The sequence below is a fragment of the Notolepis coatsorum genome, assembly GCF_963971535.1.
Source record: "Notolepis coatsorum genome assembly, chromosome: 14".
Lineage (NCBI taxonomy): Eukaryota > Metazoa > Chordata > Actinopteri > Aulopiformes > Paralepididae > Notolepis > Notolepis coatsorum.
This window is the reverse complement of record NC_140178.1, coordinates 112,633,494-112,705,582: the sequence shown is the minus strand read 5'-3', so window position 1 is coordinate 112,705,582 and position 72,089 is coordinate 112,633,494. Positions and strand designations below refer to the sequence as shown.

Here is a 72,089-nt window from a genome sequence, read left to right as displayed (position 1 = left end):
ATTCAAAAGGATACAATTAACTTTTAAATTAGTGTTTTTTTTCTTTTTCGGATGCAATATTTATGGCTTAAAACCAATTAGTTACACTTTAAATAAAATGTATTTCTTGATTCAGAATTTATCATCATGGATGAACAACACTTTCAATGCAAATGGTTGATTTGAATTTCAAAACAATGGCTAACGTTGTATCTAGGGTTGGGTGCCGTTCACATTTGAACTGGTACCAGTTCCTGGAATTCGGGATCAGTACCCAACGGTACCTTTTTTCGGTACTTAACTCTCTAATACAATTCTTTTTATTTCAGTTGTAGAAAATAAGCTTAAACTATATGCCAAGGTTCTAGCAACCCGACTTCAAAAGCACATGACATCTCTAGTTCCCCCTATCAGACCGGCTTCATAAAAGGCCGCCTGGTTACTGACAACATCAGACGGTTACTGCACGTGATTAATGCCAGCAAGGATGTTGCAGTCCCTACAGCGGTCATGTCCTTGGACGCAATGAAGGCATTCGACAGATTGGAGTGGTCTTACTTATGGGCAGTTCTTAGAAGGATGGGGTTGGGTGAGGGTTTCATTCATATGATCAAAGTTCTATACACAGGACCTTCGGCCATGATCCTAATGGGAAAGTTCTGCTCGCCACTCTTCTCTGTCTCACGCTCTTCTAGACAGGGTTGTCCTCTTAGTCCCGGACTCTTCGCTTTATCCCTCGAACCTCTAGCTCAATACATAAGACAATCCCAAATTATATCTCCTATTTCAATTCAGGGCACACATCACAATATTAGCTTATACGCAGATGATGTACTCCTGTTTATGCAGAATCCCTCCGTCTCTCTACCTCATCTGCTCGGCGTGATAGATGAATTTGGTAGCCTGTTCGGCTTTAAGATCAACTGGCCAAAATCTGCTTTTCTTTCACTTAATGAGCCTGCGAAGGCTACCATCCTACCGGCAAACATACTTATGGTGGAGCACTTTAAATGTCTCGGGATTGAAATATTCCCACAGGACTTATTTAACCCCTAGACGATTGAATTTAATGAGTCTCAGACCTGACTCTCTATGTACCTTGTGTCCAAACGGTGCCACAGGTACATTTATGCATATGTACTGGGAATGCCCTCCTGTTGTGATTTTTTTGGGAAAATGTTACATCTCAGCTCTCAGACATTTTCTCTTTGACCATACCTGTATCTCCTTCTGTATTGTTATTGAATGATCTCTCAATTACCGACCTCTATACAGGTGAAGACTCATTTTGGCCGGCCTCACAGCCGCACATTTTTTTATTGCCTCACGTTGGTTTCACCCAGACAAACTCTGCCCGAAGGTATGGTTTCTCACCTACCTTGATGTGATCTATTTGGAGATATCCACGGCACGTGTTATAGGGGTTAAGGAATCTAATATCGCAATTTGGTTGGCTGCAGTGGCAAAGTTAAAAGAACGCATATAAGTTTGGACATTTTTGTTTTTGATTACTGAATAATGTATTGTGAGTGTGACTCACGTTGAGGTCCTTGGGTGAGCGGGTGGGGGGGGGAGAGAACGAGCGAGTGTCCATGTAGGATGGTCACTGTACAGTCTGTCTCAGTTATTGTCTTGACATGTGGTGTTAAGTTATTGTCCTGGGAAGTATTTTTATGTATTATTATTATTATTGTATTGTGATATGTTTTGTTTCATGTTGAAAAGAATATATACAAATATTTGATTAAAAAAAGAAAAAAAAGGGTTCCCACAGACATTGCAAAATGAAATTCAAGGACTTTAAAGTACTTTTCCAAGCACTATTTTTCATTTTAAAAGGGCATTCAAAAGGATACAATTAACTTTTAAATTAGTGTTTTTTTCTTTTTCGGATGCAATATTTATGGCTTAAAACCAATTAGTTACACTTTAAATAAAATGTATTTCTTGATTCAGAATTTATCATCATGGATGAACAACACTTTCAATGCAAATGGTTGATTTGAATTTCAAAACAATGGCTAACGTTGTATCTAGGGTTGGGTGCCGTTCACATTTGAACTGGTACCAGTTCCTGGAATTCGGGATCAGTACCCAACTGTACCTTTTTTCGGTACTTAACTCTAATACAATTCTTTTTATTTCAGTTGTAGAAAATAAGTCCAAACTTCTCAATTTCAACATATTTATTTATAACAGTTTTGTTATAACACACCACACAAAATAAATCGATCATATATTGCATATTTTTTTTGCCCTACAGCTACCACTCAGTGCTGACAAGGGCCCACAGTTGGTCACTGATGTGACAGCGTGATGTCACGGTGGTGTCGATGTTGATGGGCGTGGCCAGGTCTGGTCCGTAGTGAACTGCAAGAGGAAACACGGTCAAAACAAACAAACATCAAATAACAAGTCTAGTTTCAAAACAATAGAAAACCTGCAGGCTGGTGTGTGTGGTTTAGATTAGATTACATTCTATTCAAATGTGTATAAAGTATGAGCCCACAAAGTCTCTAATTCTTTTATCAACTAACAAGCTCCAAAAAGAGTCTTGTGTGGATCATCACAATTCAGAATCAAATGTATAGTCATCATGCAGCACAAGTACAGTACAACGGAAATACGTTTGGTATACAACCAGAGTGCAAATGTAGCAGTAAAGTGCAACAGTAATATACAATGTACAGGTGATTAAACTTGGTATGAAATATATAAATGAGTACTACCGAGTAATAGTGCTAATCAGATGTATGTATATTATGTACAGTGATGGTCACAATGGCCAGCAGCATAACTAGTAAGAGTAGGTAAGGGACATTGACACAATTTTGTCTCTGTACACCACCACAATGGACTTGAAATGAAACAAGATGTGCTTTAAGGCTAAGAGAATAACCAAAGACTCATGGCCAGTACAGAGACTCAGAAGGAGCTTCTATCCTAGACGCTGGGTTTGGTCCCTGGTGATGCTCTGCCAGGCCTCTACTGCAACAGGTTCCTGCTGGTTCTTGGGGGCATGTTCCCTTCAGTTTTGTCTTCAGCAAGTGAAACGCTGCTCAATTGGATTCAGGTCAGGAGGATCATGAGCAGTTCCTTTCCTTCTCCATACCCTTCTCTTCCCATCATTCTGGTACAAGTTCATCTGTCTCATCTGTCCATGGGCTGTTGTTCCAGAACTGTACAGGCTTTGTAAATGTGTTTTTGAGTAACTCTAATCTGCTCTTCCTGTTTTTGAGGCTCACCAATGGTTTACATCTTGTGGTGAACCCTCTGTATTCACCGTGGTGAAGTCTTCTCTGGATTGTTGACACAGATACGCCTACCTCCTGTACTGGAGTGTTCTTGATCTGGCCAACTGGTGTGAAGGGGTTTTTCTTCACCAGGGAAAGTATTCTTCAGTCATCCACCACAGTTGTTTTACGTGGTCTTTTCCGTAAACAGTTGATTTGGCCACGTCTACCGTTTACGGGGGCCAGTTTCGAATTGCAGTCTCCCGTAGGTGCTCTTTGAGAGCGGTTTTGAAGGTGGGTAGGGATTCACATTTTTTTTTACAGCTGTGGGTAGGGCGTTCCACATTGATGTGGCATAATTGCGAAACGTGTTTAGTCCCTTGTTTGAGCCTTATCTGGGTTGAACGTGATTTGTGGAGCTCCCTCTGGTGTTGTGGTCGTGGTATTCACTGACCTTTGGGAAGTATTTTGATATGTACATGGGTACCTTAGTGGTGTAGTGTATCTTGTAGACCAGGCCCATTGCAAGTTGCTGTACTCTGTTCGTCTACTCTAAGCCATCCTAGGTTGTCAAAGTGGGCAGGGGTGAGGTGGGTTCTAGGAGTAAGGTCAAGCAGTACCAGTTTGTTTTGTGATGTTTGTAATCTTGTTTTTAGTGCCTTTGAGGTGCTTTGGTACCTCACATTTTGTATATGTTATGTTTTCTATGCCAAATCATTTGCTTCAAATTAACCAGTAACTGATGGGTTCAGATAAATATAGTGGAGTAAAAAAGCACTTGAGTAAAAAAAAAAACACTTAGTTAAGTCAAGTCAAGAGTTTTATTTGTCACGGCATACAAGTATACAATGAAATGCGGGTGGTCTTGCCTTGCCCGCAACGATGTGCAATACAGTGGTACAACATATAATAGAATCCAATAAAAAACAACATTGTGCAATAAACAGGTAACATGGTGAGACATCTCGGTATCTGTACATAGTTATTTACAGAGCATGTAGGACATGCTAGGTCCTTTGGTAGTGCAATACACTGTTACTGTTGCTATACTATTTTTAAAGTGACCTTTCCTTTTTGGCCATAAGTGTGGGCGTGTGCAGCATGAGTGTGTGCCTGCTCATGTTAAAGTGGCTGCTAGTGTGTGAGCGTGCACAGCGTGTGTGTGCTTATGTGTGCTTGTGTGTGGAAAGTTCAGTGTTCTGTGGCACTCAGTGTTCACTGTTCAAGGCTCTAATGGCCTGGGGGAAGAAGCTGAGTCGAAGCCTCTCTGTCCTTGTAAAGGCCAATGAGTGTTCTTGTTATAGATTATTGTTAGTATTATTATTATCTATATATTATATTATACATTAGATCAATGCACTGTTTTAGACTGTCTTATTTATGTTTGTGCACTAGGGGGCACACCACCTCTATTATAAGAGGCTCTGTAATCAGAGCCTAGGCGTGCACCTGCCGAGGATTTACTCTCAAAACTGCTTTCACTGTTGGAACTGCTTATCTGTAACAAACAATTGACAACTGTTCTGTTCAACATCATCATACATCTTTCCTTTGGACAATAAAACCCTGCAAACTACATCGGCTGCAACTTGGACATTCAACTCATTCAACATCCACAACTTTGATTGCTGAGTATAGGAAATATCTAAGTGGGTGCATCGTGACGCTTGTCGATTCATTGGGGAGCGACAAGCGGCCACTACAGTCCTAGTAGCTGGGGTTCGCAGGCGTCTGCCTGACCTCAGCAGCTGGAACAGGCTGTTATTGGGGTGGTGGGGGTCTTTCATTATTTTTCAGGCTCTGGATTTGCACCTCTTGTTGTATAGAACCTGCAGGGGAGGTAGTGCAATACCCGTGGTACGCTCGGCTGAGCGCACCACTCTCTGTAGGGCCTTCTTGTCCTGTGCCGTGCTGTTTCCATACCAGGCAGTGATGTTTCCAGTCAAGATGCTCTCTACAGCTCCGGAGTAGAAGGACTGGAGTATCTTCCCCGATACTCTGAACTTCCTTAACTGTCTCAGGTGGTAGAGGTGCTGCTTCGCCTTTTTTACGACTGTGTCTATGTGTGTTGACCATGTCAGATCCTCTGAGATGTGGACCCCCAGGTACTTAAAGCTGCTCACCCTGTCCACGGTAGTCCCGTTTATCATCAGTGGTGTGTGTGTCTCCTGCTGTCCTCTCCTATAATCCACGATCAGCTCCTTGGTTTTACCAATGTTCAGGAGCAGGCTGTTGTCCTGGCACCAGCGTTCCAGTACCTCAACCTCCTCCCGGTAGGCCTTCTCGTCGTTGTCCGAGATCAGCCCCACCACCACCGTGTCGTCTGCAAACTTCACTATGGAGTTGGAGCTGAACTTGGCCACACAATCGTGTGTGTAGAGTGAGTACAGCAGGGGGCTCAGAACACAGCCCTGGGGGGACCCGATGCTCAGGGTGATGGTGTTGGAGGTCTGACCCCCCACCCTGACCGCCTGGGGTCTTTCACTCAGAAAGTCCAGTACCCAGGCGCTCAGGGCGGAGCTCAGACCCAGCTCGATCAGCTTGTCCACCAGTCTGGTGGGGACTATGGTGTTGAACGCTGAGCTGTAGTCAATGAACAACAGTCTCACATAGCCCCCCTTCTGGCAGTCAAGGTGAGAGAGGGTGCTGTGCAGTACCTAGGCAACCGCGTCGTCAGTGGACCCGTTTGTCCTGTATGCAAATACATAGGGTCCATATCACTGGGGAGGGAGGCACAAATGTGATCCTTGACCAGCACCTGGTGACATGTGGGACGACTGTGACAGTTACCTGCGTTGCCGACATCTTTAGTGTTACAACCCCTCACACTCCAGTTCTCAGGCTGCCATCTTTAGTGTTACAGCCCCTCACACTCCAGTTCTCAGGCTGCCATCTTTAGTGTTACATCCCCTCACACTCCAGTTCTCAGGCTGCCATCTTTAGTGTTACAGCCCCTCACACTCCAGTTCTCAGGCTGCCATCTTTAGTGTTACATCCCCTCACAGTCCAGTTCTCAGGCTGCATCTTTAGTGTTACAGCCCCTCACACTCCAGTTCTCAGGCTGCCATCTTTAGTGTTACAGCCCCTCACACTCCAGTTCTCAGGCTGCCATCTTTAGTGTTACATCCCCTCGCACTCCAGTTCTCAGGCTGCCATCTTTAGTGTTACAGCCCCTCACGCTCCAGTTCTCAGGCTGCATCTTTAGTGTTACAGCCCCTCACACTCCAGTTCTCAGGCTGCCATCTTTAGTGTTACAGCCCCTCACACTCCAGTTCTCAGGCTGCATCTTTAGTGTTACAGCCCCTCACACTCCAGTTCTCAGGCTGCCATCTTTAGTGTTACAGCCCCCCCCCCCCCCCCCGACCGGGTCAAAAGAGTGAGAGCAGCACCCCCCCCCCCCCCCCGGTCAACAGAGTGCAAGCAGCCCCCCCCCCCCCCGACCGGGTCAACAGAGTGCAAGCAGCCCCCCCCGACCGGGTCAACAGCAGCCATTTGAATCCTGGTAGTTAAAAGATGCTGTAAGGACTTCCGGTTTGCAACGTTCTGGTGAACAGCCACATGAAAGAGCTCCCGGTCGGTGAATATCAAGAAAAGGAAGTAAAATAATTCAAAGCAAAATAAGAAGTGACAATTCAAGGATATAAGAGAGGAGGAGGGATGAGCACGAGAAAAGGCAAGAGAAAAGCGACCCCAGAAGGAGTACAAATGGTGGCGCTGGAGATGATTCAGACTAGCATGCCGCAGTGGGCAGCTAGCATGCAGGCTAACATACAGGCCAACATCCTGCAGATCACCCAGGGCATGCAGGCTAGCATACGGGCTAGCGAGCTAGCTAACCAAGCTTTCCAAACTAACATACGGGCTATCCAAGCTGGCACACGGGCCTGGCTGGAGAAGGAGCTGCAAGCTAACATGGAAGTCAACACGAGGAATACGACGCAGGGGGGGATACACGCTAATGGGGTGTTGGACCGCAGCGAGGCCTGGCTGGAGAGAGAGCTGCAAGCTAACATGGAAGTCAACACGAGGAAGCTCCTTACCGGAAGATGGTACCCCTCTCCTTCTATTGGGCGACTTCAACCTGCCTGACTCATCTCAGTCAGTCATAGTAGTCTCCCTCCTACAATCATTTGACCTGACTCCCACTGCCATGCCTCCCACCCACAAAGCAGGCAACTCCTTGGATCTCATATTTTCCCGTAACTCCAGCATCATTAACACCACGGTAACTCCCCTACATGTATCTGACCATTCCTTCATATCCTTCTCACTAACTCTCATGCTTAACCGAAAGGTCTTCACCCCAACTCAAACCGTCTCACTCAGACGCAACCTGGCCTCCCTATCCCCCTCCACCCTCTCCAATGACATACTGTCCGCTCTACCTTTGAGTGACACCTTCTCTGCTCTCTCCACAGAGATGGCAACCTCCACCCTCCTCTCAGCCCTTGCAACCTCCTTCGACAAGCTCTGTCCCCTCGTTGAGAAACCTGCCCGCCGTTCCCCACCCAGTCCATGGCTGACAGATCCAGTGAGAGAACAAAGACAGGTCCTGAGAGCAGCTGAAAGGAAGTATAGAAAGTCACGCCTCACTGCTGACATCGACACATATCACAACCTCTTGTTAACATTCTCCAAAACCATTACTAATGCCAAAGCTTCTTTCTTTCACCATAGGATCGAGGCCTCTGCCAAGAATCTTCGCAAACTGCATGCTACCATGTCCTCCCTCCTCACTCCCCCCCCACCCCCCCCTCCATCATCTTTCTCTGCCGAAGACTTTGCGATCTTCTTTGAGGAAAAAGTGGAGAACATCCGCAGCTCCTTCTCCCAACCCCCACCCATTCCAAATGCTGAATCGAGAACCTCATCCTTCACTCTGTCATCTTTCTCTCCCATTACAGAAGCCGAGACCCTGACACTGGTAACGTCGAACCGTCCGACTACATGCCAGCTGGACCGGCTACCTTCCCCACTCCTCCAGACCATAGCACCAGACATCCTCCCATTCCTAACTGCAACCATCAACTCCTCACTCAACTCGGGGGTGGTCCCCACCTCCCTAAAACAAGCCAGAGTCACGCCCCTCATAAAAAAACCATCCCTGAACCCTACCGTCATAGGCAACTACCGTCCTGTCTCTCTTCTCTCCTTCCTTTCTAAAACACTTGAACGTGCTGTATCCAACCAACTTACTGCTTATCTCTTACAGAATGACCTCCTAGACCCTAATCAGTCAGGCTTCAGAACTGGTCACTCCACAGAGACAGCCCTCATTGCGGTCACAGAGGCATTTCACTTAGCAAAAGCGAAAGGCCTCTCCTCTGTCCTGATTCTCCTAGATCTATCTGCAGCCTTCGACACAGTCAACCACCAGATCCTCCTCGCGGCCCTCGCAGGAATGGGAGTGGCTGGCTCTGCGCTGACATGGTTGTCATCATACCTCAATGACCGCTCCTACCAAGTGTCATGGAGAGGGACCCTGTTGGCCACCCGCCCCCTGCGGACGGGTGTCCCCCAGGGCTCGGTTTTAGGACCCCTTCTCTTCTCCCTCTACACTAAATCACTGGGTAACATTATCACGTCTCATGGCTTCTCCTACCACTGTTATGCCGACGATACTCAACTCTTCCTCTCCTTCCCTCCCTCAGATATCCACGTCTCTGAGCGGATCTCGGCCTGTCTGTCCGACATCTCCGCCTGGATGACGACCAACCACCTCAAACTGAACCTAAGCAAAACAGAATTGCTCCACCTGCCGGCCAAATCCTCCCCCCTGACCGACCTTTCCATCACAGTCGAGAATGCAGCTGTGACCGCGTCCCCGACCGCCAAGAACCTTGGTGTTGTCCTCGACGACCAGTTGAACTTCTCTGCTCACATCGCAGCGACAACCAGAACCTGCCGATTCCTCCTGAGCAACGTCAGAAGGATCCGCCCCTTCCTGACAAAAAAATCCACCCAACTCCTCGTCCAATCAACAGTCATCTCCCGCCTCAACTACTGCAACGCACTGCTCGCTGGCCTCCCGGCCACTGCCACTAAGCCTCTTCAACTCATTCAGAACGCAGCGGCCCGCCTGATCTCAAACCTACCGAAGTCGGCCCATGTCACCCCACTTCTTAGGGACCTGCACTGGCTCCCCATTGCTGCACGAATCCGCTTCAAGGCCCTCGACCTAGCATACCGTGCGGCAAAGGGAACTGCTCCCGCCTACCTCCGGTCAATGGTCTCTAACTACACACCCTCAAGACCCCTACGCTCTGCTTCTTCTGGCCGCCTCAGACCTACTCCTATCCAAGCTCCGGGAGGGTCATCAAAGAGAAGTCGCCTATTCTCAGTCCTTGCCCCACAATGGTGGAATGAACTACCCACCCCAGTTAGGACAGCCGAAACACGTCCAATCTTTCGCCGTCGACTAAAGACGCACTTCTTCAACCATTATCTGAATAAAAAAAAAAAAGAAAAAAAAATGTATCTAACCCTAACTAACCATACTGTCATGTCCTAATAAACTAACCTACACTGTAGCACTCAACACTTTGACGGACATAGTTACTCAGCTGATAGAGTTGTGCCCTTCCTGATGGCTTGTCGTACAGAACTTGTAAGTCGCTTTGGATAAAAGCGTCAGCTAAATGACTAAATGTAAAATGTAAATGTAAATACGATGCAGCGGGGGATACAAGCTAAGGGGGTGTTGGACCGCAGCGAGGCCTGGCTGGAAAGATCGCTATTATGGGATGTTGATCTAGGTGAACCATATCCGGGTTGTATAATACTATATACGTCCAAATAATGTTGTTTATTGAGTTATGGCAACGGATCGATTATCCAGTGTGTCAAGATGGAGTCCCGCGAGCGATAGCGAGTGGCCGGACGGAATAGGGGGGACACCAAGCACTTCCGGCGTGACTTCCGGTTTTGGCAACTCGCCGATCGGCCACCAGGTGGCGGTATTGAAGCGTTGGAGAGTTGAGCGGAGATCTACAGCACCAGTCATGACTCCGTGGGTGAAATATGAAATATACCATGACAGAAATTTGAAATATTGATCTCAAAGACGCTGTAAAACGCCATTGGCAGATTACGCATGGCGAGGAATGACGTGGTAACACGTCATTGGCGAGAAAAGGGTTAACGTGATTCCATCAACACAACATAAATGTTCAAAACACGACTTCATTATTGCGCGATTTGAAGCTTATCTCTGCTCCTTTTACGTTGGGTGGACGAGCAGTGAGTTTATAGAGTGTAGCCATGTGTGCTTTCGAGCTGTTTCTACTGTATCTAGGTTTGAGCAGCTGACAGGTAGCCATTCAATATCGAGCTCTTGTGGAGTGGAGTTCCATAAGAACGGCAGCCACATCAGACGACAGGTGTTGAAACATGCCAGTTATTAGGCTACCTTCTAACGCCGGAGTGAGCACGGCATAAGAATAGCCTACCAGTAGCCTAAAAACAGCATAAGCATTCTATTTGTAGGTAATATGCTCTTGCATGTGACGCGACTTTGGGCTTCATTATTCAGCCACAGGCAGGAGTCTTTAGATCACAGGCTGGTCATGCATAATCTCGCCCACCAGACTCTTCTACCGAATTGACTAGGTCATGCAAGTCAATCAATAGATTACACTTTCTGTAGGCCTAACACTCACCTACTCATTCTGTTGTGACACAACATGACATGTTAGGGTTGTCACCTTCCGTGATCATGTTTGAACCAATGATCATGTTTGAACCAATGTGTAAAAAAATCTGTTTTAGATTAGGCTGTAAAAATCTGTTCTTTAGTCTAGTTTATTAGACATAAAGCATTTTAAAATACTTTGATGAGTCTACATCAATAGCATTAACCATACATCGTCAAGGTTGACAGAATAAAGTCTATATCAACTTATTTCCATCATGGACCTTGGTGTAGGCTAATAACAGAACAGATTGACAGGTGGCGACAAAGCACAAGACTGGGCATTTATTTAAAAAACATACATGCAGAACATGAAAGAACAGACGATCATCAACAAACACAACAACCGCATTGGCCATGGGAGTCTTATGCATGGCTATACTCCTATGTCATTCTTTATATGTGAAATGCCACATACCTGTTCTGTATGTGCATACATTGAATAACTAATAGCATGTAGCCTATAGGTCTACACACATACATCAACAGATTTGACTTCAGAACAGAGAGTTGAAGGTAAGTAGGCCTATTTGGTACGTTCAGCAACATATATTCATTCAATCCAGAACCAGTACCAAGCAGTGGCGTCGTGTGGGTAAAATAACAGAGGATGCCAAAAGAAAGAATTACAATTTTTTTTTTAATAAATTTTTTCATATTTAAGCCAAATAATATATATAATATATTTCTCCCTCCCTCGCTCTCTCTCCCTCTCTTTCTGAATATTACACACACAACACAAATATACACACACACAGTGGTTGCCTGCAGGAGGTCTGGTTTGATTATGAATCAGAGAGAGAGAGAGAGAGAGAGAGAGAGAGAGAGAGAGAGAGAGAGAGAGAGAGAGAGAGAGAGATCATTTAGGTTCTAGGTTGAAATGAATGAATTGCCTGATGTCGCCGTCGGAGCGTTTCTCAGCGTCTTGCAAGATATTTCTGACATGGCAGAACATACATGTATACAGTATTTACAGTATGACTCGGCGAGTCGGCGCCGCCCCATCAACACAGTACGATATGACACAGCAGAATATACAGCAGGGGTAGGCAACCCTAGGCACGCGTGCCTGCATAGGCACGCGGGGGCATTTGCATAGGCACAGGGGGCAGCAGTATACATTTTTTTTTTTTTGCTCTGAAATATTAGTGAAATATTTTGCACTGTTGTCGCATTTATCTTGTTGAAATCCTCCCACAGGTTCTTTTTACTACCACATATTTAATTGAGACCCTTTATTTGTTTATTATTTCAATTTAGCTGGAAATACATTGCTACATCATTCAGTAACATTTGCAGAGCCTTATAACAAAAACATTATTACGGTCACCATTGTGACCAGTGGGATTAATCAACAATTTTTATTATTTATTTTTCTATTTCATTGAACATTGCACATGTTAAAAGCCATTTTCTTTACTCAAAATGTGAGTATTACCAAGTCAACTTGTGTTCTTAAAACAATGACAATAAACATAGTTTTATTAGGTTGAAATAATGTGGTTGTGTACTTATTTGTCTGTTAACTTATTATGGATTGAAAACTGAAAACCTTAATGCACAGTAACTGAACTCAATATTTTTAAGTTCTGGTAACTTATTATTATAATTTTTTTTACAGTGTAGTTTTGCGATCAATCAAAACTTATTTACACGATATACCTCACATTCACATCCTGGTGTTCTCCTGGTGTTCTCCATTAGGCCTGTAGGTGGAGCTATGACAGCACACGTACAGTACACACACCGATGGTGTGTGATGTGTCCAAAAATGAATGGGCAAATGTGAGTGAAATGGTCGCACTGTATGCAGCTGTTTGTCTGCATTGCATCCCCCCCCTAACTCAGATTTAGGGTTGATACAACCATCATAATAATATTGTTAATAATAACAATAACAATGATGTAATAATGTAAAAATTATCATTAAAAATACCTGATTATGAGAAAAAAAAATTACGATGCATGGAATATTGTTGAGGCACACTAGTTACAACTATATTTCAAACAGGCACTCCATGTCAAAAAGGTTGCTGACCCCTGATATACAGTATGGCTCCCCACACACACACCGGCATCACTTATGAAAAGTTATTAGGTTATTAAGTACTCACCATTGTAGCAGCTGACGCGCCTTGGTCCAAATTAAGTAAAGTAAAGCAACGTCCACAAAGTTCTCCAAGTCCTGTGGGTATTCAGGTATTCTCCTAAACTTTTCTGCAGCTGAGCGAATTTCAGGTCTCCTCAATGAATTAATCCGAGAGGAATCCGAATTTCAATCAATCAAACAATGCTGTTTGTTTAGACATTAACACTTTGATTGCCTAAGGCTAAATTCATGATATACCATCCCTTGCCAGCTCTATTTGTCTATGGAGAAGTTCCCCTTCTTTGCAGGGCTATAACTTTTTAAATTCTATTGCTAGATTGCCATTATTAGGGCCCATTCAATGTCCTATATGTATTGTTCATGGTGTAGCAACGTTAAACTTTTCCATTCACATATTCATACTAAAATATGGTCTAAGGTATAAGTATGTTTTCATCTCTTTCTGCAGCTTTCTCCAGAACGTGATTTATAGCCCCAAATGCATTATATTGATGATGAAATACAGTTTGATAGCAATCGGCGCGATATAAAAAATTCCAACTGGACGTACTTCTGGAAGTTACTACACGTCATCTGATGTTGACCGGATGGGCGAGGGGGCGTTTATAATTCCGTGGGCAGCGTTATACCATTCATCTAATGTGGGTCATATGTTCATCAGATCAGTTAGTATCGAACACAGTAATATTACACGCTAAAACTCACCCCAGTCTCCTCGGGCCGTTGGGCGATCAGCGTGGGGTAGACAGTTTTCCATTATGGGATGTCGAAATACCCGGTCCATTTCCAGGTTGTATAATAGTATATACGTCCAAATCATGTTGTTTATCGAGTTATTGGCAACGGATCGCTATGTATTGTGTCGAGCTCGAGTCCCGGGACCTATAGCGAGTGCCCGGAAGTAATATGGGTGATCACCACTTCATCCACATGACTTCCTGTTTGGCGCTTCTGCCGATCGGCCACCAGATGGCGCTCTTGAACCGCTAGAGGATTGAGAGGAGCTCAGAACTGTGTGTGAAGGCTGCAGAGGGGAAATATGATTCCGATCACAGATTTTTGAAATATTGATATTAAAGACGAGTTAGGGCGTCCTCGGCAACTTTAGCATGGCTAGGAAAGACGCCTAAACACGTTTTCGGCACTTAAAGTGTTAACACATCCACTGCCGGAAACGCTTTAAAACATTATTGCCCGCCAGACCACGCTGTACAGCGATATTGAGATCAATATATAATTTTTTCGCCATGGCATTCATAATTCATATATACACCTCCGGCGCTGAAGCTGGACCCTATGGCTCAATACAACGATGGCTCAATACCGCCGCCTGGTGGATGGTCGGGCGAATTACACTCCAACAACAGGAAGTGGGAGGTGTGCGTCGATTAAATTCATCCGGCCGTCAGATATTGTCGCAAGGCTCCCGACAGACACCATGTACATATCGATCGCTTTATAAACTTAATAATTGATATGATTTCGGCATTTATTGCGACATACAAACCGGAAATGGACCTAGGCGATCGACGTCCTATTTTTTCACCGAAAATATATCACCGAAATAGAAACAACCTGTAACCTAACGCGTGTTGTTGTGATGATGTCATCAAAATGCGGATTCAGTCATTACATGATGCGCACTGTGAGCTCTTCAGTCCTGAGTCCTGCGTGATACTCCTCTTGGGACTCGGGAGTCACGCTGTTTCTATGTAAACTCCGCCCGCAACGAGTCCAATAAATGCCTCTTTAACATGCTTTATCCTTATTTACTATATGCCCGTCGCGGTTAATCACTGAGTGATCTAATATGCATATTATTCAGAGCGAGAGGGGGAGGGATTGTGTTTCTCACATTGACGCTGTCTGTCGCGCGTCTACTGTGCCAAAGTCAAGAGAGCACGTTACTCCGTTCATCTGGGGACTAGAAAGGTGCGCTCAGTAGAGCACAGATGTCCGCCTCTCTCTCTCTCTCTTTCTCAGCTCAATACACACAATTGTTAAGGGGATGCAGACCAGAGAAAGACTTTCGTCTTGTTTACATCAGGGTCCCCCATTTTCAATTAATCAGGACATATATGCCATACATCAGGGGTTCTCAACCTTTCTGCTGCCAAGGCACCCCTGTGTTCAATAAAATATTCCAGGGCACCCCTACATACGATAAAGACTTTCCCGGTCCTGTCTTTTTTGCTACAATGATGATACAATGACTCTTTATTTGCCGTGCTGTCGTTGAGATGTTTTGTTGTTTGTTTGTCTTTGTTGCTTGTTGGTGAATCTGCAAATATGAATTGCCCCACGCGGGATCAATAAAGTTGTCTGAATCTGATGACAAAAGTTTTTTTTTTAAATACAGAAAAGGATCACTAAAGTGCTATCTGTTGCAGCTGCACTGTTCTCCATAAAAATAGCATATTTGGATAAGTTTGACAATTTCTCAAAAACAGAAAATCATGTATTTTTTTTTAAATACAGAAAAGGATCACCAAGTTACCATTTCTCAACAAATATAAATAAATACAGAAAATAAGCACTTGTTCACTCAGTGGACATTTCTAGCTCAATGCGAGGTCTGTTGCTGCTGCTGGCTAATAATACGGTCAATACGTGGGGAGATCTTTGACAAGGCAACACGCATGTCATCATCAAGGCTCAACTTGGCCCTATATTTTGTTTTCAGAGCTGTCATGGATGAAAAGCCAGCTTCACACAGATATGTGGTGCTGGTATCAACACCTTAACTGCAGCATCATGAGATACTTGGTACTCAGCACCACACTCTGAAACTAGCTCTCCAGGTGGTATCAGATGAGATTTCAATGAGTTCTTCCAAGAGTTTGGATGGAGATGTGTCAGGAAAGCTTTGTCTCAATGTTGTCTGTACAGTTTTTTTTTTATCCAGAGTAACTTGGTGATCCTTTTCTGTGTTTTATTAAATAATGATTTTCAGATTTTTAGAAATGGTCAAACTTATCCAAATATGGTATTTTCATGGAAAACAGTGCAGCTGCAACAGATAGCACTTTAGGGATAATTTTCTGTAATCCAAAAAGAATTTGGATTCACTATAAAGTGCCTGTTCACTATAAAGTGCCACATTTTGATATATTGAACTTTAAACTTTAAGTAAATTTTTTGGAACACGCAACCTAAAACACCTTCCTCTCCCAAACCGTTCCTGCAATTGTTTTATGTTGCATGATGATCATGGATACATTTATTATGTATTGTATTTTTTATGTTTAAATATCAACATAATCTGTCTGTCCACCCTCAGTACATTTACTATCAATATAATATAGTAGTCTGACTTCATCATCTTTTCAAACGCACACACATAGAGGGAGCCCCCCCCCCCCCCCTCCTTCCCAGTCCCCACCCTGCTGTTCTCTGTCGCTCTGAACAGGGCTTTTAGCTTGTTGTTAGCTTATGGTAACGGGACATTAATTCCGGTCTTAAACACAACGTGGTCATAAAGGAATGGCAAGGATTGCAAAGCATGTTATATGCATTTGACCCGTTGCGGAATAAAACAGCAGGGATTTGTTTTGGGTCGCAAAAACACTACCCTTGCTGTGTTTCAATGTCCGCGTTCCAGATCCAGACGCTACTGACTGCTGCTGAGCTGAGAGACGCTAAGCTCACTGCTCAGCCTGCTGTGTTGAGATGCATCCTATTGGCTGTGTGCTGGAGCGGATATGAGTCACGACACCACAGAGTTTCAAAATAAGAGTATCATAATGACCTTAATGTTGCTAGCTTTCGGAGCCTAGTTATTATAGCTGGAGCTGCGCGTGGGCATAAATGAGACCCGCTATAGGATTTTCAAAATAAGACCGTTGTCATTCTATATTTTTAAAGAACATTGCCAGGCATCTCGCGGAACCCCTGACAGCTCTCCGCGGAACCCGTGTGCCGCGGAACCCCTGCCATACATGACATACAGATAGACAGTACTGCTACATCTATACATTTATGACATACCAGATTTGCAAATATAGTACCGTTTGTGATACAAAAAGACCCATAATAGTGATTATTTATTTTTTAAGTTAAGTTTTGCCATAATCATATATTTTTCCATAATCAGGTAGCTGAACAACATTGGTAAAAAAATTCTATTCTATGAATCATTTTCGGCCTTTCGGCATTCGGTTTTCGGCCAACTGTTTCCTATTTTCGGTATCGGTTTCGGCCAAGAATTTCCCATTCGGTGCATCCCTAAAGCATTTACTGACGATCACGGAATTATAAACGACCCTGTTATGGTTTGTAACCGACCCCAATCGCACAACACAAGACAGGTATGAGAGTAAGCCAAAACAGGGCAAATATTTATTATAGAACAAAAAGCGGCACAGTCCCTTTTAGGGATGGGAATTGATAGGATTTTATCGATACGATTCCATTATCGATTCTGCTTATCGATTCGATTCTTTATCGATTCCCTTATCGATACCTGATCAATTTATAGTTTAAATAGATAAATTGGAAATGCAACAGAACTAAGCTGGTTAGAATAACAACATGCAACTTGACATTTCTGATTGTCATTTATTATTGAGCCCCCATGTCAGGGGCGACAGTGGCTCGGGAGGTAGAGCAGTCGTCTGGCAATCCGGAGGTTCCCGGTTCGATTCCCACTCCTCCCGGGCAGCGTGTCGATGTGTCCTTGAGCAAGACACTTAACCCCTAACTGCTCCCGATGAGCAGGTTGGCACATTGCCTGGTTGCCTCCGCCGTCGTTGTGTGAATGTGTGAGTGATTGGGTAAAATGTAAGGAACAAATTGTAAAGCGCTTTGGATAAAAGCGCTATATAAAAAAGCAGCCATTTACCATGTCAGAAAAATACAAAAACTGTAAAAAATAAAACATTAACTATAGCCTACACTTAAATAAAATAATGTATTTGAGATTCTCTTAAAATGTATTTATTTTTTTATTCTTAAACTAATTTAATCTATTGAATAACAGGTCGTTATTCCTCTGACTTCTGTCTCACACACACACACACAGAGCTCCCTCCCCGGGCCCCTGTCCTGTAAGGTATTGGCTTGTGTTGCTACACGGACACATTTGTATGTTGCACCACGGAACTTCCTGTTCCTGTCTTACAGATTACAGACTTGTAAACAAACACTCCCGTCTCTTATTATATGTGAACTAAAGAGTACAAGGTTTACACAACAGCCCCCACCCGCTGTTTTATTGTATTTGTACCTGTACTATCCGCTGTCAGCTGTTTATCTCTCTCTGAGAGCTTGATTAAATAGCGTTAACTCACGTTTGCTCCGCGGCAAATTTGAGCTCACCCTCAACTAAATCAATGACTAGGTTCTAAAGCATTCAAGTAGTTTTCACTGCACATAGAAGTAGCCAAACAGCGGGAGCATTTCGGGAGCATATTACCAAAACCCAGGCAATTTCGAGCCCTTAATGAATCAAATAGAGTCTGCCATGGCTACATGCTAACGTCATTGCGCAACTGTAGGAAAAACCTGGCAGCGATAATGGAATCGAAAGTCACGGGAGCCACACGGTTCCAGGCATCGGCCAATTAGGAACCGGTTCCCATCCCTAGTCCCTTTAAGGGAAAACACAAAAACACTAGAGTCAAGGAATTATGGAAAATGCGGCACTGTGCCTTTAAGAGGCGAACAGGCTAAGGGCCAGGGCTAAGGACCAGGGCTAAGTGTCAGGGCCAGGACCAGGGGCACTGGAGAGGGGGACAGGGACAGAGGCCCGGAGAGGCGGGCTGGAGACAGGGACAGAGAACAGGGTTAAGGCCTTGGACAGGGCGAGGGCCAGAGCTGCTTACAGGGATGAGGACAGGGTTCCGACGGCGGAGGCCTGGCACGGGGACAGGGGCCCGACGGCGGAGGCCTGGCACGGGAACAGGGGCCCGACGGCGGAGGCCTGTCACAGGGACAGGGGCCCGACGGCGGAGCCCTGGTACGGAGACAGGGGCCCGACAGCGGAGGCCGGGGGGAAGAGGCGCCATCCTCCCGTGGAAATAGGGAGCGATGATGCGCCGGCTTGACGTCTGGAGTGGGAACACTGGAAAACCTCCCGTAGAGAATTAGAGAGCGAAGACGGTGTCCCACTCCAGGCACGGAGATCCTCTTCCTCCTCCTCCTCAGGTGCTGCAGACGGGCAGCGCAGAACAAAGGGGTCCCAGGGGACCGGGGCGAAGAGACGCATCCTCCCGTGGAAATAGGGAGCGATGCGCGCCGGCTTGACGTCTGGAGTGGGAACACCACTCCAGGCCTGGCACGGAGATCCTCCTCAGATGCTGCAGACGGGCAGCGCAGAACACAGGGGTCCCAGGGGACCGGGGCGAAGAGACGCATCCTACCGTGGAAATAGGGAGCGATGCGCGCCGGCTTGACGTCTGGAGTGGGAACACTGGAAAACCTCCTGTAGAGAATTAGAGAGCGAAGACGGTGTCCCACTCCAGGCAAACGGCGACAGGTGGTGATGGCTGGCACGTCGTCTCACGCCGGAGACGCGGCAGGAGATGGTAACGTACAGGATGGTAACCGTACAGAACTCCATGAACACAGAGTGAACATAGATACAGAACGACCCGACCAGGACTGGAAGGGAGGTCCAGGTATTTAAAGCCCTCTGGGGCGCTAATCATAAACTATGACAGCTGCGAAAGGTAGTCCAAGGGTGGGGGCTGGTGAAGAGTAGAGGAGAGTAAATCATCGCAAGGGTGGGGGCTGGTGAAGAGTAGAGGAGAGTAGACAGGGAAAACACAGGAAAAAGGTCCAGGGACAGGCGAATCCTCAGACCCCCCCCTTTCATCCGCGCATGATGACGCATAACGTATAGGATCATATACAGTTGAATTTTTTAATATAGCGTGTATCGGGAATAAACGGCAATTGATAATCTATATATGCGTTTATGCCTATAACTCACGTTCTATGAATTACTGCAGAAAACGATAAAAACACTTAAATTCTAGAAGGTATTTTTGTATGAATGAAAAAGTATAACGTTCCTACATCCTGAACAATAGATAATCAATGTTGAATGGGCAATAGTAATGTCAATTTAGCAATACAATTTAAAAAGTTATAGCCCTGCAAAGAAGGTGAACATCTCCATAGGCTTAGAGTGGTGGCAGTGAGGCTACATTGATGGATATAACCGTGGCAGGGAATGTGTTAAGACTCACATATCTCCGGGGTTCCCTCGTATTGTTGTTTTGATTCGAACGTGGCCGCGAGGCGTGTATATTTTCCCCAACGCAGTTTCACCGAGGCGATGTAGTCACGTTTAGCTTTGATTGGTCAATCGGTGGAAACGTTCTGGACTGGCCCGCCACCAGAGTGGCAAATTTGAAGACGCTAGACTACTTCGCTGTCAAACGGCCCTGTGTTAAGGTGTGGGAACCCCTTTATTAAGCTTGAATCTTATTGGCTAATAATTGGTTCTGGAGTCCATAACCAAAAAGACACCTCCCCCCTCCCCTCTGCTCTCTATTCTGCCTGAGCTGCAGTGACTGAAGCTGCAGTGAGCACAGAGTGACTGCCAGCCTGCCTCAGTGAGTCTGACAGTGTTAGAGTGAGAAGGAGAAGAGGGATTAAAAAAAAGAAAAAAACATTATAACACAGAGATGAAAAAGAATGATTTTTTATTATTATTGTAAACTATATATAAAAAATTAATATTATTTAAATTTTATACTGTTCATATTTTTCTGGGGAAGCATGGCTTCCCTTGGCTTCCAGGAAGATTCGCCACTGGTACCAAGAGGTAATTAACATGTCATTTTAGCAACAGGTAACTTCATATAGGCCTAGAGATTTCTACAATGGCATGCAAATGTCTTGATCCTGATTGGCTGAAACCTGTCGAGCAACTAGAGTCTAAACAGTCCACCCTCGAGTCTAACCCTCCCACAACCGCATTTCTTTAATTACCCTATTTTATAGCAATAAGGTTGGGTGGCTTGGGCCATTGTAGAAAAGCATTAGACCACTTAAAGTCGTGGGTTAGAATCTTTAGATCACGCCTAGAGGGGTCTCTAACAACCACCCCTAGGCGTGATCTAAAGAGTCTAACCCACTCCTCCTCGTGATCTAATGCTTAAGCAGCCTACGTAGGTAGGTTTAGCAATAGGTAACCACATAACAGATATTTAAAAGGTAATTAACAGGCATGTTCTGCAACATATATCCACTCTTTAACAATGAAAAACTATGAGCTTCAATGTTTTTTTGCCCCACTAGTGTTCAAAGCCACCGACAAGCTCAGGTTGTGTTGCTTCCCAGGTCGCCCAGCTGGAACTCGCCTTCTTGAGCCAGCTGGCAACTTCCTGCGCGCCACTGCAGTTGGCTGGCAGCCAATGATCGACAGGCTCCCGGACTTGCCGTATGTGTGGAGGGCTGACAACATTGCGGAAGGGTTTCTCTTCAGCAGCAGATACTGTTTTGACATGGCCTTGAATCCAGCAGTGAAGAGGGGGTCCCGGCTGCGTCGCCTCATATCTGAGATCACCTCCGCGAGATCAGAGTCGTCATCATCTGAATGTGTGACAATAAGAAGGGAATAGGTTTATTTTGAATGTGTATGCTGGTATTGTACATGCAGTATAGTATAGGTAATAATTACCATTATGCACATTGCTCTCTGCTGAACCAAGGAGACTCTGATCCGCGAGATCAGAGTCGTCATCATCTGAATGTGTGGCAATAAGAAGGGAATAGGTATATTTTGAATGTGTATGCTGGTATTGTACATGCAGTATAGGTAATAATTACCATTATGCACATTGCTCTCTGCTGAACCAAGGAGAACTAGAATGGTCTGTCTGTATGGTAGTCACAGGGTTTGAACAACTTCAAGGATGTACATCCTTCATATTATTATATCCTATTTAACACTTGTGGCTGGAGTAGGGAATCCTACATAGTTAAACTAGTGTGTGTGTGTGTGTGTGTGCAGTTGCGTTGCGCAATATTTCGGGGCTCCCCCGCAGGTCGGACCATGGGGCCCCGCCCACTCCCCTAAATCAATAATAAAGTGACATGGGATAGACATCGCGGCCACAGCTTTTTTTTTTTTATTTTAATTTTTTCAGGCATCATTCATTGACAAATACAAGTGGCTTTGTATTTGTTGTAACATGAAGGTATTGTAGAACGTTATAGCCATATCATAATTTGAGTTCACACAACGGAACGGTTCACATAACATAATTCTGTATAAAAGAAAAGTAGTCTACAAAAAAATAAAAAACACATCCTATAGGCTACATAGTAGAGGATGCAGTCAGGAGCTGCTTTCTATTGTAGTAGGCCTATTATTTTATACGAGCACGTCTCCTGGCATTCTTCTGCGCAAAGTCCAACACTCTTTAAATCTAGTGTCGGCTCTCAATACTAGAAACATTAATAATAATAATAATAATAATAATAATAGCTTCATTTTATATAGCGCCTTTCAAAAGACCCAAGGTCGCTTTACATAGGGGGGAAAATAACTAAAGTAAGAGAGAGTTGGGGTTTTGGACCGAGGTCCTAACCAGAATAACTGATGTTAGTACACTAACACTGGCCTCTCGAAACTCTGCTTTCCGGAGTCAGTGAGAGAAAATAGGTGATATAGATAATGGTAATTTCTTATCTATAGAACTTATGGCACGTTATGGGCACAATTTAAACCATGTACTAAAAAATGTACGGATTAGATTCCAATTCCAATGTAACCTGTAGCCTACTCGTACTGGTTATGGCAAATAAAACGTTCTATTATTCTAACCTGTCTGGACGGCTGTAGCGTGGCTGGGGGCCTGGCTGGGCTGTGTGTCTGCTGTCTGCCTGGACTCGGGGCTGACCGGGGGGTTGCTAGTGGTGGCGGGGCTGGGTGAAGAGCTTACTGCCGATGCATCTTCAGTAACGTCTGTAAAAGATCCAGAGATAGAGATTGACAACTACTCAATAATCAGGAATGATAGGAACAAACATGGAGGTGGCGTCTGTATGTACATACACAAAGACACCAAATTCATCAACAGAAATGACCTGAATCATGAATCAATTGAAACTGTATGGGTGGAAATCCTATTCGAAAGGGCGAAATCCCTACTGGTTGGCTCAATCTACAGACCGCCAGATCATAGTGGCTTTTATGACACACTTGACGGGTGTTTAGCTGGAGTTGAGGATGTAGACAAAATTCTTATTGGAGACTGGAACACGGATATGCAACGAAAAGATGCACCCGTCTTCAAGTCATTCAGTAGGTTTTGTGATCTGCACGGCCTCAGCCAGCTAATCACCCAACCCACACGTGTATGTGAATCAACTCAAGACTACCATTGACCTCATTCTGACCTCAGACAAGTCCAAGATCTCCAATAAAGGGGTTATAGCATGCGGGTTAAGTGATCATTATATGATATTCTGTACCTGCAAAAATCTAAAACAAAAGGCTGGCTGCCACAAAACAGTCACATCTAGAGACCTCAAAACCTACTCTAGCGAGGCCTTTAACCTTGAACTGGACAGTCTGGACTGGTCAGATGAACTCAATGGTACACTGGTTGAAGAAACATGGCTTGGTTTCAAAACAAAATGTTCAACAATACTAAACGACATGGCCCCCCCTAAGAACCACCAGGGTAAAAAAATCACGCCGAGCCAGGGATGCACTCCGAAATACTGGCCGCTATGAAAACCAGAGACAAAAAATGCTCTGAGTTTCGTAAAAGTCAGTCAAAGCTTACCAAAAGCACGAGCAGTGAACTCCAAGCCCACGTGACTGAACTCAAACTGGAAAGAAACATGCTGGATGTAGCCAATTACTTAAACATTTTCTTCACAAACATAGCCACAACACTGGTAAACAAACTACCCTCCCACTCAGGGCTTCATGGGGTAGAACACATAGTAGCTTACTACAAAAACCTAGGGGTCCGCAAGGACGACTTCAAGCTGGAAATGGTAACAACAGATGAGGTACTCAAAAAAACTGAGCGCCCTCCAACCTAACAAGGCCACTGGCCATGACAACATCCCCTCCAAATTCCTCAGAGACTCAGCAGCCGCCATCACCCCAGTCATCACACATAATAAACCTCTCCATAAAACAGGGACACGTCCCCAAGGACTTCAAAATTGCGAGGGTGACCCCTCTGCACAAAAAGGGCAGCAAATTAGACCCAGGCAACTACCGCCCTGTTTCTATTCTCACCTCCATCTCGAAAGTCATGGAAAAAATTGTCTACAAACAGGGCGAAAAGTACCTAGCGTAAAAAAATCTAATTTACGAATTCCAATCTGGCTTCAGAACATCCCACTCCACTGACACATGCCTTCTCTATTTGAACAACCACATCAAACAAGAGGTGGACGCGGGCAAATACTGCGGCATGGTCATGCTGGACCTACAAAAGGCCTTCGACACTGTCAATCACTCCATTCTGATTGACAAGCTAAAAGCAATTGGTTTTTTTTATTTTTTATTTATTGATCTTTTCCCCCCCCATTTTCCTCCGATTTTCTCCCATCCCAATGTTAGTCGTATGCCAATTCCCAATCCCCTTCCTGGTCGCTGCGCACTTACCCCCCACAGTCAGATCATCTGGGAGAGTGGAGGCTATCACGTGCTTCCTCCGACACACGTCCAGCCAATCAACCGCTTCTTTTCACCTGGCAGCGCGGATCCTCCCTGAGAGGGCGTAGCGTGTGGAAGGATCACACTATCCCACTCAGGTCCTATCCGCGCTTAGCAGGCGCCCCGACCGAACTGTAGGAGTCGCTGTTTACAACGACCCGGACCCACCCCGCCAGCTTCTCCCACCCTCTAATACAGCCAATTGTATTAGTGTGAACGGCCAGCCAAGCTGGTGACAACCCCGGAGCTATGAGCTGGATTCGAACAGGCGAATCCAGCTCACAGCTCCGGGGTTGGTGACAAAAGCAATTGGTTTTGATAGTCTATCAGTGAGCTGGATGCAATCCTACCTTGAGGGGAGGGAACAGATGGTGGAGGTAAACAGTACCCTATCCCCCCCCCCCTCACAGTGAGCTGTGGCGTTCCACAAGGAAGCATACTAGGACTGCTACTGTTCCTAATTTATGCAAATGACATGTTGTCAGCTTGTGACTGCAACTTGTTCCTGTTTGCGGACGACTCAGCCCTGCTGGTCTCTGACAAGAACAAGTTACAGGTTGAAAAAACCCTCAGCTCGGAACTAGGCAAAATCTGCATATGGCTCGCTGATAACAAACTATCATTACACATGGGCAAAACAGAGTCCATTCTCTTCGGTTCAAATAACAAACTCAGCAAGACCGACGGCTTCTCAGTTACAGTGGGTGACAATATTGTCACAAGGAAAGATGAAATTACCTACCTGGGCTCCATCCTAGAGGCTAATCTCTCCTGTGACAAATTGGCATCCAATGTAATAAAAAAAGTCAACCAACAAACTCGATTCTTGTACCGGATCTCCTCTCTGGTAAACAAGAATACCCTGAAGACTCTGGCAGGAGCACTCATTCAAGGGTACTACGACTATGCTTGCACCTCATGGTACCAAAGCACCTCAAAGGCGCTAAAAACAAAATTACAAACATCTCAAAACAAACTGGTGAGCAGTGTTGGGACAGTGTTGGGACAGTGTTACAGTAACGAAGTAACTTTTTGCCGTAACTAGTACTCTAACGCATAACTTTTTTAATTCAGTAACGCTGTTACCGTTACTAAATGGTTTGTTAGTTCGTTACTGCGTTCTTTTTATGTAGATTCATAGCGAGCGTCCTCCTGACTCCTGTTTGATTTCACCTGTGTTTGTTTTGATTTTACTATAGTCTAGAAAGCGTCTATACTTTCTGTAGCCGCATTTCTGGCGGACGCTCTCCGATTGGCCACTGACTGACGTTCTCTGATCAGAGAGCGTCAGTCAGTGGCCAATCAGAGAGCGTCCGCCAGAAATGCGGCTACGGAAAGTAATAGACGCTACCAGCCGACATACAGCAAATGGACACTTTTTCCAACTACTTGGAGAGATAATATACAACATGGAAACGAGATAAAGAACATGTTTGAGGGACTGCTGGACTAACGTTACATCTCGACCACTGCAGACTTTGGTAAGTGCAATGTGTTCACTGATGTGAATGCAAATGAATGGAAACTCAAGTTGATCAACGGATTTTGACTGTACGAATCTGCCAGGGAATCTCATAATACGGTACTAATCAAACAATATAAATATAGTCCTTTCATGCACAATTGATATCCTAACTATTCTAACGTTGCAATGCTTTGATTGATATCTTAAACAACGTTGCAAGACGGTTATAATGAAACGCTCCGGCGACATCAAGGCTGTTCCTTCAACCTAAGCTGCGATACAATTAGGCACGGCGCATTTCTTATTATGTCGGGACTCTGGACAACATTTGTTTGTGTCAGATTTGTGTTTGTATCTAGAGTCTAGACCACATTGCTTAGCAGAGTTCAGTGATGTGAATGGAAACTGTCAAGTTGATCAACCGATTTTGAGTATCTGTAAGCCGGGCATGGGAGCATTTTTTTTTAAAGTAACTAAATAGTTACTTTTCACAGTAACGCATTACTTTTGGGTGTAAGTACACAAAGTTACACAAAGTTACTTTGAAATGAAGTAACTAGTAAAGTAACTGAGTCACTATTTTTCAGTAACTAGCACAACACTGCTGGTCAGACTACTGCTTGACCTTACTCCTAGAACCCACCTCACCCCTGCCCACTTTGACAACCTAGGATGGCTTAGAGTAGACGACAGAGTACAGCAACTTGCAATGGGCCTGGTCTACAAGATACACTACACGACCAAGGTACCCATGTACATGACAAAATACTTCCCAAAGGTCAGTGAATACCACGATCACAACACCAGAGGGAGCTCCACAAATCATGTTAAACCCAGATTCGGCTCAAACAAGGGACTAAACACGTTTCGCAATTATGCCACATCAATGTGGAACGCCCTACCCAAAGCTGTAAAGGAATGTGAATCACTACCCACTTTCAAAACCACTCTCAAGGAACACCTACGGGAGACTGCAATTCGAAACTGGCCCCTGTAAATGTCCTAACCCAACCCCCTCCAATGTACAGAAACTTACCTAGTATGGTTGTCAATATTCCAATGTACAGTTTTGCTTGTTTGTACAGTGTTCCCCCCCCCCCCCCCCTCCAATGTAAATTACCTAGTATGGTTGTCAATATCCCAATGTACAGTTTTGCTTGTACAGTTGTACAGTGTCCCAACCCCTCCCTACCCAACCCCCCCCACACAACCTCCTCCAATGTACAGATTTCACGTCAAATGTATATACTCCCTTTTCTGGACTCTTTTTGTATCACAAACAGTACTGTATTTGCAAATCTGGTATGTCATAAATGTATAGATGTAGCAGTACTGTCTATCTGTATGTCATGTATGTCATATATGTCCTGATGAATTGAAAATGGGGGACCCTGATGTAAACAAGACTAAAGTCTTTCTTTGGTCTGCATCCCCTTAACAATTGTGTGTATTGAGCTGTACTGTATTGTACCCATTCTGCAATCTGTTAATAAAGTTGTCAATCAATCAATCAATCAAGTCAGTCTACCTTTGCTGCCTGCTGGACCAATGATGTTCTTTTTGGTAGCTTTGCCGTCTCCTGTTCGGCTTTCGCTCTTATCTTGTTTTTCTGAGCACCGCTTGGGTATTTGCGCTTCATTTTTACCAGCGCTTCCCGCTTTGTTTTGAACGCTGCCCAGCCTGCCAATGAACATTAGTTATCAGCCGGCTAACCCTATCGCAGGTGAGCAAATAATTATAATGATACACTGTTGTACTACAGCGTACACATGACGGGGTCAGGGTGCCTAGCAACATAGCAGGGAGGGGGGGGGGGGGCCGCCCTCTGCGCCCTGTTCCCGCGTTACGAAATATACAGTCGGGGCGTGCAGGGGCCTCCCCTACGCCACTGTGTGTGTGTGTGTGTGTGTGAGAAAGTGACACAAACAGACAGTTCATAACTAACCGGTTTCTTGCAGCTGTTCCATGAGATCAGAGTCGTCATCATCTGAATGTGTGACAATAAGAAGGGAATAGGTTTATTTTGAATGTGTATGCTGGTATTGTACATGCAGTATAGTATAGGTAATAATTACCATTATGCACATTGCTCTCTGCTGAACCAAGGAGAACTAGAATGGTCTGTCTGTATGGTAGTCACAGGGTTTGAACAACTTCAAGGATGTACATCCTTCATATTATTATATCCTATTTAACACTTGTGGCTGGAGTAGGGAATCCTACATAGTTAAACTAGTGTGTGTGTGTGTGTGTGTGTGTGTGTGTGTGTGTGTGTGTGTGTGTGTGTGTGTGTGTGTGTGTGTGTGTGTGTGTGTGTGTGTGTGTGTGTGAGAAAGTGACACAGACAGTTCATAACTAACCGGTTTCTTGCAGCTGTTCCATGGGCGTACTGCTTGGTCCAGGGGTGGCTTCTGTTGACACAAAGACATCCACATATCAACAACTACAGTATCTCACATCTTATGGTGTGTGTGTGTGTGTGTGTGTGTGAGAGAGAATGACGGAGACAGACAGTTCATAACTAACCGGCTTGGTGCATCTTTTCCATGGGCGTACTGCTTGGTCCAGGGGGGGTGGCTTCTGTTGACACAAAAGACATCCACATATCAACAACTATAGTATTTCACATCTTATGGTGTGTGTGTGCTTGTGTACGGTTTATTGTGAAAAGAAAGGCATTAGCTTTACCTCCTGATGTTAATTTGAGCATTTCTGCTCTCATCTCCGGACTTGTGGGGAGGAAAGTGCTGGACATATCCACACTGTAAAACTTGACCACTGCTGCCAGGTGTTTACATGGGGCCCCAGTTTGTCCTGCCGGGCATGAGCACAGCTCCATCTCCATGTCCACGATGTATGTCCCCTGGGCCTTCACCGACCCCTTCACCTCATACGTGTTGTCCTCAAGCTATACAAATCATAAGTCATACAAGGGACATTATACAATGGCTAAATCTGCACTGGTTACTGCAGTAATCTCTAAAAGTATGCATTTGATATAGTACCTGCTGAACCTGAGATGCAGTGTGGTTGCAATCCTGGGGAAGGAATCTCTTCTTCTGGTACGCCTCCCAGCGTCCGAGGGCAACATCCACAATGCGGGCCTCATAGTAGACATCCAGCCTCGAGGTCAGGAGGTCAAACACTTGGCCTGGATTGAAGGCTTTCGTCTTCTGGAGGATCTTGTCCTTGAGGACCACCCGCATCGCTGCTTCAGCGAAATTGTTGGTGTTAATTCCCCGGGTGAGGAGACCGCAGCTGTCCCGGTAACAGAGTGCCCAACACTCCCTGCAACTGTACAGGCGCTCAATGTATCGCAGGTACTTTTCATACCTGCAATTGATCAAATAAGGAAACAAACAGAGAAAATGCACATACATCGATGTAATGACAGCAGGCTCATAAAGAGGTAGACACATATATGAAGTATGCAAACACAAGCATCCTGACTTTCTTGCACCGAATTTGCAAGACTGCTGTGTGATTGTGGGAATGTCTGTGTACAGCTAAACATAAGCAAACTTGTCTAAGCACTAACCTGACTGCAACAGGGTGCTCTTTCGCCTCCAAGTACAGCCTGTCCACCTCTGCTATCTCCTTGGAGTAGAGCATCTCTTTAACCACAGTGAACAGAGTTGGTCTGTCTCTGCACTCCACCAGACTCTCCTTGCTCCACAGCCATCTCCATACTGCTTGTAGCAGATGAAAGGAGCACAGGAGAGGAGTGGCTAGTGGGAATGCCCTCCCTAAGGCTAACCTCTCTGCCTTGCAGTCATCCGTGATGAATACCTGTGGCCCTGCTGCTCCCCTGCCAGCAAAGGCCCTCTCTCCAATCAAATTCTTCAGCAGCTGTAACCCTTCAAAAATAGTCTCCTCGTCCTCAGACTGGCAGAAGAAGATCCCCAATGGTAGACCTCCGGCAGGGCTGTGTGTCAGCAACAAAAAAACTTGCATGTTCTTCCTATCCATGTTTCCTGAAGAGTCTATGAAGCAGAGTTCGCCACTGTGCTTCAGCTGACAGACCGACAAACACAGACGGACAGACAGACAGACAGACACAGAGGCAGGCATAGTTAGTGTTAGTTATTGTGTTACTTAGTTGCCACCTCAGCACCACTGTGAATGGAACACCATGACAAAATCACAGTATACAGATACAAATAGCCAAAATACCTGGTGGTGCACTTTTTTCATCAGGGGAGAGCACACCGCAATTAATGGGGCTCCCTGAGAAGAGGTTCCCATTACGGCACAGCTGTCCTGGCACTTCTCGTTGTAGGTTTCCACCTGTTTCCGGAGGGCTTCCACCATACTTGGGCCACTCTGGACGCCAGATTGGTCCTTGGACACCCTTTTGAATAATCTGGCATAGAACACTAATTTAGTTGGTGGAATTGTAACTGCATACAATTCCAATTCAATGAACATCTACATGGTTATGAATATTTTGGCAGTACTGTAGTTTATAATTGAACGTCTACCTTTGCACATAGGCCATGTCTGGGCAGATCTCTCTGTTGCCTGCAGCATAGACGTAGTTGTCTCCTTGTTCGATTTTGATATCGTGCTTTAGCACAGCCAAAGCAGAAGGAGGCGTGTGGCCAATCGCAAATAACCCTGTCAATGTGTCTATGGCCTTTTGTCCAACATCTCTATAGTGGATGGCATCTGCAACATGGAGATTATGATTGTGCCTATTCAAAATGCGAACGCGCATTGGGAAATGAGGGATGTGTGGGTCTTTGCTCCTGTAAAACAAATCAAAATCAACTTAACAATAAAAACTAGGCCCCAACTGTTATGTCCATAAAAACAATTGAATTATAAGTATTGTATAGTTCAAACTCACTGCATTCCTCTATTTCTTAGTGCAACATCCATGGTAGCTTGGCAGCCGGTGTTTTTGGATGACATGCTGCGCACCTTATGCTGGCACCGGTAACGTTTCTGCAAAACATTTTGATTGAATGCAGTATGGGTTAGCAGTATGGGCTAGCAGTATGGGTGAAAGACAGAAATGGTAGTCTAACAAATGACAGTAAGACGTTTTGACAACACAATTCTTACGTTGAATAGGACACGGCGCCCCATCCCTGGTCGGGTAGCCTCCACTCTCCATGTCACCCCAGTCACCCCAGATGACTCGTTCACCAACCTCACCCACTCCTTGGCCTGTTCCACAGTGCGGACATCCACGCGTACTGTAGACACGAAACCAGTGTGGTCTCCTAATGGGGCCACCTCTTCTTCATACCCGCACACATGAAGCGGAAACTTGTCAGGCAGCCAACGCTACAGGAGACATGCAATTAGCCTACTGGTAATTTAAGACCCCCACATAAAGATCAGGAATGATCATAATCCACGAAAGGGATTACCTTTAACTGTGGGTAGACCTCTATATTCTTGTCTTGTGCTCTCGCTGGGTAGTCCTCACAAACCCCACCACCAAGTCTAAAGTCCAAATGAACACAAAAACAGCAGGCTAGCTATTTAGGTATACAAATACTGTATATCTTATATCAGGGGTGAAAATTAACTTTTTGGCTCACCCGCCAGGGGGACTGGTAGATGAAAAAAAATCCATCGGCCAAGTATATTTTTTACCGGCCAAATAATGTATTTGTCACAAATATCTGTTTTAGTAGGCTACATTTTTTTGAGCATTATATGCGTTCAATTACATAGCCTACTGAAAGCTTTGCTCCACTAGTCTGTCAAACAATTAGTTTCTGTGTGACTGGTACACACATTTACCTGCCAGAGTGGCAGGTAGCCTTCTGAAATCTAGTCGCCAAATGGAAGTTTTACCTGCATTTGGCCGGTGGCAGGTGTTAATTTTCAGCCCTGCTTATGATGTAGCCTACAGCACACCAGGTTTTAGAAATGTGCCTCATGAATAAAATGCATTACTCTGATTGCTAGGGTAACAACACCCCTTAGCTGTTATAAAAACCACCATAAACCACGGAATAACTATGTACTAAAATGTACCTCTGCTTGGCTGAATAGCAGTGATCCTCCATATTCCAGCACGAGGGTGGGTGGACGTAGGCCATGTAAAAGCGTGTGTCCTTCCTTGAAACGAAGGAAGGAAGGATTCAAGGATGAGTATTCGGACAGGCCCCAGGTGTTGTCAATTAGCAGGGCCCAACTTCCATGGAGTGGAGTATAGGACTATAAACCTCTCTTGGAAAGCATCATGTGACCCTTTCTAGCCAATCACACTGCCGTATTCAGACTCAGTCTATTTTGCCATTGTTGATCTATCTATAGGGGGGCCTATAGCCTATTCGACCAGATGAAAAGTCAATCAGCTGTTCTATCTACAAACTATTCATAGGTTTCATCTGTAGTCCTCTACCTGCCATGTTGAGGACCAACACAGGTGATTCAAATGAATTCATTAATTGTACTGCCCATGATTCAATTCAGTAGAGCCAATCAGACAAATTGGATCACCTGTGTTGGTCCTCAACATGGCATTCATAGTCCTCTAGACTCTACTACAGATGAAACCCATGAATACAGAGGTGCTTCACCTTATCACTCGCTCTCTACCAGCTAGCTACTACTGACCGACTCAGCTGAGAGCGTTGTTTCTTGTTGTGATCGTGTCATCATATAAAAAACTAAACTGTAGAAACTAACACACATGACGCACAACTAAGCATATTATTTGATAGTGAATGGAGGTTATGGCTCGAGACACAATGCAGATAACACACAGACCGCTGGGAATACAGACAAGGTAAACGCATTAGTTGGGGATGTTGGGACTTGATTCGGGACATATAGTACAAATAACACGCACTAGACTAAACTGTAGACACTAGCACACAGGACACACAAATGGGATGACGGGGAACATGGGGAATCACATTCGGAGACCGGACTGAGAGCTCTGGAAATGTACTAACATATGAAAGATAAAAATTCAAATTAAATGTTGGGCAATAATAGGGACATTGGAGAATCCCCATTGGGGATATCTACGTCGTTATAGGAGGGGCCCTCTCCAGGAGAGCCTTACCCCTCCAACGCGCCAACGGGGGTTAAACTGGGTTAAAAGATTTACCTGGGAAGTGCCAATTGTCATTAGTATTATTTTCTTCTGAGTTATGTTAGAATAGCAGTTGCTTTAAATGTGCACATGGACAAATATGAAGGACAAGAATTCAAAATGTTGGACATAAAGAGAGGCTTGGAGAATCTCCTTTGGGGGATATCTCCGTCTCTGGGGGGGGGGGGGGGGGGGGCTTCTCCAGTGGGAGGGCTGATCCCCCCCTCAAACCGCCAATCGGGGTAAGAGTGCTAACCATATAACCATTTCTGTTCACTTCATTTTTCTTATTGTGTTGTTAGTTTAGTTTTTCATAAATATATGCGGTGATGTCGGCGACATGGGAGGTACAGAGGTGGGCAGGCTGGGTTCAGTGGGGGGGGCATTGTTCCGGCGGTTCGACCCGGGGGAGGGGGGGCCTTGCGTGTTGTGGGATTGGTGTGGGGGGGGTGGGGTTTCCTGGGGCCCTCGGACGCCGTGGCGGTCTGGTCACCGGGCTTGGGGTCGCGGGGGGGGTCGGGGGATCATTGAGGCGTGGTACTTTGGCCTTCTGCGGGTCTGGGCTTGGGGTCCTCGTGGGCCGGGGGCCTGGTGGGGGCGGGTGGGAGCTCAAGGTGCTCGGCTCCGCGCATGGTGGACCAGGATATGGGGGTGTTCTGTTTCTCGGGGAGGCGGGAGGGAGGGGTTTCTCTCAGGGGGATCAGAGCGGCTGGGCTCTGCCCGGCGGGGTCCTGTGTGTTGGGGGGTCGGGGCTCTCGGTGACATTGGAAATAGCGGGCTTGGCTCGGTGGGGGGGTCCCCTATCCTTTCCTCTACTGGGCTGGCCCAATGAACCTATCTCAAACCCTGCCCTCTTTTCTTGATCCTCCAATCACAGCTGTCGCTTACCTCGGACTTCCTCGTACAAACAAAGTTTGTCCGAGGTAAGCGACAGCTGTGATTGGAGGATCAAGAAAAGGGGCAGGGTTTGAGATAGGTCTATTGATTCAAGGGACCCGTGTCGCCGCACATCGGCCTGGGATATGGGGGGCTCCTATGGGCTTAGCTCAGGGGGGGGGGAAACTTTTGTTTATCAAAAAACTGCAAATAAAAATGTAAGTAAAAAAAAAAAAAATGCTGTAAGTGGTTTTTCTTTTGTTAAAATAAGTGTTAAAGGAACACGCCAACTTTTGGGGAAATTCGCTTATTTGCCATCTACTCTGGAGTTCATTCACGTCATTCACTGGAAGTAGGTGTGCCAGTGTAGCCTAGTTCCCAACAGTCACGAAGAAAAGAAAAAAAAACAGAGGTGATGAAATGACTGCGCCCAGGCAGCAGTGGTGCAGCAAACAATTGTTCCAAGTATATATCTGCTTAGAAAACGAAAATGTCAAATTTTTTATTTATTTTTTTCTCCACGTGGTAAATACACAGGTCACAACATGTTTACAGGAACGTTTTGGAGTTGTATTTGGAGTGTATGTCGTGACTGTTGGGAACTAGGCTACACTGGCACACCTACTTCCAGTGAATGATGCTAAGCTAGGCTAAAGGTGTGGCTGTTCCCTAAACCTAATGCATGCACAGAGAAGAAAAGGGTATCTTATCTGCTGACCCTTTCACTACCACAATACAGAAGGTTAACCCTTTCACTACCACACTACAGAAGGTTAACCCTTTCACTACCACACTACAGAAGGTTAACCCTTTCACTACCACACTACAGTAGGTTAACCCTTTCACTACAACACTACAGAAGGTTAACCCTTTCACTACCACACTACAGAAGGTTAACCCTTTCACTACCAACTAAAGAAGGTTAACCCTTTCACTACCACACTACAGAAGGTTAACCCTTTCACTACAACACTACAGAAGGTTAACCCTTTCACTACCACACCACAGAAGGTTAACCTTTCACTACCACACTGCAGAAGGTTAACCCTTTCACTACCACACTACAGAAGGTTAACCTTTCACTACAGAAGGTTAACCTTTCACCTCCACACTACAGAAGGTTAACCTTTCACTACTACACTACAGACGGTTAACCTTTCACTATTACACTACAGAAGGTTAACCCTTTCACTACCACACTACAAAAGGATAACCTTTCACTACCACACTCCAGAAGGTTAACCTTTCACTACCACACTACAGGTTAACCTTTCACTACCACACTCCAGGTTAACCTTTCACTACCACACTACATAAGGTTAACCCTTTCACTACCACTCCAGAATGTTAACCCTTTCACTACCACACACCAGAATGTTAACCCTTTCACTACCACACTCCAGAATGTTAACCCTTTCACTACCACACTCCAGAAGGTTAACCTTTCACTACCACAACCCAGAAGGTTAACCCGTTCACTACAACACTACAGAAGGTTAACCCTTTCACTACCACACTACAGAAGGTTAACCTTTCACTACCACACTGCAGAAGGTTAACCCTTTCACTACCACACTACAGAAGGTTAACCTTTCACTACAGAAGGTTGACCTTTCACCTCCACACTACAGAATGTTAACCTTTCACTACTACACTACAGAAGGTTAACCTTTCACTATTACACTACAGAAGGTTAACCCTTTCACCACCACACTACAAAAGGATAACCTTTCACTACCACACTCCAGAAGGTTAACCTTTCACTACCACACTACAGGTTAACCTTTCACTACCACACTACAGAAGGTTAACCCTTTCACTACCACTCCAGAATGTTAACCCTTTCATTACCACACTCCAGAATGTTAACCCTTTCACCACCACACTCCAGAATGTTAACCCTTTCACTACCACACTCCAGAATGTTAACCCTTTCACTACCACACTCCAGAAGGTTAACCTTTCACTACCACAACCCAGAAGGTTAACCCGTTCACTACCACACCCCAGAAGGTTAACCCTTTCACTACCACAATCCAGAAGGTTAACCTTTCACTACCACACTCCAGAAGGTTTACCCTTTCACTACCACAACCCAGAAGGTTAACCCTTTCACTACCACACCCCAGAAGGTTTACCCTTTCACTACCACACCCCAGAAGGTTAATCCTTTCACTACTACACTCCATAAGGTTAACCCTTTCACTACTACACTCCAGAAGGTTAACCCTTTCACTACCACACCCCAGAAGGTTAACATTTCACTACCACACTCCAGAAGGTTAACCTTTCACTACCACACCCCAGAAGGTTAACCTTTCACTACCACACCCCAGAAGGTTAACCTTTCACTACCACACTCCAGAAGGTTAACCTTTCACTACCACACTACAGAAGGTTAACCTTTCACTACCACACCCCAGAAGGTTAACCTTTCACTACCACACTCCAGAAGGTTAACCTTTCACTACCACACCCCAGAAGGTTAACCTTTCACTACCACACTCCAGAAGGTTAACCTTTCACTACCACACTACAGAAGGTTAACCTTTCACTACCACACCCCAGAAGGTTAACCTTTCACTACCACACCCCAGAAGGTTAACCTTTCACTACCACACCACAGAAGGTTAACCCTTTCACTACCACACCACAGAAGGTTAACCTTTCACTACCACACTACAGAAGGTTAACCCTTTCACTACCACACCCCAGAAGGTTAACCTTTCACTACCACACTCCAGAAGGTTAACCTTTCACTACCACACCCCAGAAGGTTAACCTTTCACTACCACACTCCAGAAGGTTAACCTTTCACTACCACACTACAGAAGGTTAACCTTTCACTACCACACCCCAGAAGGTTAACCTTTCACTACCACACCCCAGAAGGTTAACCTTTCACTACCACACTACAGAAGGTTAACCCTTTCACTACCACACTACAGAAGGTTAACCTTTCACTACCACACCCCAGAAGGTTAACCTTTCACTACCACACCCCAGAAGGTTAACCTTTCACTACCACACTACAGAAGGTTAACCCTTTCACTACCACACTACAGAAGGTTAACCTTTCACTACCACACCCCAGAAGGTTAACCTTTCACTACCACACTACAGAAGGTTAACCCTTTCACTACCACACTACAGAAGGTTAACCTTTCACTACCACACCCCAGAAGGTTAACCTTTCACTACCACACCCCAGAAGGTTAACCTTTCACTACCACACTACAGAAGGTTAACCCTTTCACTACAACACTACAGAAGGTTAACCCTTTCACTACCACACTACAGAAGGTTAACCCTTTCACTACCAACTAAAGAAGGTTAACCCTTTCACTACCACACTACAGAAGGTTAACCCTTTCACTACAACACTACAGAAGGTTAACCCTTTCACTACCACACCACAGAAGGTTAACCTTTCACTACCACACTGCAGAAGGTTAACCCTTTCACTACCACACTACAGAAGGTTAACCTTTCACTACAGAAGGTTAACCTTTCACCTCCACACTACAGAAGGTTAACCTTTCACTACTACACTACAGACGGTTAACCTTTCACTATTACACTACAGAAGGTTAACCCTTTCACTACCACACTACAAAAGGATAACCTTTCACTACCACACTCCAGAAGGTTAACCTTTCACTACCACACTACAGGTTAACCTTTCACTACCACACTCCAGGTTAACCTTTCACTACCACACTACATAAGGTTAACCCTTTCACTACCACTCCAGAATGTTAACCCTTTCACTACCACACGCCAGAATGTTAACCCTTTCACTACCACACTCCAGAATGTTAACCCTTTCACTACCACACTCCAGAAGGTTAACCTTTCACTACCACAACCCAGAAGGTTAACCCGTTCACTACAACACTACAGAAGGTTAACCCTTTCACTACCACACTACAGAAGGTTAACCTTTCACTACCACACTGCAGAAGGTTAACCCTTTCACTACCACACTACAGAAGGTTAACCTTTCACTACAGAAGGTTGACCTTTCACCTCCACACTACAGAATGTTAACCTTTCACTACTACACTACAGAAGGTTAACCTTTCACTATTACACTACAGAAGGTTAACCCTTTCACCACCACACTACAAAAGGATAACCTTTCACTACCACACTCCAGAAGGTTAACCTTTCACTACCACACTACAGGTTAACCTTTCACTACCACACTACAGAAGGTTAACCCTTTCACTACCACTCCAGAATGTTAACCCTTTCATTACCACACTCCAGAATGTTAACCCTTTCACCACCACACTCCAGAATGTTAACCCTTTCACTACCACACTCCAGAATGTTAACCCTTTCACTACCACACTCCAGAAGGTTAACCTTTCACTACCACAACCCAGAAGGTTAACCCATTCACTACCACACCCCAGAAGGTTAACCCTTTCACTACCACAATCCAGAAGGTTAACCTTTCACTACCACACTCCAGAAGGTTTACCCTTTCACTACCACAACCCAGAAGGTTAACCCTTTCACTACCACACCCCAGAAGGTTTACCCTTTCACTACCACACCCCAGAAGGTTAATCCTTTCACTACTACACTCCATAAGGTTAACCCTTTCACTACTACACTCCAGAAGGTTAACCCTTTCACTACCACACCCCAGAAGGTTAACCTTTCACTACCACACTCCAGAAGGTTAACCTTTCACTACCACACCCCAGAAGGTTAACCTTTCACTACCACACCCCAGAAGGTTAACCTTTCACTACCACACTCCAGAAGGTTAACCTTTCACTACCACACTACAGAAGGTTAACCTTTCACTACCACACCCCAGAAGGTTAACCTTTCACTACCACACTCCAGAAGGTTAACCTTTCACTACCACACCCCAGAAGGTTAACCTTTCACTACCACACTCCAGAAGGTTAACCTTTCACTACCACACTACAGAAGGTTAACCTTTCACTACCACACCCCAGAAGGTTAACCTTTCACTACCACACCCCAGAAGGTTAACCTTTCACTACCACACCACAGAAGGTTAACCCTTTCACTACCACACCACAGAAGGTTAACCGTTCACTACCACACTACAGAAGGTTAACCCTTTCACTACCACACCCCAGAAGGTTAACCTTTCACTACCACACTCCAGAAGGTTAACCTTTCACTACCACACCCCAGAAGGTTAACCTTTCACTACCACACTCCAGAAGGTTAACCTTTCACTACCACACTACAGAAGGTTAACCTTTCACTACCACACCCCAGAAGGTTAACCTTTCACTACCACACCCCAGAAGGTTAACCTTTCACTACCACACTACAGAAGGTTAACCCTTTCACTACCACACTACAGAAGGTTAACCTTTCACTACCACACCCCAGAAGGTTAACCTTTCACTACCACACCCCAGAAGGTTAACCTTTCACTACCACACTACAGAAGGTTAACCCTTTCACTACCACACTACAGAAGGTTAACGTTTCACTACCACACCCCAGAAGGTTAACCTTTCACTACCACACTACAGAAGGTTAACCCTTTCACTACCACACTACAGAAGGTTAACCTTTCACTACCACACCCCAGAAGGTTAACCTTTCACTACCACACCCCAGAAGGTTAACCTTTCACTACCACACTACAGAAGGTTAACCCTTTCACTACCACCACTTAACAGTCTGTAGTAAACACTACACCGTAAACAGGGGTGCAGTCGTAATATCAGAACTGCCTGGACGCCACGTGCGCGCATACATGTTCCCTGCCGTGCGCACAGAACAGATGATTATTATGCATAAATAGTAGGAAACATGTTTGTATAGGAAATTACTAGTTTTAGTTTAGTTTTTGTAAATATTGCCTTGAAATAGAGAAGCTGAAAAAGGTAGCAGGATGTAGCCTTCAATATATAAAGAAATTATATTGTCAACAGATATGGTTGAAAAACAAACAATGTTTTAAATGTAATAGTTACAATTTCTTTAATTGAATTAACTTAAACTAGAAAAGTAAATACAAACAAAATTAACAATGTAACTTAGTTTACAGAAGGACAGTTTCCTTCTGAAGCACAACTTAATGCCTCATCCTTCCAGTCGGGACCATTTGTCACATAGTGAGAGGTTCCACAGATCAAGCAAACCCCCACAGCGCTTGTATTTTGGTTTTGCACGTCTCGTTCTTTGTTATGTTATTGGTATCCTATTATTATGCAAAGTCTAGGTGATGGATAAGTGCCGGTACTTGGCGCACGGCGCGACGAGTCGAGTGAAAGTTGTGAACGCATTTTTGTGTGCGCGCGCGTGCACATCCGTGCGCGTACTTCTGCTCAGAAAACTGCTGGGACGGCATGGTACCGCGTGGGACCACCACTGCACCCCTGACCGTAAACACTAGACTAAAACAGACACATATTCTGATGTTTCAAAACGCTTACTTTCCCTAACAAGAATAAATAATACAAAAAAGTATAAGAACATACATATTTATATAGTAAAATACCAGATTGGGGCTTTAAGTCCAAATGTGTGTGTGTGACTCACATGGCTGAAGGGATGATTTCTGTGGTGTCCTCATCCACCTCCTGCTGCAGAGACACAAGCTCCTGCTTGGAGTTCCTCAGGCTCTCTAGCTCCCCCTTCAGGAACCTGGGGACACAGTTAAGGACCCAAACGCTCTTCCTACTCAGAACCCTTGCACCCTCTGTAGTCTGGAGAGATGTGGATTTCAGCCAAACGTCCACACAAACTCAAAATTGCATTTTCTCTCCCTCTCTCACATTCATCCCTTTCTCAAATTCTCTCTGCAGTTACCCAAAACTAAATCTATAATTATTAAACAAAAAAAGATGTATGCAAAAACTAAACTCAGCCATCCACTGACATCCACTATCAACATGAATACATACCAGGCTCATCCACTGACATCAACTATCAACATGAATACATACCAGGCTCATCCACTGACATCAACTATCAACATGAATACATACCAGGCTCATCCACTGACATCAACTATCAACATGAATACATACTAGGCTCATCCACTGACATCAACTATCAACATGAATACATACCAGGCTCATCCACTGACATCAACTATCAACATGAATACATACCAGGCTCATCCACTGACATCAACTATCAACATGAATACATACTAGGCTCATCCACTGACATCAACTATCAACATGAATACATACCAGGCTCATCCACTGACATCAACTATCAACATGAATACATACCAGGCTCATCCACTGACATCCACTATCAACATGAATACATACCAGGCTCATCCACTGACATCAACTATCAACATGAATACATACCAGGCTCATCCACTGACATGTCTCCAACAGTAAACAAAGACAGGGCTCGACAGTGCGACCTAAAAAATAGATATGTGCAAACCTGGACATTTATTTTACGAGCACAGTGTGAATTTATTAGAATCGGGACAGAGATTTGTAAAAGAAATATATGTGTAAACCATACCCAACCCTGGTGAAAAACACCATCAACTCTGGTGAAAAACACCATTAACCCTGGTGAAAATACACGTGGCACAAGCTAGCGCTGTCTTAAATACTTCGTTTGATGGGCATGGGATTCGAATATGAAAATAAAATTTGAATATAAAAAATGTTGTGCAAAATCAACTCTGCCTCTCTTTGTTAATTACAACAAGCAATGCGGTTTGTTATTTAAGATGAGGTCGAACTCGGCACTGACAGATTTGTGTTCATTGTGCTGCTTTTATAAAGCCTCAAATGACGGCTTACAATATTTCATGAAAGCAAAGTGTTTCGTTTGTCTAAGATTTAAAAAGGTTTATACAACAGCATGCACATTTCTCAATTCTGATTTCAATTCTGAAGTCAACTTACACGTGGGTATTTGTAATAACCCCACACGCTTGGTCCCAGGACCCGCCCACAACCGCATTACTATCAATGCGCCTTGCAAGTTTTTAGAAGTGAAAGCAAGATGGCGGACACACCGGACAGTAAACGTTACGAAAGGATATGGTGATAGGGTCATAAAGACTAAATGAAAAACGATTCTGTCACGGCGAATGTGTTAGTTTCTTAAACAATGTTGGATGATGTAATTGATGGGTCATGAGTCATTGTGGAACAAAATAAAAACCGCGCAAATTGATTGATTGATTGCTAATTTTATTACCGTCCGCCTTGTTTCCAACTGGTTAAGTTTAGGCACTCTTTCGAAGTCGCTCTCTTTCGAAGTTGGTTAAGGTTAGAGTTTGTCTTTAGAGCAGGGCGATAGACCACCAGCCCTGATTCCAAACGCTAACCTTAACCAACTTCGAAAGAGAGCGACTTCGAAAAGAGTGCCTAAACTTAACCAGTTGGAAACAAGGCGGACAGTAATAAAATTAGCAATCAATCAATTCAATAATCCACGCTCACTTAAAACAGCGCACCTCCCAGCTGCTTCTATAGAAAGTAGGTTTAAAAAATAATAATAAAAAATCCCCCCTATATAGGGCAAAGAAAACTTTTTTTATTTGTTTTACCTACTTTCTATAGAAGCATCTAAGAATGAAGTTCTATAGAAAGTACAAAAGTCATGAGTCAAAACAAAAGAAAAGTTGGATGTCTAGTTGAAAGACAGTTGGATGTAGAGCTGCCGCGGTTACCGCGGTATCGCTGTTACATCACGCCCACCGCAGTGTTAAGCTGAATACCGCATCACAGCTGTTTTTTTATAATAATAATAATAAAGTACCCTGCTCTGTCGAGTTTCCAAGCGGGTAGAAGCATATCTATGGGTAGAAGTGGTACCAGAAAAGTCACGTGAAACACTGCAGACCACTGATTGGTCAGAAGAGAGACGCGTCACACGTTGGAGCGTCCTGCACAAAAGCAGAAAGCCGCCATCTTTACTGCCTCGCTAAGGATTCATTTCATTCAGGATTTGTTTGCAGCAGGAACAAGTGCAATAAACAAAAAAGGATGGATTCACTGTAGGGCTGGGCGATATGGCCTAAATATGATATCACGATATTTTCTGACCTTTCGGCGATACACGATACACATCACGATGTTTTTCTTTTTTACCCCAAACAATTCATTATGAGGCTTACCAAGACAGTATTTGAGTTTGCAAGCTAACATTAAAGACAAAATAAAATACCCATGCATTTAGCATTTTTATATTAGATTTAGATTATTAGATTATATATTGCATATGAGATATTATATGATTTAGATATGAAATATGATGAATTGAAAATGGGGGACCCTGATGTAAACAAGACTAAAGTCTTTCTCTGGTCTGCATCCCCTTAACAATTGTATGTATTGAGCTGTACTGTACCCATTCTGCAATATGTTAAAGTTTTAAATCAATCAATCAATAAATAGCATTTTAGCATTTTTATGAAACTACTGTATATATGTATGTCTCTAAATGTTTTGATGAATTGAAAATGGAGGACCCTTATGTAAAAAAGCCGAAAGTCTTTTTCTGGTCTTCATCCTCCTGTACTGTATTGTACCCATTCTGCAACCTTTTAATACAGTTTTCATTCATTCATTCTGACGGAAACATAATCATTTTGATTGACAGTCGAGTCTGCCAATGACGTCACACCGCTTGCACCCGCCCTGCTGTTCTTAGCACCAATCGGCAAGCGTTATGACTTCCTGAATGTCCCGTGTGCTGAAGTGAACACTGAACATCAACAAAGCTACTAACGTTAGCTCCCCGCGGCCGTCGAGTAGGAGACCAGTGCTTCACAGGATGCTAAATGAGGCATAATGATTTTACTACAACGAATGTTATAATAAAAGCCTTTCCATACATCTGTCTGATTGAAAACTTTATTAACAGACCGCGGAATGGGCATATCTCAGCACAGGCTGAGATATGAACGAGTAACGTGTGGACAGATTGACGCGACACAATCCTCTTGGGCAAAACATCACGATATCCACGATACGTTGAAAAAGTGTATCGTTAATGAACTGTACCCGATATTTATATAATATAGTCATATCGCCCAGCCCTAATTCACTGTGTATTCTGCCTCATTTATTGATGAAACAAAACCGACATCAATCCAATTTACCACCGAGCGGAGAGTTTAGTGTCTAACGACCACCCCTAGGCATGGTCTAATTCTCACAACCCACTCCAGCGCGTGATGTAAGGCTTTATTAAACTTTACAGCACTGACAAAGTTGAACAAAGTGCTGTACAAGTCCCACAACTTAAAAAAAAAAAGTAAAAAAAAGAAAATGTTTTTTTTTTTTTTTTTTAAGCTTCGAATTAAAATCGAATCTCGGCCCCGAAGCGTCAAAAAAAAAAAAACGAAGGTCAGCCCTAGTGGATTGTTGAATTGCATCACTGTCACTCACACGTTATTGTGATATTGTAACTGGGTTTAAAATGTCTGATGAGATGCGCTGTTTTACGGATTTGATGACGTGACGTGACTTGATAAAATGAATGAGCAATTGCAAGCCTTTGACGTTTTGTAGAATGAATTTGAGAAGATGCATTTATCTGTTCAAGCACTGTTAGTGTTATCTGATGATGAACATTCATTCCATTAAGCCTACTGCCAGCAGGCACATTTAAAGAAATATAATCTGATTGATTGGGGTAATAAGGGACTTAAAATTAGCCTATAGATTATGCATTTAACTTGTCGGCGAGGCTATTGAGCCGTACTGTATTGTACCCATTCTGCAATCTGTTAATAAAGTTTTAAATCAATCAATCAATGCCGTTAGAAAATCAGGATTTCTGCGATCGACACTTGCTGTCTTTTCAGGTGAGGCGGCCGCGCGCAATTATCCTGAGTATCAAGTCTGGTTCGAATTAACGAGAGTGAATCAGCGTTCGAGGAACAGGGAAAGCCTGGATTCAAACGGGTTAATTTAATCTGGATAATGGGACTTTTGATCGACTTAGTTGAACCAGGTACGGGGAACAGGGCCCAGACTCATACTCCTACTCAGAACCCTTGCACCCTCTGTAGTCTGGAGAGATGTGGATTTCAGCCAGACGTCCACACAAACTCAAAATTGCATTTTCTCTCCCTCTCTCACATTCATCCCTTTCTCAAATTCTCTCTGCAGTTACCCAAAACTAAATCTATAATTATTAAACAAAAAAAGATGTATGCAAAAACTAAACTCAGCCATACTAAACTCAGCCATCCACCTACATCAACTATCAACATGAATACATACCAGGCTCATCCACTGACATCAACTATCAACATGAATACATACCAGGCTCATCCACTGACATCAACTATCAACATGAATACATACCAGGCTCATCCACTGACATGTCTCCGACAGTAAACAAAGACAGGGCTCGACAGTGCGAGCAAAAAAATAGATGTGTGCGAACCTGGACATTTATTTTACGAGCACAGTGTGAATTTATTAGAATTGGGACAGAGATTTGTAAAAGAAATATATATGAATAAATTTAATTTTAACCATACCCAACCCTGGTGAAAAACACCATCAACCCTGGTGAAAATAACACCAAACAACATGCGTTGTTATTGTTACGCCATTCACAAAGGGGTCACGTGGTGTAGTAGTAAAAGCCAGCAGGTTTCAGGTATGGAACGGTGAAGGGGGGGGGAACGGGGAAGTCATATTTTGCTGACTGCACGCTACACAAGGTAAATCAACCTGTGATTCACTTTATTATGATACTACTATATCAGGGGTCAAACTCGCGGCCCGCGGGCCAATTGCGGCCCGAGGGATGATATTTTGCGGCCCCCTACTTGACATTAAAGTTTAGTGTTAATGCGGCGCGCAACTGTTTGCCGAGTCGTTGCGCGAGAGTTGGAAGTTTTATTTATTTTATCACTTGTAGGCTACCATAGCGCAGGCTCATGCCAGCAACGTTACGTTAGTGACTTGGTTGAAACGTGATTCCGGAGTGATATCAAGTAAAGTGGAAGGCAAATTCATCCTCGTTATCTCCTCTGACTGCGAGCAGTGCGCTGCACTGCCACTGTCTGTCTGTGTCTGTGTATGGGTCTGGTCTAGGGATGCCCCGATCACATTTTTTGCCACCGATACCGATCACCGATCGTCGTGAGCCATATCGACCGATACCGATCCGATACCGATCGTTTTTGATTAAAAAAAATGTAAAATTATTTTATATAAATTTTTTTTTATACAATATATTATATAATTAGACTTGTACTTGTATTATCTGCGAGACATCGCCACCACGCAACAAGCTCCACTGTCTGTGTGTACTCTAGTAGCCTCCAGCTACGGCCAGGATTCTCCGGAGCTGCAGCTAGACCCTATACTCGAGTAGCCTGCAGCTACGGCCAGGATTCTCCGGAGCTGCAGCTAGACCCTATTGATCATATTCAACAACATGCCCTCAGCTTGAATACGCATCGAATGAGTGTTATAAAACATTGATATCAGGAGCTATCTATGGCTACTGCTGGCCGGCTATATAACGTTGATACAGCGCCTCTGTGAACTATTTAGTTCAGTGGGACATTTAGTTTTGAACAGTGAGCTGGCGTCAGCTAACATGAGCTAGCTGAGGTATCATACACGTCTCTACTAGACTTGCTGGAGCGTTTGTTGATGTCAGGAGCTATCGGTAGCTGGCCGGCTAGATACCATTCGGTTAGACAATGCCTCATCATGTATTGGACTGGAAGTGAATGGTTGACTGGGTCATTTTGTAACGGTAGCTAACGTTAGCTAAGGGAGACGCCGTCCTCCCGTCCCACTAGACTAGACTACTAGACCCGTGTTTACATGCGCGCGGGAGGGGCTGGAGGGAGGAGCAGACGCCGCACAGCTCCCGGTGTCTGAGACAGAACTCAGCGAGACGAGCGAGTGAGATCGGTTTTGACGATCGGCGAAAATAAAGCATTATCACTGATCACCGATCGCATATTTATACTGATTATCGGCCGATAACGATCGGTGGCCGATCGATCGGGGCATCCCTAGTCTGGTCCAATCACATTCAGCGTCCCGTCAGTGTTTTCCCCCCTCACCCACATTCTGCGAATCAGAGGCAGAGTAGGGCGGGTCTTAAACAGTCTGAGTCAGAGCAGAGTTGACAGCGCATCTACAGTAAACTCGCTCCCAGTTTTATCTCCATGAGATAAATGTAGCTACTAGCCTAGTTTCGCCAGCAGACAGCCAGCAGAAAAATATGGCATTTTCAAAGATGGTCAGTAAAAGAAAAGTCGACTGCAATTCAAAGGTGAATGGACTGAAAAATATGCGTTCATCCTGAGTCCCAGCACCAAACCAATGTGACTATATGCCAAGAAACGGTAGCTCTTGTGAAGGGTGGCAATTTGAAAATAATGTATGACTGAAGGGATGGAGACCATGTTTGAAGGCAAACAAAAGCAAATCCCCCTCAGATAGCACAGCAAACAGAATAACTGAAATACTGGCTGGTGATTTGATTAAACAGCTTTGTGATAGAATAAAAAAAAATGCACAGTGCATTTCCATAGCTGTGGATGAGTCCACTGACACCACTGAGAAGCCTATGTTCTGAAGAACCATTCATGTTCTGAAGAACTGTTCATGTTCTGAAATGTTATTGCTAAAGATTGAGAAGATTGGATCAGTTGTACTTTTTTTTGAATTGTGAATTTATTTATTTAGATTTATGACCGCAGTACTTCACCGAAAGGACGAGTAGCGAGATCTCTCCGTGGGAGGACAGGCGAAATGAAGAAGTCTCCGTCTTATCAGCTACACACAAAGGACTATGTCGGGCACTGAAGTCGAGGATATTTATGAAAGGCGAGAATACTTCATACTTCATTTTGAGTTTTAACGAGACGGAAGACGACAGTGGTTTTGGTTGTCTGAGTAATAGCACAGCTCCAGGGCAACGGAACTCCCCCGTGTAGGAGAGAGCGACGGAAGCTGCCCCGTTTAGGAGAGAGCGACAGACAGCTCTCCTGTATGTTATTTCATAAAGACCCCGGATGTGAAGTGAGTGACCCACCATCACCACCACCACCACCACCATCACCACCACCACCACCATCATCATCATCACCACCACCAGCTAAGTACCTAGCTTAGCTTCAGTTTAGCCTAACCTGAAAAGACAGGAAATAAGGGAATATGCCGGGACTCGGCTCTCCCACAGAATGTACTAATTGCTTGAAGATGCGTATGAAGATTGTAAAGCTGGAGGCTGGAGGCTCGAACCAGGACCTCACCCCCGGTACCGCCAAGAAATAGTTTCAACCTACTCTCAGAAACATGCATATCAACACCCAAAGCAAAGAGACATAGAAGCGTGGCTAACAACGCTAACGAAGCAAACAGCGGGCAAAACGGAGCTCACGCTAACGACGCTAATAGCAAGAATACCGGAGCTCACGCTAACACTAGCGAAGCAAACAGCTGGCATGCCGGAGCTCACGCTAATGCTAGCGAAGCTAACAGCCGGCACATCGGAGCACACGCTAACGACGAGGAAAACAGAGCCACTAGTGACACGGCTAGCAAACACGACCCAGACCGAGCGAACGGCTAACAGCGAAGAGACTATCATGCGCCGAGAACGTCGCGGTAGCCAACGCCGAAGGTACGGGACCAGCGTTAACATGCCGGCTATTGAGAAGGCTAACGAGGCTTCACCAAGGCCACAGGACTGTGGAAAGAACCGGCAGACTAGGCCTAGCCCAAAAACAAACGGCCCCAAAACTGTTGGAAAGAAAAATGCTAACCTCACACAGAAAATAGACTGTATACTGATTGGAGATTCCACAACAAGGTATGTGGAGATGGCAAACACAGAAAATATCTGTCTAGACAATACATCTGTCAAAGAGCTGGCCGAAAAACTTCCAACACTAATCAGACCGGGAATAAGAAAAATTGTCATTCACTCTGGATCGTTTGACATCCTGCGAAAGAAGACTGGCACAGAGACTTTGAAAGACGATTTCACACGTTTAATGAACACACTAGACAAACATCAGTCTGTGTACACAAACACTGATGTGTCCATCAGTGGACCAATTGCATGCTTTCGCAGAGGACAGGAAGCATTCAGTCGACTCCTAAATTTTAATTCATGGTTAGGGGCTGCATGTCTCGTACACAACCTGAAATTCATTGACAACTTCAATGTTTTCTGGAATAACCCAGAACGTTTTCAAAGAAATGGCTTCTTCCCAAATCGCTTAGGTTCAAAGCTCCCATCAGCAAACATGCGTCATGCCTTGATGGCCTCCAAGAATATTAAGCTCACACCAGCACGAGAGATAATCATGAAGGACACAATCTCACCACGGATTACAGCAGCACAAGACGTCCCGTCCCCCCCCATATCACACAAGGCCATCTCGTCTGATCAAATGTCCCCGAAAGCACAGAACAGTCAGTACGGTACAGAATAGCACAATTGCCATGCCATCTCTCAAAACATACAAGTAATCCTAACCAGCCAATGGCATGGTGAAAAATATACACCATCAATGCGTTTACCTGCTATTAACCTCAGGGCCATCACGGTCAATCCAAAGCAGACCTCTAAAGAAGTCCAACAAATAAAATTAGCTCTCCTAAATGTCAGATCACTGAATAATAAAACTTTCTTAGTAAATGATCTGATTAAAGAAAATAACTTAGATTGCATCTGCCTAGTAGAGACATGGCTAAATAATGACACAGCTACATCAATAATGATTGAAGCTTGTCCACCAGACTATAACTTTTTTCAAATACCCAGGAAAAATAACAGGGGCGGAGGAGTTGCAGCAATCTTCTCCTCAAAACTCTTGTTTAGAATCACAGAACTAGGCGAGTTCATGTCAATGGAATATCTTGCCATTGAACTAAAAACAGAATCAACTATTATTGTCACAATATACCGCCCGCCTAGACACTCACCAGTATTTATACAGGAGCTCTCTGAACTGATCTCACTATGTGTTACCGGATATGATAAGGTGATCCTAAATGGAGACCTGAACATCCATTTTAATAAGAAAACAGACTCCAAAACTATGGAACTAAAAAATCTACTGGATAGCTTTGACCTAATACAGCATATAACAAATGCAACTCACCGGCTTGGGAATACACTAGACTTAGTTATAACAACAACTGGGCTAAGCATAACAAATATCTCAATAACTGAATTACCTCTCTCCGACCATCACTGTATATTTTTTGATACTCAAATAACCCTTACTAAAACAAAAAAATAAATCATAGTTAAAAAGAGGCTCCTAAACGACAAAGCTGAATCAAAGTTCATTGATCTTATCAGACTACATGAACCTGCACACAATCATGACAGCTCTCTAAATGAAATGGTAGAAAATATCAATGATGCAATGTCATCTATATTAAATTCTGTCGCCCCATTAAAAAACGAAAAAGAAGAAAACTAGAGCCTCGCCCTGGTTAAACTATAATACGGTCAACGAAGAAAAAAGGAAATGTCGTGCAGCGGAGCGAAAATGGAGAAAAACAAAAACCACCATATGCTGTGATATATACAAAGATGCTTTAACTGCTTATAATAAAACCATCCGCTTAGCAAGGAAAGATTACTTCTCTAAAATCATTACAGAAAATGCTGGAAACTCCAGAATCCTCTTTTCCACTATTAATGTACTACTCAACACTGCCCCTACACCTCCTCAGTCATCAACGGTTAAGTGTGAAGAACTTGCACTATTCTTTAACAACAAAATAACCTTGATCAGGGCCAGCATTACTCATGATGGAAATAAAGTTGATTGCGGCAAACCGTGCAATGTAACCATGAGAAGTTTCACATGCATCACATTAGATGTACTCTGCAAAACTGTCTCAGAATGTAACTCCTCCACCTCAGACATTGACCCTATACCTACAGCTTTCTTCAAACGGGTATTTAATAGTGTTTCAAGCCCTGTGCTAGATATCATAAACACTTCCCTTAGGACTGGTATTTTCCCGGATGCCTTTACAGCAGTTGTAAAGCCATTACTAAAAAAACCTAACTTGGATAGTAATGAAATGGCAAATTATCGTCCAATATCCAACCTACCATTCATTAGTAAAGTACTTGAAAAGATAGTTTCAGTTCAAATAAATTCCTTTCTTGAAGAAAACAACATCTTAGAAGAATTTCAGTCAGGATTCAGAAAATATCATAGCACTGAAACTGCCCTCACCAAAATAATCAGTGACCTCAGACTAAACTCTGACGAGAATAAGATCTCCATCCTTATCCTGTTAGATCTCAGTGCAGCATTTGATACAATCGATCACGATATTCTAATCGATCGTCTTGAAAACCATGTCGGTTTCTCAGACCATGTGCTAGGCTGGTTTAAAACATACATCAGAGGGAGGAAATTCTATGTTAAACTAGGAGATCACATGTCTGATATATACGACAACAACTATGGAGTTGCACAAGGGAGTTGCTTAGGTCCTTTACTCTTCTCCCTTTACATGTTACCGCTGGGTGATATCATCAGAGAACATAATGTAGATTTCCATAGCTATGCGGATGATACACAACTGTACATATCTGCTGAACCAAATGATACAGCGATTAGCTCCATTACAGACTGCTTACTGGCAATAAATAAATGGATGAGTAAGAACTTCCTGAAACTAAACGAGAACAAAACTGAAATTCTAATTATCGGCTCCAAAACTAAAAAAGAAACATTAATAAAGAACCTGGGGGGACTAACCCCTTGGATCAAATCTGAGGTCACTAGTCTTGGGGTTGTCATAGATTCAGAACTGAACTTCAATTCTCATATTAGCAAAGTGACGAAAACATCGTTCTTCCATCTCAGAAATATAGCAAAAGTACGACCATTTATTAATCAGAACGATGCTGAGAAGCTAATTCATGCATTCATATCTAGCCGGCTAGACTACTGTAATGCACTTTTCACAGGTCTCCCTAAGAAAACCACAGAGGCTTCAGCTAATCCAAAACTAGAACCAAAAGGAGAGAGCACATTAGTCCAGTCTTAGCCGCTTTACACTGGCTTCCTGTAACATTTAGAATTGACTTTAAGGTCCTTCTCCTTACATACAAAGCTCTAAATGGACAGGGACCTAGCTACATCGCCAACACTCTAATAAATTACACACCAGCAAGAACACTGCGATCATCAGCTGCTGGACTACTAGAGGCTCCCAGAAGCAGTCAAAAGAGGATCGGTAATGCAGCCTTTATCAACTATGCCCCAAAACTATGGAACAAACTACCCCAAAACATCAGGGAAGCCAACTCGCTAGACATCTTTAAAAGACAGCTTAAAACCTATCTCTTTGCTCAGGCATTTCACTGATAGATATCTGCTACCACCTAGTGGCAAGAGGAAACATCAGGGATATCCTGACACAACTTGTATTTATTCTTACCCTGCCTACTCTTTTACACTGCCTATCAAATTCATGTGTCGGTTATTGCACTTTTTACTTCTTACTGATGACTATTTTTAAACTGAATCATTTTAAACTATTCTTATTATTCGCTATGCTCGCTCATGCCTGTATTTTTTTTTTTATGTCCGTCGGTTAGTGCACTTTTTAATTACTGAATAGAGAGCCTATTAGGATGCTAGATCCTAATGTGAAACACTATGCTGTAGTAGCATTGTACAACCAGGTTAACTGTGTCCTGGCTGTAGCATTAAACCAGGTTAACTGTGTCCTGGCTGTAGTAGCATTGTAGAACCAGGTTAACTGTGTCCTGGCTGTAGTAGAACCAGGTTAACTGTGTCCTGGCTGTTGTAGAACCAGGTTAACTGTGTCCTGGCTGTAGTAGTAGAACCAGGTTAACTGTGTCCTGGCTGTAGCATTGTAGAACCAGGTTAACTGTGTCCTGGCTGTAGTAGAACCAGGTTAACTGTGTCCTGGCTGTTGTAGAACCAGGTTAACTGTGTCCTGGCTGTAGTAGAACCAGGTTAACTGTGTCCTGGCTGTTAGTAGAACCAGGTTAACTGTGTCCTGGCTGTAGCAGTTTGGTTTGTTAGAACAGACTGTAATATTATGCTTATGGCAGATCAATCAGCATGGATTGTCTGTAAACTTTAATACATGGCAGTTTGGTTTGTTAGAACAGACTGTAATCTTCACTTGCTTATGGCAGATCAATCAGCATGGATTGTCTGTAAACTTTCACTTGCTTATGGCAGATCAATCAGCATGGATTGTCTGTAAACTTTATGCATTGTTGTCACTTGCCATATCTTGCTATGCTCGCTCATGCCTGTACTTTTTTATGTCCGTTCTATTTTATAATTTTTATTTTATTTTATTTTATTTTTATTTTACTATTTTTTAACTGAATCATTTTAAACTATTTGTACTATTTGTGTTACTGAAAACTATAAGCGGAGAGCCTATTGGGATGCTAGATCCTAATGTGAAACACTGTGATTCTACCTGTCTATCTTTTTATGCTCGCTTATGCCTGTATTTTTTACTGTTGTGAAGCACTTTGAACTGCAACCTCTGTATGAAAAGTGCTATACAAATAAAGTTATTATTATTATTATCATGCACACAGGATACTGGTGTTCTGCGTCCAGGGTGTGGTTACTGGCGGTGTCCTTCTGGATCTGCTCCTCCAGCCTCCCCACCTCCTCCTGGAGGTCCAGCAGGCCCTGGCTCACCTTCTCTTCGGTCTGGGCAAAACCTGAGAGAGGAGGAGAGAGCACAAGGACCGGTGTTAAACCCTTTCACTGTGACAATACAGAAGGTTAGCCCTTTACTATCACACAACCGACGGCGATGCGATAGTAAAGGGTTAACCTTCAGTCGTGTGGCAGTGAAAGGGTTCAAAAAGGGCATACCTCAGCAGCTGCACCTTTGTTTACATCGTTAATTTGCGTCATATTTTTGTTGTATTTAGATTTCATTTGATTGATTACACCCCGTTTATTTTCCCGCACATTTTTATATTCAGATCGAGTTTTATATTTGCCTATATTTATCTCTTTCTTCTATTACCCTGCCCATACCTGTACCTCCCCTCCCCCGTTATGATGCCCAACAAGGGGATCAACTAAATAATATCTTATCCTAGAGAAAGACAAGACAGTGTCTGCATTGTGATTTAAAAAAAAAATAATAATAATAATCTAGTGGAACACGTTAAAAAAAAGAAAAAAAAAGTCAATTGAATACAGTACTGTATTCAGGGTTCCCACACATTGAAAAATGGAATTCAAGGACTTTCAAGTACTTTTCCAATCATTATCTTTCATTTAAAAAAGGATACAATTCACTTTTAAATGCAGTTTTTTTTATAAAAAATTAAATAAAATTGGATCAAATATGTACATTTCCGACAATTAGTTACACTTTAGATTAAAAAAAATTATATTTCTTGATTCAGATAAATGTTATCATGGAATGGATGAACAGAACGTTCAATGCGAATGGTTGATTTGAATTTCAAGCACTTCAAGGACCTTGTGTGAACCCTGTGTATTACTTGCCTGTTAAAATCTCGTTGGCAGCCATCTTTGTTTCCACGGGTCGCTCAATGTAGGCCTGCGTGTCGTCTCTCATTTGGCTGATTGTATGGTCAGCCTTGCTGCCCAGGATGAAGTCGTTGAGCGCCTTTGACGACTCCTTCAACTCCTGGAAGTTGTGTTGAGGTTGAGCCATGGTGGACGAAGAGGACCGCTACACGGACAACAAGACGCAGGGTTCCCACAGTCAGAGACATTGCAAAATGAAATTCAAGGACTTTCAAGTACTTTTCCAAGCATTATTTTTCATTTGAACCCTTTCACTGCCACACCACAGAAGGTTAACCCTTTACCATCACTACCGACGGTTTTAACCTGCTGTCGTGTGGCAGTGAAAGGGTTAACCTTCTGTGTATTGTCGCAGTGAAAGGGTTAAAAGCACTTTTAAATGAATTTTTTTTAATATAGAATTTGGATCCAATATTTATGGCTTAAAACCAATTTCCGACAATTAGTTATAACTTTAGATTAAAAAGTTATATTTCTTGATTCAGAATTTTTTTTATCATGGATGAACAAACAAACTTTCAATGCAAATGGTTGATTTTTTCAATGACTTTAAGCACCTTGTTAAAAAAATGGGCCGTTTAAGGAATTACATGACTAGACTTTTTTTTGTAAAAGAAATCAAGCACTTTAAGCACTTCAAGGACCTTGTGCAAACCCTGAAGACGCTACACACGTCAAAACTAACACTGCAAGCGGGAATCGAACGGGGAACCATCCGACTGCTCTACGTCCTGAGCCACTTTCACAATACGTGAACGTATTTAGAAACATTACTATACTTTACAAGTTTACAGCTCCATGAAATTGTGTACTGTAGTATAAAAAATAGCAATACCTTATATCAGGGGTCATTACTTGGATAAAATTGTGAAGTTGATTTATGGGTGTATGCCCTCTGACGTAGATCCTCTCTCTCTCTGTCTCTCTCTCTCTCTCTCTCTGTCTCTCTCTCTGCATGTGTGTGTGTGTGATTAGTGGTTGTGGCTCACTGCCTTCCATCTATATAAGGCTCAGGCAGATGGGTACATTGCACCACTTCTGAAGTCAGTCTATAGTTAGTTTATGGAAGATGGCAGATGTCTTCTAATATGACCCCTTTGACATGCTGACGTGGTCTTATTAAATGACTGTTATTGTGAATAGGATACAGACGAATACCTTTGCGTTAATGATTCTTAATTGAAGGACAATGACATATTTATACAGCCCATTACGTTGCTCGTGCTTCCATAACACCCTCGGCCCTAACGTTGAACTCAATAGTATGGCTGACGGTCAAAGACACTACATACTCTGACGGGTCAAAGATAAGGCCTACACCGGGAGGGAAGATAACCGTATGATGTGGAAATGGGACTAAGCCATACTGTTGTCATTATCTTCTTTCTCATGTATATGTGATACCGGCTGCTGTGATGACACCTACAAGTTCTGTTGACATGGGCGTGATATATATCGAGATAATGGATCAAATGATATTGAATATTAGTTCCCACCCATTATTCCAGCTGTCATTATAACTATGAGGAATGTAAGGCTTATACTTTATTTATTGTCATAATAAAATACAGACAATACCATTTGTTTTGATGTCTTTATTACGATATAATTATATCAGACTGTTACATTCATCATCAATAGTGTACCGTTTTTGAATATCATGGTTCTCTGTTGGTTGATCGTTTTTCAGATAGTTTAGAAGTCATGATACATTCCACCGGCCGTCCCCCTGTACAGGATAGGCCAATCGCAGGGAGGAACCGTATAAAGATAGGAGTTGCGGGGATACTTCCTTTAGTGTCAGGGAATTTAGAAGACACGATACATTCCACCGGCTATCCCACTGTACAGGATAGGCCAATCGGAGGAGGGGAGAAGAGGAGGATCCCACCAAAAACACCGGACATCCTACGAAACGGATACGCGGTGAGACGGTAGGACATGAAGAAACGGCAATATCTCAGACCCCTCAGTCGAACGATGGTGTAATCGAAATGGATATTACTCAGGTCGATACCGGGCCCGAGGGTACGGATGTTGTTGATGTTGTCCCATATCCAGCAGGGGGACCGGTAGGTGAACCGGCAGGAGGTGGAGGCGCGATACCACCTCCGGTCCCGATTGTAAATCGGGCTATATGGAATGAGAGAGACGGACATGTGATCACAACATCCACAAGGAGGTTCTTCTTCCACAATGAAAGACTCTTAAATGAAAGCACGATGCAGTCATGGAAATCAAACACCGTCCCCAAACAGCCCAATGGAGCCGTACATACACAGGGATCTGTGAAGTATGACTGGTACTATGCAGACTATAACAGCATGAAGGGACAGTGGCAGCCCAATGATCTACAAAGGCTATTAATGGACTATGACTGTTACAAGCCTATGATAGTGGAAGCCGAGTATGCAAACTTCCAGTGCGTAACGGAGACCGACATAGGTGGAACCAAGGTTACAACCCCTATGCCTACGGGTCTCATCGCCGTTGCCAGGAGGACTAATGACGAATTCCCCTTTGTCATGACAGGATATCAGATGGAATATGACTTTCGTAACAAGGAATGGGACAAGAGAACGAACTGGCCCGATAACATCATACAAGCGCCACCCCAAAGGATGTTCAACGTGTGGTGGAATTCGCCCATAACATCTATGAAGGCCGGCCAGATGGACTGTAGTGTGCCAGTGATAGAGGCAGGTGTAGTGGAGGCTATCAACCAGCAGGGGAACATCAAGGTGCGGTACGGTCTGGAATGTGAATGGGTTCAGAATAACCTTTATACCATACCACCATGGCAGCCTGATTACGCCTACAAATGTAATAGTGACGACCTCAATAAAATCATGACAGAGGATCCTCAGAAGCTATGCTCCTTTCTACCGGGAAGGGCTAATCCCTCAGAGTGCATTGGCATGATGGGCACAGGGACCGCTGTAGTCGGAGAGTTAGACGCAGAGAACACGTTCCCCATGCTATTCGAGAACAGAACGCTTCTGATGAATGCACGTAACAACGACAGTACGAGCGCACTATACAAATTAGATCCAACATTCTCGGGACGTATCTCACATCACGCAGGTCTCACACAAGCAATTAGGGTACAAAAGGTGGCCGGTAAGGACGAGGTAAAGACGTATGGGTCAGTGGATGGCGACGGTGCAAGAGGTAGAGTGGGCAATACCGATACCAGAGAGATAGACCTGAACAGACCTATATTCAAACCGGCCCCTGCCAACAGTGACGTAACATGTTCCAATCTGGGGGTTCCAGTATGTACCGGTAGACGCCCGCCTCCACAGGTATTCTTTCGGGTTCTCCCCACCTTAGGTGTTGATGGTATGTCTGAGATGAAACAAACTGTCAGCTGCACAGTAAAGGTATCCTCTGTACTGTGTGTACTCTGTACTCTGTATACTCTGTACTCTGTAGTTTCAAGTTCAAGTTTCAAGTTTCTTTAATAGTTGTCATACAGAAGTACAGAATACTTTTGTACAAAATGCTTCTTACTGTTGCGCTCCAGAGACTGTGCATGACAAGATAAGTATGAAATAAAAACATAGTACAAATTAGAAGAAAAAAAAAAAGAGGTCACAGTGTTCAGTTTAGACATATGTACAATGTTCGTAGACGTAGTTACCATACAATATACAATACTGTGCAGTGTACTAATATACAATACTATATAGTGCAACTCTGTACTGTACTGTACAACTCTGTACTGTGTACTGTGTATATTCGCCACAAGACAAGGTTTAGAGAGGCCTTCTAGAGGATGAGAGATGATGGAGGATGAGAGAGAGAGAGAGAGAGAGAGAGAGAGACAGAGAGAGAGGGAGAGACAGAGACAGAGACAGAGAGAGAGACAGAGAGAGACAGAGAGAGACAGAGACAGAGAGAGAGACAGAGATAGACAGAGACATAGAGAGACAGAGAGAGAGACAGAGACAGAGAGAAAGAGAGGATCTACGTCAGAGGCATACACACATAAATCAACTTCACAATTTTATCCAAGTAATGAAGCCTAACTAGCCTCATGCAGAAGTCCTGTCCCTCACCCTTTGCAAATCCCTCCCCCTGGCCTCTCGTCCAATGTCCTGTCTCCTGCTGTGCCACGTGTCCTTCCCCCCTCCTTCCTCCTCCCCCTGCCCCTCCCTGTGCGCGCAAGAGAGAGAGAGCGAGAGAGAGAGAGAGGCGGGGCCGGCCGGCCATTGAGTTGGGGCGGGGGTGCAATGCAGACAAACAGTTTTGCTTTACTGAGCTCCGTTATCTGGGGGCTGTAGTTGGTCACGTTAAGCTGCATACCGGAGCATCTTTTAATCCAGCTGTTTGCTGTTCTCGGATATTTTCTGACATTTCGTTGATGCGTCGCTCGACACTTCAAGCTGACATGGGTAGAGCTGCCGCGATTACCGCATTACCGCGGTATCGCTGTTACATCACGGCCACCGCAGAGTAGGCTGAATACCGCGTCACAGCTGTTTTTTATAATAATAATAATAAATTACCCTCCTCTCGTTGGGCTTGCGGCTCAGCAGATATACCCTACTCCTCTATCGAGGTTCCAAGCGACCCTATTGGGTACCAGAAAAGTCACGTGAAACATTGCAGACCACTGATTGGTCAGAAGAGAGACGCGTCACACGTTGTAGCGTCATGCAGTGTGTTACCACCAATCGGCAAGCACGTATTAGTTTTTTACGTCCTGAATGTCAGCTCATCACAACACGGCTAATAACGTTAGCTTTAACTCTCCGCCGGAGTGGACTACCATCGCTCCTCAGGAGTACTAAACGAGACATAATGATTTTACTGTCTGCAACGAATGTTATAATAAAAGCCCTTCGTTCTATACACTTGTCTGATTGAAAACTTTATTAACAGACCGCAGAATGGGACAACTCAGCACGCTCTGAGCAAAGAAAGGAACTGAGATATGAATAGAGTATTGCTTGCCTTGCTATGGTCCGGTAAATACGCTGATGTTATTGAACGTATAACTATATAATGTCAATGCCACAAAACGAATGCCTTTATTATAAAGTAGTAACTTTATAGTAATAATAATAAGAAAGGGTCGGGGGGGTTAGGGGTAACCACCCCTGCCCGCGACACCGAGTGAACTGCGCACGACCAGAGGGGAAACTTCTAATCCGTGTTTCACTTTCAATAACTAATGCGTGCTTGCCGAATCCCAAACAATATTCATGCTGCAAAGTCATCCTCTAAAGATAGACATTTAGACTAGAGGCAGGCTATATGCTATAAAGAGTAGACTACTACTAAAAAAAATAATGCATTCAAACTTTTTTTTTTAATTTTTTGTGTGCGTGCGGTAATAACCGCGGCGGTAGGAAATATTTTGCAAATTTGTGCGGTAAGGAAATAATCAATACCGCGGCAGCTCTAGACATGGGGATATTTTTTATCCTTGATTTGATTGTCTCTTTGTTTGGCAAGCCTTCAAACAAAACATCTGAGCTACAGAGAAAAGCCTCCTTGATATACTAGACTTACAAAAAAAAACCTGTGGGAGGATTTCAACAAGATAAATGCGACAACAGTACAAAATATTTCACTATAATATTTCAAAGCAAAAAAATAAAAAAAAGTATAATTAATTTTTTTTTTTTTTTTTTTTTAATGCTGCCCCGTGCCAATGAAAATGCCCCGGCGTGCCTATGCAGGCACGCGTGCCTAGGGTTGCCTACCCCTGCCTTATATTATAGGGGCTGCTACCTTATCATTTCATTGAGCTGTAGTTCAAGTTTAGCTTTGTCACATATAAGGTACATGTACATTACATTGCTTGGTTCTGTATGAGCCCCCTGAGATTGTGCTTCATACAGTAAAAAAAGTTATTAATACAACACAAGGATTCAATGTCCCTGATGAGAGTAAACAAAAAAGGGAGTAGGGACCACACTAGAGGAAAGTCGTTATTATTTTAATATGCACAATTTGTGCATATTAACCTGTAGGAGTCGCTGTTTACAACGACCAGATTACCACCCATCGACTCCCCTCCCACTGACTGTCAATTGAGTCAGTATGACGGCCGGCCCAAGCCGGAGGCAATGCTGACAGCCGGATTCAATACAGGTGTCTCACGCGTTGGTGACGAGCGCTTAGACCGGTGCGCCGCCCCAAGAGATGGTATTCCTTAACACATTGAGTGCCAGCAGGGGGCGCCAGATTTAGCGCTTGAATGCCAGCCTTTTTGGACAGATTTTCCGATATTTCATGATTTTCAGGGAGTTATTTCTATATTCCATATTATGGCTATGTGTCTAGGGTGACCACCTGTCCCGCGACTCGCAGTCCTGATATTGGGCCGTTTGTCCCGCGTCCCGCAACAACAAAACAATGTCCTGCAATTCAAAGATAAAATAAAAATAAATGTATTTTTTATTTTTTATCTTTCAAAGATTATTATTTAAAAAATGTTTTAAATGTTGTTAATTTAATGCCTCGTTCCAATACCCTCTTATATTTAAAATAAAAAAATCGGGCGACGTCACAAACCAATGCATTGCGCAGCCGAGCAATAGTATCCATCTGCAGGACCACAGCACCGACACATTCAGGACCGCGACACTTTGCGGACCCACACTCTCCAGACCCTCGCTCCCATTGGCTGATTTGTGTCGTATTTTTGCAGACTGGAGTATTAATTAGGTAAGTTAAGACAGCTAGTGCCAACGTCCACTGTCTACAGGTGCAGCTCGATAAATTAAAATATCGTGGAAAAGTTATTTTATTTCAGTAATTCAATCCATGCCCTGGAGCTGGTCCTGGACCAGTCCCAGTTCCCTGTACCTGTGTCTCCATGCCCTGGAGCTGGTCCTAGACCAGTCACAGTCCCCTGTACCTGTGTCTCCATGCCCTGGAGCTGGTCCTAGACCAGTCCCAGTCCCCTGTACCTGTGTCTTCATGCCCTGGAGCTGGTCCTGGACCAGTCCCAGTCCCCTGTACCTGTGTCTCCATGCCCTGGAGCTGGTCCTAGACCAGTCACAGTCAACTGTACCTGTGTCTCCATGCCCTGGAGCTGGTCCTGGACGGCGGGTCGAATGGGCCTCCAGTTGTTTGAGGCTCTCCTCTGGGTCAGCTCCTTGTCCTTCATAGTCTTCTTCACCCTCCGCAGGAAGTCCTCCTGAGACTCGCCCGGGATGGGCTTCGGCGGCGCCATGGTGCTGATGAGGACCAGCTTCACGGGCACCAGCTTGATGGGCAGCAGCTTGATGCTGGACAGCGGGTTGGCCGGAGGGGTGAGAGTCGGGAGCGATGACAACGACGCGTCCAAGTCCAGGCTCTCCTGCATCCTGCTCTCCTGCATCCTGCTCTCCTGCATCCGCACCGTCCACTTTCGAACCCTGGGCGGCGCCAAGCTGGAGCCGGGCGCCTGTTCGTTCTCCACCAGCAGCAGTCGACCGTCGGTCCCGTTCTTACCCTGCGAGGCCGTGGCGCCCTTCCCTCCGGCGAGGCTGTGAGACGCCGGCCGGTGCATCTCCCTCCGCTGAGGGGTCGTGTGGGGAGGACCGCGGACGGGCGGTTTCACCAGGAGCGTGTTGAGCGGGTGTCCAACGTTAGACGTGGTGGGGCTGACCACGAAGAGCGCAGGGATGGCGCTGGCCGCGGCGAGGGTGGGAGGCTTGGGGTGCAGGACGGGTCTTCGCTGGGAGCTCATCGTGACCTGAGGTGGCCTTGCGACGTGCAGATGTGGGACCTGGAAGATGACAATGCAGAGATACAAAAGGAATCACACACTGAGGTTTCTTCAAGATCTTACTTCAACGCAAGACACCTAAAAAGATAACTAAGTGATACTTATTGGGGAACATTTAAAGATCTCAAAGATTAGGAATAAAATAAACAAAAAAACAATGTCAACAATGTTTAAATTCCCTGATTGTCAGTTCTTACTGGAAAGATTAGTTCTCCACTTGAAATTAAAGTGCAGTATTTGAAATACAATGAAAGGAATATGGCTGGATTTCTTATCAAAAAAGAAAAGTGTCACTGTGTTATTTAAAATAAATAAATCATGTGTACTAAATATATATATATATATTATATTACATTTTTAATTGCATGAAACATTATGAAGTATTCTCTTATGCTGCTTTTCCACTGCAAGTCTGCATGGTACCACTACCTACTCGACTCGACTCTTTTGCTTTTTGAGCGTCTTTGTAGCCGTATTTGAAGTGACGTCACACAAGGAAGTACATTTTTCAAATCAATCAAGTCTAGCCAACGACCTGAATGAGTTCTACTGCCGCTTTGAATGATAATGGAGCGGTCCTGACAAGAGTATTCCACCTCTTTATTTTACAGTTGAACAGCCCTGGCCTATTTTTTTTTTTTTTCAGAATGATATTATATTGTGCTTCTATCATAATTATCTTAGTTCATATTTCATTTTATTTTACTCCGCCTTTTTATTTTATTATCTAATGTGGCACCAAAAATGACCAAAGCAAATTCCTTGTATGTGAAAACTACTTGGCTCCAGCAGCCTCAGCTACCAGTCCAGACCCAGGCTTCACCTGCTCAGCTACCACCATCAGGCCAGGCCCAGGCTTCACCTGCTCAGCTACCACCATCAGGCCAGGCCCAGGCGTCACCTGCTCAGCTACCACCATCAGGCCAGGCCCAGGCTTCACCTGCTCAGCTACCACCATCAGGCCAGGCCCAGGCTTCACCTGCTCAGCTACCACCATCAGGCCAGGCCCAGGCTTCACCTGCTCAGCTACTAGGGGTGGGACAGTTCACAAAAACCCACGGTTCGGTACGTACCTCGGTTTTGTGGTCACGGTTTTCGGTTCGATAGTTTTCTTTTTTTTATAAAAAAAAATTTAACTCCAAAAATACCAGATTCAGCATAAAATATATATAGCCTAAAATAATAAGTTTGACATCAGGCACATCATTTTACCATGAGGAGGAAGTGTTTACAGCCTTAAATAATGTTTGGCACACAAAGACCGAACTGACATACATCAAACTAACACACACACACTGTACTGTTTAAAAACAACACTGCTCTGTTCATTCTATTTTTAAAATACGTACATTATCTGTCTACATTTATTTAGACTAACATTATTTAAATATTGAGTGCAACTGTCTGTGGTGGATTACGTAATTCGGTGAGTTGGAACTATCTATGGGTTGGCGCGGGTCCCCACGGACATTTTAGCGTGTGGGACCATCAGTTTAGGAGGAGTTCATAACATCAACAAGCAGCACGAAAAAGCAGCAATAGTCCCGGTTGTAGTTAGTAAAACACAGTTGTATGTTAGCCTTCTTGGATGTTGAATAAACGCCTATCATTGTCTTTAAACACCCCGCCTCTCAGACTCTCATTTCCTCCTCTGCTAGCTAGTAGCTACGGTAACATTTCGTTGACTATTAGCTGGGGCTAGTGCTACCATAGTTAAAACGTGCGTCGTGTTGTACAAACTGCTAATGCTATGGCAAGATATGTATAGGCCTATGTAATGTTAATGGCTATGTTTTTAAAGTCGTAATGAAGATTGATTTATATTGTGCTTGCCATTTTTACACAAACTGACTAGCACCTGGCTGCAGTGCTGCTGCTGCTGCCTGCAGCCAGCGCTCACCTCTCCCGGCTCCGTGCCAAATGAAGTTTTTTTTTTTTTGCGCATCCCCGGAACCGTACAATACACGGACGCCCGAACCGTGGAGGTCGTGCCGAACGGTACACGGTTCGGATGCGTACCGTCCCACCCCTATCAGCTACCACCATCAGGCCAGGCCCAGGCTTCACCTGCTCAGCTACCACCATCAGGCCAGGCCCAGGCTTCACCTGCTCAGCTACCACCACCAGGCCAGGCCGCGTCTATGCTTTAGGCCAGGGGTTCCCAAACTTTTCAGGCCAGGGCCCAGAAAATAAGGCGTCAGAGAGCCGCGGCCCAATGCACATCGTCGGGGTTTTTTTTTTTTTTTTTTTTTTTTGCCAGGCGACCGATTTTTTAAGCCAAATATCACTTCAATCCTATTAAGTTAGTTCAAGTTAGTTATTCATTTATATGTGCTATTTATGAGAGGGCTAACTTGTTGCAAAATAATAATGATAATAATAATAGCCTCATCAAAATACTATTGTTGCTTCGGTTGTTTTCAGCGTTTTATGTGCATAATCTGTTATTTAGTTTGAAATGTTCGTTGAAATAAGTAGATTTTTCGTTTTTGTTTATTTATTAAGTTAATATAAAACCATATAGTCACATTTTAGAATACAACTAGAAACACTGTCCTGGCCTGCTTCTAAGTGCAGTGGCCTGACAAAAAAAAAATAAAATAAAAAAAAATTAAATTAAAAAAAAAAAATTTAATTTTTTTTAATTTTTTTTTAAATCATCTCGCGGCCCACCCGTGGCTGCTCGCGGCCCACCTTTGGGTCGCGACCCCGACTTTGGGAACCACTGCTTTAGGCAAGTGGCTTGTCCTTCCGCGTTCCCGTTTTGCGCTCTGATTGGCCACGCACGTTTCTGGACATGTGACATGTGCGCCAATCGTGGGACGGCAAGTTTTGCGCCTATTTCCGGGTCTAACAGCCTGCAAACTACCTAACGCCTAGTTTATTACTGGTTACGCTTAAGCAACTCTTCGCAGTTGGTTAAGGTTAGAGTTTGGAATCGGGCCAGGCGTTCTATCGCCATGCTCTAAGACAAACTCTAACCTTAACCAACTTCGAAAGAACGCCTAATCTTAACCTAGGGCTGGGCGATATAACGATAAATATCGCGATATATTTTAATAATCGATATCGAATATTGGAAAAAAATAAATATCGAAAAATCTTTTTTTTTTGGACCTGCAACAGGGCAGTTTTAAAACCAGAGACAGTGGACAGACTTGTCTTTCTTGCCTGCAACTTAAAGTAATGGCTTTGCTTGTCCAAATGACAATACTGACCAAATTGAGATTTATTTTTCTCTTGTCCATTTATTTTGTTTGCTTTCTAATTTAAAATACAGTTTGAAGCCGTCTGTACACAGTAGGCTATGTGTGCTAGCAGAGCTAGACTCCAGTCACGAGTCACGGTGCACATGTGCGGTGGTTTGTCCACCAAAAAAGCGCCAAAAGATCGAAAATAAACTAGCAGAGCCAGAACTGTTCAACTCCCCTGGAGCCACAGCCAGCAGAGAAGCCGGTTTACTTTCGCTTTTAAACCAGCTGCAGCCTGAGAACTGGAGTGTGAGGGGATGTAACACTAAAGATGGCAGCAACGACAAAGAATTGCTGCAAAATAAACATACATCTGTTGTTTAAATTTTTTTCTTTTTTTACTTATAACAACTTCGATAATTATCGATATCGAGAAATATGATAACAGTATCATATCGTTATCGCGATATGATTTTTTGCCATATCGCCCAGCCCGTCCCACGATTGCCGCACATGTCACATGAAACGTGCGTGGCCAATCAGAGCGCAAAACGGGAACGCGGAAGGACAAGCCACTTGCCTAAAGTATAGAGGCGGCCAGGCCCAGGCTTCACCTGCTCAGCTACCACCACCAGGCCAGGCCCAGGCTTCACCTGCTCAGCTACCACCACCAGGCCAGGCCTCACCTGCTCAGCTACCACCATTAGGCTACCAGCTACCACCTCCCTTACTGAATGGAGAAACAGACTAAATAAAGATTTGTGGGGGGAAAAAACTCCCTGAGAAAACCCACTATGATTGGTTGGTTGGTTTAGATATGAGTATGACGACTCACGATTGGGTAAGGTTAGGCCAAAACCTTTCGGGTAGGCCAATCAGAGGCAGGATAGGGCGGGACATGCCGCTCCAGCTCCGCAAATCAGGAAGTGAAAATCAAAACACAGACCACTGATGAATGAAACATTTATTTAACAGATTACATGAACCAGTCCGCGCGAAATGGCAGAGGGATTCGATGTTTCCAGGGCTGATGGCATTGATGAATATCCCAATGTACAGTTTTGCTTGTACAGTGTTCCCCCCCCCCCCCCCACACAACCCCACCCAACCTCCTCCAATGTACAGTTTTTACGTCAAATGTATATACACTCCTTTTCTGGACTCTTTGTATCACAAACAGTACTGTATTTGCAAATCTGGTATGTCATAAATGTATAGATGTAGCAGTACTGTCTATCTGTATGTCATGTATGTCATAATTATATGTCCTGATGAATTGAAAATGGGGGACCCTGATGTAAACAAGACGAAAGTCTTTCTCTGGTCTGCATCCCCTTAACAATTGTGTGTATTGAGCTGTACTGTATTGTACCCATTCTGCAATCTGTTAATAAAGTTTTCAATCAATCAATGAAGATGTCAATAACAACAATGCCTCTCCATGGTCCTATCTGGAAAAATGTATGAGTTTGACTGAAAAAACGCCTAAAACATATGTGTTTAGGTGTTTATTGTGTCAGCCAAAAACGAAGAGCTCTGCTCTCAACTTCCCACACGTCCAGCACTAACTTGAGAACAAAAAGCCAGACGAGGGCTTGTTTCAGTTTTATAATAAACAATCAAACTCTTTTTTTTGCCTGCCTATTTGTTTAGAAACTTGATCATGAAGTAAAAAGAAAAAAGTAGTGCCGATGTAGTTAGCTATTTTTGCTATGTTCTTGTAGTGTAGCTTGCTACATTTATCTGGTGATAGCTTCCATTGTAGTTGAGCTATATTTAATCGAGAGTAACTTGTAGTGTAGCTTGCCCAGCTGCGTGATTACCAAACCTAGCCGCATTTCTCGGAGTCGCTCTCTGATTGGACGCGTTTGCCCAATCCGTGACGAGCTCTGTCTTTGTTTGATTGATTGAAAACTTTATTAACAGATTGCAGAATGGGTACAATACAGTACAGCTCAATACACACAATTGTTAAGGGGATGCAGACCAGAGAAAGACTTTCGTCTTGTTTACACCAGGGTCCCCCATTTTCAATTCATCAGGACATATATGACATACATGACATACAGATAGTCAGTACTGCTACATCTATACATTTATGACATACCAGATTTGCAAATACAGTACTGTTTGTGATACAGAAGGAGTCAAGAAAAGGGAGTATATACATTTGACGTAGAAACTGTACATTGGAGGAGGTTGGGTGGGGGGGGTTGGGTACACTGGGATATTGACAACCATACTGGGTAATTTACATTGGAGGTGGGTGGGGGGGGGGGGGGGGGCACATGTTATTTCCATGTCAAACAGCCTGCAAACTACTAGGCGTTCTATCGCCATGCTCTTAAGACAAACTCTAACCTTAACCAACTTCGAAAGAGTGCCTAAGCTTAACCGTCGAAAGATCTTGCCGTCACGCTCTAAGACAAACTCTAACCTTAACCAACTTCGAAGAGTGCCTAAGCTTAACCAGTGTAGAAACAGGCGTCGGCCAATCAGAGTGTGTCTCCGAGAAATGCGGCTAGGTTTGGTAATCACGCAGCTGGGCAAGCTACACTACAAGTTACTGCCCAGCTTAACCAAAACAAGTTGAACCAAAACCACTGCTTGACGTCGCAGCAACGTGACACTAATTGTTCGATTATACACGGTGGCTACTACGACATCTACGCAAAGAAGAACCATTTGGATATAATATAAAAGACATGTTACCAGGAGAATACCGTAGATATAATATAAAAGACAGTTACCAGGAGAAAACCGCAGCGTTGTCGACAGAATCTCTTCGGAACTGACGTTCTTTCAAAAGCGGACCTTCAGCGCGCTGCCGGGGGCCTCTATTCATCTAACGCATGTTTGCTTCAATGCTTCCGCGTTCGCGTTCTGCGATAAGAATAGACGCCTCTCGTGGCTAAAGTAACGTCACGTCCGGTATTCTTCTTTGTTTATTTATCCGGCAGACCAGCACGGCTGAGTGCTCATTGCTGCCAACCACCGGTTGATAAACACCCTTGTAACACTCAATGAAAGTATTGATTGATTGATTGATTTCAATTAATCATAACATATATGACATACAGATACACATAACATAGAAGTCTCAGTTGCCTTAATTCGCAAAATACTCCCTAATTACAAAACAACAACAAACGCCCTGCAAGTTTAAATTCCACGATTAAGTTCAAAGCATAATATTTCTCCATTAATTAAAAGGGACACATGACTGAAAAACAACCCGATTTATTTAGCACATAATCTCACAAGGATCTAAACTGTTTTGTTGCACATATTCATTTGGTTAGACAGTTATTGAGAGTTAATGAGTTTGAATATGGCTACCAGTGATGTCATCAGAGGACAATGAGTCCTTGTGTTGTGGTAAATACAGCTCAATGAAATGATGTAGATGAATGGATATGGATATGGATCGCAATACGGATAGCATTTTATTTTTAATCTACATGATTTCTGTCTGTCTGCCTAACTGTCTGTCTGTCTCCACTCCCTCTCCATCACTTTTGTCCACCTGTCTCTGGTGAGTAGCATATACTGGAGCTATGTGCATGTCTGTCTGTCTGTCTGTCTGTCTGTCTGTCTGTCTGTCTGCCTGTCTGTCTGCCTGTCTCTCTGTCTGTCTGTCTGCCTGTCTCTCTGTCGGTCTGTCTGCCTGCCCATCTCTCTCTCTGTCTGTCTGCCTGCCCATCTCTCTCTCTGTCTGTCTGTCTGCCTGTCTTTGTCTGTCTGTCTTTGTCTGTCTGTCTGTCTGCCTGTCTCTTTCTCTGTCTGTCTGCCTGTCTCTGTCTGTCTGTCTGTCTGCCTGTCTCTCTCCCTGTCTGTCTGCCTGTCTGTCTCTCTCTGCCTGCCTGTCTGTCTGTCTTCACATGTCTTTCTCTCTGATGTCGCCAAGTTCCACAAAACATTCAGCTTGTGTCGACTCAATTCTCACACAGAAAGCCAGATACAATCCCTGAGTTGCATCCAAACCTCTATACAGTATTTAAACCTGATGGCTGCATTGATTAGAGAACAGCAGCAATGGTTGATGTGTGGAGTGAAATCCCATTTTACATTATGCAAATTTTAATCAAATTAAATTTGTCATGGAAATTACCAACCGAAAAATTCCTCTGGCCCAAACATTCTAGTCCAAATCTTCTTTTGTATTATCCCTGTAATATGAATTGTGATTCTTATGGTCATGGACAACCTGGAAAAACCATATAAAGTTGTGTCCCAGGCCATGAAAAGTTGTGGAAAGTATAAATATCCAAACCCTACGACATTCAAATCAACAACTATACTCAACAGAAAATGTAACATTTAATCATCAATTCTTAAAATTTGTGTTGACAAATATGATGAAAATGGAGCTATACTGTATGTCATGGAACCATCCTCTGTTCACAACAGATTTCAGTCACTAGTCCTCTTTTTTATAGCAAAACCCACTGTTTAGACTATTCACCATTATTCAAGATGGAGAACCAGAATATATAGAGCCCTCAAGAATGTTTGGCACCCTATGGAAATGTGTAAAAACAGTCTTTTTACGTTCGGCGTACTCTGCCCTCGTCTGTCGGCTCCGGGCTGCATTTTTTGCAGATCAACCAATACATTGTTGGAAAGTTGAATTTGCCGCCTTTCGATCGTCACCACACTCAACCTATTGCGTGCTTCGGGTCTCGAGTTACAAGACGAAATATCCAATGAGTGCCATTTGACAAGCCGTTCCGACGAGTGACCACATCCGGTTGTAAACGGTCCTGAACTGACCAGTCACCGCTGATGGCGAAAATGATTGACCACCGTTGTAGCCAAGGAGCATCTGCTCTGAAAGCGATCCCAGACGAGCGCTGATTGCAACGAGAAAGGGGCAGAAGAAGACGAACAAGTTCTTTGTTTTGACTCGTGCGTCTGAATGAATGGAAGTGGATGGCCATTTTGGATAATCACGCTGAATTATTGCGGTACACACATTACAGACCTTTGTTAAACACTAAATTTTCCATGGGATTTTTATAAACTTTGGACCTCTACTACACAAGACTTTAGGCTATTGAACCGTTATGTTTTCCAGCTTCTACCTCTCAGCTGGAACCCAAAAACAGGCATTTGGCAACAAGTCAACACAAAAGTAAGGAGCAAATATTTATTTCAGTGTGTTCAAACTAGGGCTGACCCCGATTAGTCTAATAGTCTACTAATGCTAATCGATCGAAAGGAGCCGTAGTCGACTGCCAACCTCTTAGTCGAATGCAAAAATAAAAATAAAAAAGGATCATATTTATTTTCTTTATTTCTTTACTTTATTTTTTTCCAAAAGCAAAGAGGTCTATATGCGTGGCTAACACTAATGGTGCACATACCAGAGAGGCTAACTGCCTAAGAAATGGGCGCAGAGGCACTGAAAGAGGATTTCACCCATCTAATGAACACACTAGAGTTGATGGGATACGCTGTTGATGGGATACACTGTTGATGGGATACACTGTTGATGGGATACGCTGTTGATGGGGGATACACTGTTGATGGTATTTTCCGGGCTGATTATATTCTTGTGGGGGATGGGGGACCCTGATGTAAACAAGACAAACGTCGTTCCTCGTACCTGGCTAACTGAGTTAGCCAGATAATTTTCAGGATAACTTGACTTAAGCCAGACCTTTCCGTTCCCCGATGCACGATTTTCTAAATCCCTATGGCAACATATCAGAAAGTTTGAACCTGGTTGAGGGCAGGGTTTAGTTCAGTTAGCTTGATAACCTGCATGGCCACGCCCTCGCAAAGAAATGCAGCTCGCTTCCTGAAATAATTCTCACAGTCTAGATCCCATTATACCATTCGGAATTATGTTTTTGTGCTTCGTTTTTCTAGAGGGGGCTTTTGAAATGTAAAATAATATACCTAAAATTCTGACAATCATATTCAGCCTGGATTTACTAAATAATGCACGTCATAGTTATACACGGATACGGCGCTCGCGATCGCGATACACTGTGGTTATTTTAATAACGCGGATCATTGCAAATGTGAATCCCGCAGGGATATTTTTAATGAATGAATCGGGCGTTTGGCTCTGATTAGTTTCATATTCTTCGCTGTGGATGTATTTGCTTATTAACAGAGCGCCCGAATTGTGTTTCATTCAAGCATAAATTGAAGCGTCTTTATGTGTGGATTGTGGATATGAATTATGAGGAATCTGAATCTGTGGATTGTTTAATTGTATCACTGTCACTCACACGTTATTGTGATATTGTAACTGGGTTTAAAATATATGAGGAGATGCGCTGTTTGACGGATTTGATGACGTGACGTGACTTGATAAATTGAATGAGCCTTTGATGTTTTGATGAATGAATTTAAAATGCATTTATATGTTCAAGCACTGTTATCTGATTATTAACATGACTGGTGTCACTGGTATAAACCAAAGGTTAATCAATTCAATGCATGTATGGATGATGTCCGAAACAGATTAAAACCTGATTAATAGTGAAACTGTATAGCCTCCAAGCCTCTCTGACACATTATTTCGGGGGTCGCACCTTGAAAACTTTGGGAACCACTAGGAGA

General features: G+C 43.9%; 1 protein-coding gene across 1 annotated transcript; it reads right to left on the bottom strand.

Annotated features, from left to right (window-relative positions):
- Window positions 1–20,813: 20,813 nt before the first annotated feature.
- Window positions 20,814–68,358, bottom strand: LOC311240719 (uncharacterized protein). Its single transcript, XM_084329293.1, has 19 exons — window positions 68,264–68,358; window positions 61,624–62,322; window positions 54,549–54,738; window positions 53,620–53,743; window positions 40,601–40,705; window positions 32,107–32,190; window positions 31,491–31,566; window positions 31,180–31,404; window positions 30,962–31,059; window positions 30,594–30,860; window positions 30,286–30,475; window positions 29,651–30,126; window positions 29,118–29,445; window positions 28,801–29,020; window positions 28,639–28,692; window positions 28,473–28,523; window positions 28,058–28,099; window positions 22,791–22,931; window positions 20,814–21,553 (listed from the first exon to the last, which is right to left on the bottom strand). Exons 2-19 carry the CDS (start codon window positions 62,281–62,283, stop codon window positions 21,237–21,239), a joined length of 3,648 nt encoding a protein of 1,215 aa, XP_084185419.1. The 5' UTR covers window positions 62,284–62,322; window positions 68,264–68,358; the 3' UTR covers window positions 20,814–21,236.
- Between the last annotated feature and the right edge of the window lie 3,731 nt (window positions 68,359–72,089).

Bases quoted from the DNA above. Each gene is read 5' to 3' on its own strand.
- LOC311240719 (XM_084329293.1), bottom strand. From the start codon at position 62,283: ATGAGCTCCCAGCGAAGACCCGTCCTGCACCCCAAGCCTCCCACCCTC. The intron at 29,021-29,117 runs GTACTATATCAA...TGATTTGTATAG, and splicing joins CTGCATCTCAGGTTCAGCAG to CTTGAGGACAACACGTATGA. The intron at 28,100-28,472 runs GTTAGTTATGAA...TCACACATTCAG, and splicing joins GGAACAGCTGCAAGAAACCG to ATGATGACGACTCTGATCTC.